This window comes from Gossypium hirsutum, chromosome A05 (assembly GCF_007990345.1).
Source record: "Gossypium hirsutum isolate 1008001.06 chromosome A05, Gossypium_hirsutum_v2.1, whole genome shotgun sequence".
Taxonomy (NCBI): Eukaryota; Viridiplantae; Streptophyta; class Magnoliopsida; order Malvales; family Malvaceae; genus Gossypium; species Gossypium hirsutum.
Genome location: NC_053428.1, coordinates 68141564 through 68213652, shown reverse-complemented (window position 1 = coordinate 68213652; position 72089 = coordinate 68141564). Strand labels below are relative to the sequence as shown.

General features: G+C 33.8%; 1 long non-coding RNA gene and 1 other non-coding gene across 2 annotated transcripts; one reads left to right on the top strand and one right to left on the bottom strand.

Moving 5' to 3' along the window:
- The first annotated feature begins 36806 nt into the window (after positions 1-36806).
- LOC107905422 (uncharacterized) lies at positions 36807-39723 on the top strand. Its single transcript, XR_005926713.1, has 2 exons — positions 36807-36875; positions 39519-39723. It is a non-coding gene; the product is annotated as an uncharacterized lncRNA (long non-coding RNA).
- Positions 39724-53010: 13287 nt separating this feature from the next.
- Positions 53011-53117, bottom strand: LOC121230004 (small nucleolar RNA R71). Its single transcript, XR_005927956.1, has one exon. It is a non-coding gene; the product is annotated as a small nucleolar RNA R71 (small nucleolar RNA).
- Between the last annotated feature and the right edge of the window lie 18972 nt (positions 53118-72089).

Sequence of the window (72089 nt, the reverse complement as noted above, 5' to 3'; positions counted from 1 at the left end):
GTAAGCATAAATTCTTAGTAAGTTCATATGTAAATAACAAGTAACATAACAATACAAATATACCAAACAACTTTAGCATGGTATTACCAAAACATATATCATATTTCTAAACATCATTCATCATCTTACCACCTTATCGTTGTTGTATCTATTATCAACCCGAGGGTTAAGAACATACCTGTCCAAAGTGTCCATTTCACAACACTTATCAAAATGTTGCTTGCATCTTAAGTGTTCTTCCATTTCACTAGAAATTTCACCCGTTGAACACATCGGAATACAACTCGGATACACGGATAATTTGCACATAAGTGCCTCATATGTAATCAAGAAATCATGTAACCCGCCCCTAAGTTAACTCGGACTCAACTCAACGAGCTCAGGCGTTCACATCCATAAGTGAACTCGGACTCAACTCAACGAGCTCAGATGCCTAGTTACATCTCACGAACTCGGACTCAACTCAACGAGTTCGGACATTCGCATCCATAAGTGAACTCAGACTCAACTCAACGAGTTCGGATGCTCAACCATCCTAGTGACATGTCACTTGTATCCTAATCTATTCCTAAGGTTCAAACGGGCGTTTTCCCTCGATCTCACATTTGTCATCTTCCATGGAATATCGGAACCGATACTCGGTAGCAATTCATATTTATCAAGTAGTAAACATAATTTGCATATTACTCAACATTAACCACAAAGCATAATATTTCACGATTAAAAATCAGCGTATCATATAATTAACATCAATAACTTAAAAATAACAATTATGCTACATTATTTACACATGAACTTACCTTGGTACCAAAATATAAAGATTTTGCAATTTAGTCCGCAATCTTTTCTTTTCCTCGATCGCGACTTGAATCTCGTTTCTCTTGATCTATAATACCAAATTAATCTTATTTAATACATACACTCATCAAAACAGCATTTAATATGAACTTTGAAAACTACACTTTTGCCCCTAACTTTTGCATAATTACACTTTTGCCCCTAGGCTCGGGAATTAAAATTTATTCCTTATTCTTATGTTTTATAACATGCTGATCACTTTTCCCTTCTATGGCAACATCAAATTCTCACTCTAACATATACTTGTGACTATTAGGTATTTTTGCCGATTAAGCCCTTTTACTCGTTTTCACTCAAAATCGAGTAGCACAAGTTGTCTAACATAATTTAAAACCCCATATTCTATCATAAAATATCAAAATACACAAATTTCACCTATGGGTATTTTTCCAAATATAAACCCTAGGTTGAATTATTGCTAGCATAAGCTTAATCGAGCTTCCGGGATTCCAAAAATGTAAAGAACATTAAAAACGAGGCTTGGAATCACTTACTATGGAGCTCGAAAGTTGAAGAAACCCTAGCTATGGAGAGAGGGAGAATTCGGCAGCAACTAAGGAGGATGATGACCAATTTTGTGTTATTTTTCCCATTTTATTTGATTTAATATCCAAATGACCAAAATGCCCCTCCTTACTAAACTTTCAAAATTCCTTCCATGTCCTAATTTTTTCCATGAACTTAAAATTGATCAAATTGCTATTTAAGATCTCCTAATTAATATTTCAATGCAATTTCATACTAAAAACTTCTAGAATGCAAATTTTGCAACTTATTCGATTTAGTCCCTACTTTCAATTTAAGCACTTTAGGCATAGAATTTCATCACGAAATTTTCACACAATCATGCAATCATATCATAATCATCAAAATAATTATAAAATAATTATTTCTATCTCGGATTTGTGGTCACAAAACCACTATTCCGATTAAGCCCTAATTCAGGATATTACAGCACCCTTCCGCGACCACATCCGCGGCCTCGTCCACGAGCTCCTCTTGTACTCATATCGACTTATCTGATTACGAATTTTATGACATTAGTTTAATGTTCAATTGTTTATTACGAGATGTCTTGTGGAGATATAGCAGTTCAAGGATTATTTTCGCAACGTCGTAGCCTAGCTATAGTTCTCACTCCTACCGTTTTACAGTTTTACCCTATTTGAAGTATCATACTAGGGTCTCAGTTCTATTTATAGCATCATATCAATATCACATAACGTAAAGAGAGTATACTTACAGACTTGGTGTCGGGGATTCAGTGCGCCACTTCTTTCTCCAAACCAAAAACCACAAACCATGTATTTAATCACAGAAAATAAAAGAAATTTTGAAAAAAATATCTTTGTTTTGAAATTCTCGATTTTAGACCTGTTTCTAAAAAAACAAAAAACTTAAACCATTTTATCATGTATAACTTTGTAAAATATTTTTGAGAAAACCTTTCCAAAACCATTTCCAAAAATACCCTTCTTGGTCTAAATTTTTTTTGAAAAGTTTTTCGGACCCGATCCACAGCCGAGTTGTTGCAATCGGGCTTTGATACCACTAAATGTAATACCCCAAACTCGGCCCAGACATTATGGCCGAATCTGACGTGCCACATAGAAGTCTAAAAACCCGTGATTCGTTTTAGTGTTTAAAAACTAACTTTTGTTAAGCTACCAAAGTAAACGGAAGCTGGTCACCAGGTAGGAATCCGTGACAGAGGAGGTGAGCCATGAAGGTTGCTTAAGTACCAAGCTCTTCGATTGGATCCAATCCTAGACATGCCCACAACCATTGACACACTTGGTTATAACGAGTTTAAATTTTGAAAAAAACGAGTTGCAATTCATTTAAGTCGATATTTTTGATAAACTGATTAATTGTATCATTGCGTTATTTTGAAACAAGTATCGTTTTGAGTCTAGCCCATTTGAATTATTAAAAACCAGTTTAAAGTTATTAAAAATAAAATAATCCTAGAAAAGAAAAGAAAATAAAGTTAGAATGGCCTTATTACAACCCAAAAATAAATAGTAAATAAGATAATTAAAGAAAACCAGTCACTTGTTTCAAAGCCCAAAAGCGATCACTGTGGCCACTCTGAATCCCCTCCGGCTCCAAGTCCCCAAATCAAGGCTCACCTGCAAGGCTAAGGAAAGGGGGTGAGTTTAGAAACTCAGTGTGCAACAAGCCCCTTTCAGAGCCCAAAACAATATCAGCCTGCTGGGCCTAAGCCCAAATTTAAACTCAGCGTATACTGGGCCGAAGCCTTTTCATATTTCATATTTCCTAACACTGGGCCGAAGCCTTTTCATATTTCATATTACTGGGCCGAAGCCTTTACTGTAAACGGTATGGCCCATAGGCCCATTTTGTTACCACATGTAATGTAAATGAAAGAATGCAAGCCCATTTGGGGAGACTACTCGACTCACCATCCGCTATTCTCCACCCGTACCAACCAAGCTCTCCATGTGGGGAATAACTCAACCCACCCAACCAAAACTCTCCACTGGCAGCATAGCTGCTTTATCATATAACTCGAGGCCTAGCCTCTTTTAATAACTGGGGCAAAGCCCTTTTGATAAACTGGGGCAAAGCCCTTTTGATAAACTGGGGCAAAAGCCCTTTTAATAAACTTGGGCAAAAGCCCTTTTTGGTAAACTAGGGCATAGCCCTTTTTGCACTTCCTCTATCCATATAAACCCAACCCAATGCATTATGAATACATCATGTGCATATCATACTTATCATGTGCATATCATATCAATCATGTATATCAAAACCCATGTACCAAATTCATAATTAAACTCTAGGGGTATAATGGTCATTTTTACCTAGGGGCAAAACAGTCATTTTCATAATATAATGGCAATTTCATAATTTTACCAAATATTAGGGATTTTCCATGTTCATTATCAGTTACTAACAATTCATGTGTTTAAACAACGATTCTGGCCCATTTTTAGCGAAACCGAGTTATTGGGCCAAAAACCCTTAATGGGCCCTATATAGCCGATTTAGTCATCTAGGATCATTCAGCCTATATTCCATAATGGTATTACCAGTCTTAACGCGCAATTTAACCTGATTTCATTTCCTACCAAAATTTACCCAAATGGGCTCGTAAGCTCATTAGACCTGATTTCAGCCCCTCGAGGCCCAACTTACCGTGATGCCAAAAGTCGTGCTCTTACCTTTTCCAACATTCCCGATCGTCAACTTATAGAATCTAACTAACCAATAAGCGTTCGCTTTCTCACAAGTCCTCAAAATGCCAAAATTTCGGCATTTCAGCTTTTCGGCATTTATCAATTTAAGCTACGAAAGAAGGTTCGTTACACACTTGATTTGTAATATTCCTCGACGAGATCTCCTACACGATTTCTCCTATAATCAACCGCTTATAGATCAGTTTATAATAATTTAACCAAAACGAGAACCATCTATTATCCACACTTACACATTCGGCCACCATCTATAATGGCCTTAGAATCCATACCTTTGCCGGAATTGATGACTAGATCTAGTCACTCCGATGATCCAAGCTAATCCAAGTCGACACTACGCCTTGCTGCTCCTCCACTATACAAACCATAAAAAGATTAAAGAAAAACCCAATAAGGCCTATACCCACATTCGGCCACCTCCCTAAATTATAGGGGTTTCAGCTTTTGTCAATAGTTACTATTAAAAACGCTTTAGAGTACGAACACTTACCACAATCTCTCTTCTTGAATCCATGTGAAGCTTAAAAATAAAGGGATTGGCCACCAAAAAGTGAAAGAAAATAGAGGGTTACTGGTCAACAATATTTCGACAACACCTAGCTTCACAGGTTCGGCTTTTGCAGTTTTTCGGCAAAAGTGGAGGTAAGGGAAAGAAACAATAGATGAATGGAGGGGAGTAGTAGGCTGGTTTAGAAGAAGGAAAAGGAAGAAAAGATGAAAGGAAGGGTGGTAGATTCGGCTAGGGAAGAAGAAAGAAGAAAAAAGAAGACTACTCCTATGGTTACAAAGAAGAAAACAGCACAACAAGTACCCAAGTGCCGAAAATCCCTAACTAAAACCCCTCTGCCAAAATCCCCTCTCTAATCCCCTCAAATCAGCTAACCCTATCCCCCTTTCAAATCCCTAAAATCTCTCCCCTTATCCCTCCTTAATCCATGCATTTGACTGATTCAAACTCTCTCTCACAGAGTTCTATCCAGCTTTAAACTCTAGCATGCACAAGCATAAAAATAACATTACCTTTGCCATCACAGCGAATCGAACCCAGGTTTTTCCCCAACCACTTACACGCCACTTTTCTAGCCCCTTAGTGGCGTCACTTACCCACTTTACTAGAGGCTCTTCTATGATACATTTTACCCACAAATTTTAATAAGACCACCTATCCAAGGCCCCTAACTTCTTAAGTCCAAAATTCAAAAATTCTACCGGGTTTTAGACAACACATGGGCCTTCCATAAGCCCATTTACATACTCAAATTATGAATTTTACAACCAAATACCAAATTTTAAAAACTTTACCAAAATATCAAGAATCGCGAAAAAACCCAAAAATCAGGATGTTACACAGTGTGTTACGCACAGCCCAGACACACGCCAGTGTGTCTACTCATGTGGACAACTTTGAGGCTATTTTCCTAGCCATTTGTCACCCTTAAATGCTCACTCACTTATATATTTTTGATGGCATGCAACATAGTATATTTTGTCACCCAAATACTCATAAACATGATTAATCCATGACTTTGTAATGCCAACATATCACCTAACCAAATCGTCATGCTTTCATATGGCATTCCACATCAATTTCATATTTATTCATCAGGATAACCTACATTCATTTAACTCAATAATACCGTAACTTTGGTCATAATTATTAGCCACAATTCATTCATTAAGCACATGTGCCATTAATCTCACATATCATCTACAGGCAACCACATCAAGCATAACACATTGCATGCATGCATAAGTAATTAGGGTTACAACCCAAATAATCAATATAAACCATATCGCATAGCCATATACAAAATGAATCAAATATTACCATAAACCAACACATTTGGCTAAACCAATATGAAATATAATAAAAAGACCAAGTCCTTATACATGCCATACTCAAAATGTTGAGACTAACTATACCCAAATTTTCCAATTGATAGTGTAATCGAGCCTCCGACGTCCTTCGATCCCCGAGTTGGCTTGGCAATACTATAAGAAAATGGGGTACCAACATAATCATTAATATATATATATATGTATAGATACCATTGACATAACATAGTTTACATCTGTGCCATCATAAATTGATAGGCATAACTTAAATTTATAAGCATAATTTACACATTTTCAACCTTAACAAAAGATCATCATATATGGGATTCATTCATAAGGGTGTTTCTTACATACCTGTATTAACTCGTAATACATTCTCATATTTCCTCATCAATGACTTACTTGTTGAAAAACTCACTGATTTACCCGTTGAACACTCAGAATACTATTAGATACACGAAAGACTTACACATAGTTTGTAACAGTTCAGTTTTGACCCTAGTTGGAACAGTGGTTTTGAGACCACATATCTGAGTCAGAAAAATACTTAAATATTATTCTTCATGCTTATGTTGTGTGAATCAGCATATGTGAAAGTTTCGTCTGAAAATTCGATTATTTGTGTGCTCAATTTGATAAAAGGACCTAATCGCGTAAAATATAAAAGTTTCTTGCTACTTGTTAAAAGTGCTTATTTGGATTGGCTTTATAAATGAGAGGTCCTTATTATTTTATTTGACCATTAAAAGCATGAGTGGACATAGATGGCCTTATTATAATGGTTTATTTATGTTTTAATGAAAGGGTAAAATGGTAAAAAAATTATTAAATGAATTATAACTAAAATAAAGTTATGAAATTATGGTCATTTGTTCATCCATGACTGAAAATAACAAGAAAATAAAAGAAAATAACTACCTAGGGTTCGACCATTGAATTCCTTGATTAAGGTATGGATTTCGTTCGGTTTTTGATAATCTCTACATTTTGTAATCGTTGCTTCATATACTATCAAGCCCATGCCTCATTTTCCAATTTTGATGATGATTTTGAAATGTGCCATGGATGAATTCATGATCTTTATGTTTTTAATTGATGAAATATGAAAGTTTGATGTTGGGTTTATATGTATTGTCTTTGGATTTTTGATGATTTTGAGTAAAATGGGCTAAATTGTGAAATTTGTAAATTGAGGGACTAAAATGTGAAATAAATGAATTTTTTGGACTTGTATGAGTGCTATAAATATTCAGCCAAGCATGAGTACATGCAAATTATGTGTATTTTGTGATTTTGTGAATTAGGGACTAAAGTGTTAAAATGTGAAAATGTGACGGCTAGTTTGCAAATTTCCCTAAATATGTGTTTATGGATTGTTTTGAATGAATTTATGATTGAAGAAGTTAAATTTGAATTTATATAGATCAAGAATTAATGAAAACAGAATTAGATTGGGGAAAGTCGAAGGTTGTCGAGTAACCGATTCCATCCATCTGAATTTGTACGAGGTAAGTCAATATACAACAAACGTGTTTGAATTGAATTATTATTGTTCATATGATATTGAATTTGTGAGGAATGAATATTCAAGCTTAATATGTGCTATTCAAGAAGGTATCGATAAAGTTCCAACGTCTGAAAGGCCCCGTATTAACCCTCAGAATAGTTAGGATACATATGTCTTAACATAAGATTTTGTTATGTGATTTCTTATAAGTCCACGTCTGCGACGTTGGCATCGACTTCTATTTTACATGTAAGACCATGTTTGGGACATCGGCATCATATTTGATTTCGTGTAAGACCCTATTTGGGACAGTGGCATTGATGTTTGATTACATGTAAGACCACGTCTGGGACGTTGGCATTGTGTATGTTCTCTGAGCTATCCGCGTATCCTTAAATTTTCAAACAGTTCAATGGGGATTCCAAGAAAATGAATGAATAAGTGAATATATATCCGATTTAGGTACGTTTGAATTGTGTGCTATATTTGAAAATAAAAGGTAAGTATATGTGCAAATGATGATTTATGATCCAAGTATATGAATATGAGGTTTGTGTTGGTATTTGGCTCCAAAGTGTAAGTAATTTGATGATGTTTAGATGCTTTAAATGATAAGTTTAAATTGTATATGGCTTACTAAGTGTGTTTGCATTGTTTTATAGATATCGAAGCTACTGTGAGCTCAGGGATCGTCGAGGACCATCACCACACTATCGAACCTTATTTTGGTACTTTGAAAATGTATATATTAAAGCATCGCATGTATAGGCTAGAAGTTGGGGATTATATTTGTGATGTATAGATTTAGCCTTGTGATATGGCTAGTTTGTGTTTGAACTTATAGTTTGATAATGGTATATGATATTTGATGCTAATGTGAAATTGTGGTATGTTTTGGTTGGCCAAAAGAAATGGTCAATGTTGAGAAGTTTTGGTAAGTTTTGAGCATTTGATTGAATGATGTATTCATCATATGTTTAGATGTGATTTTAGTTTAAGTTCTAGTATGAATTGATTTATGAATTGACATTTGAAATGACTGATAATGTTATAGCATGAATTATGAATGGTTTGGTATAGATATTGGATGAAATGGTTATGCATATATGCTTGGTTTGGTGCTTGTAGGTTAACCCAAATTGGGGTCGCAAATTAGTTATTCAAATGGCATATTTTTGTCCACATGGGCAGAGATATGGGTGTTTGTCTCAACTGTGTGTGACACACGATCATGTTACACGGCCGTGTGTCCCCTAGGGTACCCTACGAATTAAAGTCAGTATACCCTCCAGTTTTGACACGGCCTAGACACACGGACATGTCTACTAGTCGTGTGTGGCACATGGGCTGGCACACAAGCGTGTGGTCTGCCATGTGGCCAAGTCAGTAGCCTCCTTAATTTTCACACGGCCTGGAACACAGGCATGGCTTGTGCCCATGTAGATAAGTCAGTATGTATGCCCTATTTCGCCCACGGCTTAGACACCGGGCGTATCTAATGCCGTGTGAGGCACACAACCTGTTCACACGGGCGTGTGACCTTTGAAAAGTTGAAAATTTTTTCTAAGTTCTGAAACTTTCGTATGTTACCGATTTGGTCTCGAATGCAGGATTTAGACCTTGTATGTTCGATTTAAATTCATATTGAGTATGAATGACTTATATTTATTGAAATGAGATGATAATTGGTTTATGATAGTTCTGATCTGAGTTACAAGTCCAGTAATGCCCTTAACCTAATTCAGCGACGGTTACGGGTTAGGGTGTTACATTTTATTGGTATCAGATCTATAGTTTAGTCGGTTTTAAGACTACCATAGCGTATGTGAGTCTAGCTATACATGCCATATTTATAAACTGCGATAGTGAGATGAATCCTAACATTGAAATGTGCTTTTAGCCGCAGCAGACGATGTCAAAAGAAATGCGCCTACTCCTGCGCAAGGGACAACGCCATTCGATTCTAGACCAGCTATGAGTAGCCATGATGGTGAGGCTAGACAAGCCTTCTATCAGATGATGAACGATTGGTTAAGCCAATATATTAGAACCAATCCGGCTATTCAGCAACCCCCACTCCTGGTCAATTCTAGTTAAGCTCCTGCTTTACCATCAGTGAATCCGGTTCAGTTAAGTAAGCCTCCTGTAGATAAGATTAGAAAGTATAAAGCTGAAGAGTTTTGAGCCACAACAAATGATGATGATGAAAAGGTCGAGTTCTGGTTAGAGAACACGATCAGAGTGTTTGATGAATTATCTTTAAATCCCGAGGAATGTATAAAATGTGCCATTTCGCTTCTGAGAGATACAGCATACCACTGGTGGAAAACTTTGATATCGGTAGTTTTGAGTGAACGAGTCACCTGGGACTTCTTTCAAGCTGAATTTCGAAAGAAATACATCAGTCAGATATTCATCGATAAAAAACATAAAGAGTTTCTATAGCTTAAATAAGGCTATATGTCTGTCACAGAATACGAGCGGGAATTTGTAAGGCTAAGTTGGTATGCTCGTGAATGTGTATGTTCTGAGGCAATAATGAGCAAAAGATTCGAGGATGGCTTAAACGAGGATATTTGTTTGTTAGTCAGGATTCTTGAAATTAAAGAATTTGTTATGCTTGTTGAATGAGCATGTAAAGCTGAAGATTTCGGGAAAGAAAAACGAAAAGTGGATTATAAAGCTAGAGAAGTACGAAAGAGATCATCGAGCAAGTCATTTCAATCTGTATCAAAAAAAATTTTGAGATGATAATAGTCGTTCAAAGGCTAATGTGGGACATTCGAATAGAGATTGTATAAGATTGCATTCAAGCTTCAAAGCTCCAGCTACATCTGTTGCCAATGTTGGAAATGCTAAATCTGATCGCTCTGAGTGCAAGCATTGTGGTAAAAGACATCCCGGTAATTGTAGACTGTATGATCAAACTTGTTTCAAATGTGGATCGTTAGATCATTTTATCCGTAATTGCCCCAATCTATCGAGCAAGAAATTGTGCAAAATCTGAGACCAAGTGGCAATACATCTCGTGGTAGACCTTCCAGAAATACGGGAAATGTGAGTGGAAGTCAGAGGGGAACAAAAGACACAACTGTTAGATTTGAGGCTCGTGCACTTGCAAGAGCCTATGCTATCCGAGCTCGTGAGAAAGCTTCATCGCTAGATGTGATTACGGGTACATTTACCCTTTATGATACTTCTATGATTGCTTTGATAGATACTAGATTGATACATTCGTATATATGCATGAACTTAGTGAACAGTAAGACTTTGCCTGTAGAGTCTACTGGATTTGTAATTAGAGTTTCGAACCTCCTAGGCAGATGTGTTTTGGCTGATAAAGTTTGCAAGAATTTTTCATTAATGTTTTGAGACACTTGTTTTTCGGCTAATCTGATGCTATTACCTTTTAATGAATTTGATATGATCCTGGGTATTGATTGGTTAACTTTCCATGATGCTGTTGTGAACTACAAATGGAAAACTATTGGTTTGAGATACAAAAATGATGAAATAGTCAGAATTGAGTCTAGTGATTTGAATGGATTGCTTGCTGTGATATCTTCGATGAAAGGTTTGAGTGTTGTGAGAAAGGGTTGTGAAGCCTATTTTGCTTATATGATTGATTTGAGAGTGTCAGAAAAGAAAGTTGAACTTGTGCCTGTTGTCTGTGAGTTCCCTGATGTATTTCCTGAAGAACTTCAGGGATTACCTCTAGTTAGAGAAGTTAAATTTGGCATTGAATTGGTACCTGGTACTACTCCGATTTCGATAGCTCCGTACAAAATGGCTCTGACCGAACTGAAAGAATTAAAGTCTCAGTTGCAAGAATTAACTGATAGAGACTCATACATTAATAGAAAATTAAAACATGATATATCATTGCATTTTTTTTACACATGAACTTACCTCGGTGCAAAATATGGACAATTAATTCGATTTAGTCCAAAACCTTGTTCTTTTTTCGGTTTAGGTTTGGACTCTATTTTTGTTGATCTATAATAGCAAATTCAGCTCATTTAATCATCACATTATTCAAATCAGTCTAAGAACTATATTTAGGCAAAATTATAGTTTTCCCCCTAAACTTTCACATATTTGCAAATTAATCCCTAGGCTCGTAGAATAAAATGTGTTCATTTTCTTTGTTACCCAAGCGTAGCCGAACTTATAACATCCTCATAGAAGCCCACATTTCTCCTTAAATCATACATCTTACTTCCTATTTTACAAACTTTACAAATAAGTCATTTTTAGCCATTTTCACTAGAAATCACTTGGTAAAAGATGTTCATCACACATCAAACATTCATATTCCTCTATTCAACATCAAAACACATGCATGTCATACATGTTTCAAATTTCAAGCATGAACTCTACTTCAAAATAATGGTAGAAATAGGTAAATCGGGTTACGAGGACTTCAAAAATGTAAAAAGCATTAAAAACGGGCTAGGATGTTCTTACAATCAAGCTTGAAAGATGACAAAACCCTAGCTATGGAGAGCTTGAGAATTTTTACCAAGGGTTGGAGAAGATGGACAAATTTTGGCTTTATTTTCCCTTTTTCTTCTTTTATTAACCAAATGATAAAAATGCCTTTAAGGCCTTTCTTTCGAATTTTTCCTCTTCATGCTCATTTTTTTCCATAAAAATAGAAATTGGGCAAATTGCTATTTAAAGACCTCTAATTAATAATTGATGGCAATTTATGCTTAAGGCTTCTAGAACTCACATTTTGCAACTTTTTCAATTTAGTCCTCAATGTCAAATTGGACACTTTATCAATGAAATTTCTTCATGAAATTTTCACACAAGCATGCAATCATATCATAGACCTCCTAACAATCATAAAATAATTATTTCTGCTTTGAATTTTTGGTCTGAAAACCACTATTCCGATAAGCCCTAATTCTAGATGTTACAGAGTTAGCCAATCCATGCCCAAAATCACAACGAATTCATCGAACGGTAATAGTATCAAATCAGTCAGAAAACTGTAACCCCAAGTCATCAACGGACAGTTCTTGCATACCTTATCAACTAGCACATACTAACCTAAGGGGTTTGATACTTTAACCATGAATTCAGTGGGCTCAACAAGTAAATTTTTACTAGACACTCAATTCATGCAAACATACGAATGAGTCAATCCAGGTTCAATCAAAGCAGTTATATCAGTATCATAAAGAGAGAAAGTACCAGTAATAACATCTGGTGTAGAAGCATCTTCGCATACGCGAATAGTATAAGCCCTATCTAGTACTCGTGCCTTAGATCTTGCAGTGAAATCTTTCGTCACAACACGACTGCCACTCACATTACCAGGATTACGAGATGACCTACCTCTCGCAGCTATGTTGCTCGGCCTCAAAGTTTGAATATTATCTTTCTCAGACTTCTCAAGACAATCTTTAAGATAGTGGTTAAGGAACCACATCTGAAACACGCTTTGAAACTCACCATAATGTAGCCTGTTATAGTGCTTGCACTCGGGTCTAATGTTTCTAACACTACCCACACTCATTACAGAGGTAGCTTGAGGTTTATGACTGGAGCGTCGGGTACCTTTGTCTCTACTTGAGTATGCCACAGAAGAAGTAGAATGGTAGTGATGTTCTTTAGATTTCCTCGATGCTAGCTAATGTGAATTTTTGGTCAATCTCTTTCTCGAATCTCTGGTTTCAATCTCAGCGTGTCTTTTCTCTTTACTCAGCTCTTTGGCTTTATGTGCCTGATCAACCAGTTTAACAAACTCTTTCAACTCAAGGATCCCAACTAAAAGTTTTATATCCTTGTTTAATCCATATTCAAACCTCTTGCACATTACAGTCTCAGTCAGAATACACTCTCGAGCAAAATTTCTCAATCGAACAAATTCCCGTTCATATTCAGACACTGCCATACAACCTTGTTTAAGCTCGAGAAATTCTTTATATTTCTAATTAAGAAATCTCTAACAGATATGTTTCTTTTGAAACTCGATTTGAAAGAATTCTGAAATGACCTGATCTCTCGGCACAACAAAAATCAACATATTCCACCACTGATAAACTGAATCTTTTAATAGAGATACCACACACTTAAATGATTCAGCCAATGAACAAGATAATTCATCAAGAACTCAGATGGTATTCTCTAACTAGAACTCAGCTCTCTCGAGATCATCCTCATCTGTAGCTCAGAATTCTTCAGCCCCATACTCACGGATCTTATCAGCAAGAGGCTTACTAACTCGAATAGGTTTCGTACCTTGAGGACTAACGAGAACCAGTTGGGGAACAGGAGGGGGTGGAGGTTGTCGAACAGCTGGGTTCATCCGTACGAACTCGATGTACCAATCATTCATCATTTTGAAGAAGGCTTCCTTAGCCTCTCTACCCTAACCCTCAAATATGGGCCTCGTACCACTCGAAACTACTCTGTGAACGGAGGCTTGAGCGTTACTCTCTACTTCATCGGAATCAGCTCGGTTGGATGTTATTCCTATATGAGAACATGTTTTAATATCGTCAAAAGATATCACACTATCACAGGTTATATAATGGCATGTATAGCTAAACTCATATACACTACGTTCACCCAAGAATCGACTAAATCGTAGCTCTAATACCAATAAATGTAACACCTCTAACTCGAATCCATCACTAGGACAGGGTTACAGAGTGTTACCAATGTATACAATTTAGACGGGTAGAAAATTCAAGCATTTCATGTCAAAACATATACATGGTGAAAATCAATCAAAATCATATATTTTGTCCCTTATACGAGCCCTCGAAGCCCAAAATATACATTAGAAACAAATCGGGACTAAATCAGAAACTCAAAAGAATTTTTTAAAACAATTAAAATTTTCAAAGCTGTACGGGTCACACGGCTGTATGGCCAGGCCATGTGACTCACACGATCAAGAGAAATGTCCATGTCTTAGGCCATGTGGTCATTCGAAATAAGGACACACGACGTGTTCCAGCCCGTGTCCATGCCCGTTTAACTCACTAACTTGGGTCACACGACCAAGCCACATGCTTGTGTGATAGGCCATGTGTGCATATTGACTTACACTCTTTAAAAGATACAGGGGACAGACGACCATGTCACTTGGCCTTGTGTCACACATGGCTGAGACACACACCCGTGTCTCTACCAGTGTGGATGAAAATAGGCCAATTTCCAAACCACATTTCTCACCCAAAAATTACATCAACCTACTCCCAAAAATGCACATATATGCTAGCTATAATCAAGCATCCAAAACAAACATAAACAAGCTTTAAACATGAATTATAATCACATACAACCAATATGCCCTTAGGCACCTCAAATGAAAACTTAAAAACATGTCAACCATGTATCCAAACTTACCTAAATGACCAATTACATATATGCATTATTGCACCAAAACCTATTGTGTAGGTCACCTATCAAGCTCAGCCATTTGATACCCAAAATACCAATTCACAAGGTAAATCATTTTGCATCATTTCATGTCACTTAACTTACTTACCAAAACATACCAATATTTCCAAATGATATCAAATATACCATTCTAACTAACATCGGTATACCTATAAGTTTTCCATAACAAAGCACTAAATCACACCAAGGTATATAACATATCTTATATGCATATTCAAACCACATTTTGCTTTCCATCATTCTACCATATCAAACACACATCAAATATGATAAGACCACATATATATACACATCAAAATATACCAAACACAAGCAAAATAAATGACTAGTTCCAATAAAACACTTATATGCCAACATTGGCCAAATTAACCTATACATGCCATTATAACCAAAATTAAATAATTGAAAGTACCAAAAAAGCCGATGGATAGTGTGATATATCTCTGACAAGCTTCCAATTTGAACAAGCTTCTGAATCACTATAAAACACAAAAAATAACACAGAGTAAGCTTTTAAGCTTAGTAAGTTCGTATAATAGAGAATTTAACTTACCATTTTAATCACATTTAAGGTAAGTAAACCAAAAACATATCTCAACTCAATTTGGCCAAAAGCCTGACACATATTCATCAACCATGTTAGCCATGTAATTCATATAAAAGTCGAGAATCATGTGTGAGTTCAACAACTATTCAAACTCCATATACATGTAACATCTATACCATGTATCCATATATCATATACAAACCATTTCAATGTAATTCATGTAAATACCTGTACTAGTTCGTATCGAACTCATATAAATTCATAACAGAACTGTGCCCGTTGAACCATTTAGAATATCGTTAGATATACAGGTAGTACACACGAGGTGTACTGAACTGTAATCCATCAATTCATGTACATGTAGGCTCATACGAGCTAACTAGTAAGCTCCTCCGACCTAAATAATAGTAAGCTCATACGAGCTGAGTATCGGTAAGCTCATAAAAGCTGAAATCAGTAATCCTAATGACATGTTATTTGTATCCTATGAATTCCAAAGGTTCAAATAGGGCTCGATAATTGTCGTACATCGCCGGATATGCGATCGGTATTCATATATGATGATAATGTAAATAACTTACATCTAATTAAATTAAAGAATATAATTACACAATATAATTACACGAACTTACCTCGACGAGTGTTCGTAGATATGGAGGCAAGTAATATGAGATTTTCTCTTTGCCTCGCTCTAACTCCATACGAGGTCTAACCAGATCCATATGAATGAATTTAACTCAATTCAACATAATTCATATTCAATTTAGTCCAACACACATTTTTTGGAAAAATTACCATTTTTTCCTATACTTTTAATTCTTTATAATTTAGCCCTAGGCTCGGAAAATGAAATTCATTCAATTTTATCCCTACCCAAGCCTAGATGGATTATAAACATATTTATAGTAGCCCATATATTTCAAAAATTCATAATTTTACCACACAATTTATCACATTTTTCAATTTAATCCCTAATTGATAATTTCATCAAAAAATCCTTTACAAAAGTTGTTTATCTAACAACAACCATTCATTTTATACCATTAAACTTCAAAACCCTAACATGTTCATCAATGTCAAAACTCAACTACTTTAACAATTTCACAGATTAGTCCTCAGGCTAGATAGATGAAGTTACAATGATCTCGAAAACATAAAAATTATTAAAAACGGGACAAAAATCACTTACCAGTCAAAGAAATAAGACTCGCCAAACCCTAGCTCAAAAATGGTTTCCTTTTGATTCAAATTTCAGTTGAAATAAGAATAAAAAGATGATACTTCAATTTGGTTTTATTTAATTTAACATGTAATTACCTTTTTACTAATTTAACCTTTTAAAACATTAATAATTACATAATTGCTAAGCCATGTACATGCACTATTAGGTTAAATGTATAATTACCATATAAGGACTTCCACTTTAAATTTCTATAGCTATTTAATACCTTTAGCTATTAGAACACAACTTTTGCACTTTACGCGATTTAGCCCTTTTTATCAAATTGAGCATGTAAACGGTAAAATTTTTTAATGAAATTTTTATATGATAATTATATCATGCTTAGACCATAAAATAATAATAAAATAAAATTTTTGACTTTGAATTTGTGATTCCAAAACCACTATTCCAATTTCACAAAAAACGGGCTGTTATACAACTCTTGTTCCAATCATTTCATGATCATCCAAATCTCTTGTTGCTAGGTTTCTAATCCTATTAAAGTAACCTAGTTAAGTTGTTAACCACTATTATGACTAACGAATATCACTTGCTTATTCTTAGTGTTTGACTAAGATAGATACAATTACTTCGCTTTAGTAGAGCCCACTTTGTATCGATCGAGGCTTTAACGAGGGTAAATATGGGAAGACAATCTTAACTTAATATTTTATTGAGGGTAAAACAAAATTTATCTCACCATTAATGTTTAACTTTATTCCATTTTATTTATTAAAGTTTATTGTATCATTATATGTTAACATACATGCTAACATATCATCCATTGTATCACAAACATGAATAACATAAAGCGATAAATAAATGCAATGATTATATCCCATAAAACTAAGGTGGTCCCTCCCAATCCAATGGGAGAACCTATAGGAATCCAAAGCACTTAACAAGCTTCTTTCTCACTTTAAGTTTCCTAACCTTCATCTTTTCTATTCCCAAGCAGCTCGTACAATTTACAATTACAGAAACTCATTTTACACATGTAACGCATATTTTGTGCTAGTGTACACTTTCGTTATCAAGTAATAAGCAAGTATAAGAGTTATCATCTCCATAAGGACTGTATATGCTATCAATATTTTGAAAAATTAATATTGACAAGTTGGTAAGAAAAACACAATAATTTTGATTGGTTGATGTTAAGTTAAATAATAATCTAGATGCAAAGTGATCCCTAATGCAAATGAACCTAAATGTGTTGAAATGAATGGTTAAAATGGATGAGATGGATTTAGCAACAAAATTTACAATATTTTAACAACGTTAACATACATAGGCTGGAATGATTACATTATTTAACTTGGTTCATTTTCATCATGCTTACAATGTTTCAAAAAAATAATCCAAGGTAACTCGATCTTTCATGAGTTAAAAAACAAAATTAAGTCATTTTGGAATCTTTTACTTAGAAAAACTTGCATTTTACTGGTCATATTCAACTAAGGGTTTCTTAGAATTCATGTAAAGTAACAGGGACAAGTTAGGTTTGAAACAATTTAATAATATAACCCTAAAACCTAAGGAAGATAATAGATCTCTTTCGAGTTATTATTGTTGCGTATGAATGTGTAATGTGAATGTACAAGTATACATGTTGAATGAAGTAATAAAGTGATGAGTGAGTATTGTCTCCACAGGGATTGAAATTGATTAAAAAATGGTTATGCTATTACTATGAATTTGACTAATTAAACTAAGCAAAAGAAACAGATGACATGTTGATGAAGAGAGTTAATGAATGAATTAATAAAATCAATTATGAATGAAAAAGTTCTTGGGCAATTGAAATGTTGTGGCAATTCTCAAAGAATAAGTAAGGTTGACTTGTATGGTTGAATGATAAAGGTTTGAATTACTTAGGTTTTATCTTTGTATCATAATAATGCCATGGCAAAATCCTAACCTTTCTACTGCTCAAGGATTCACTACTGCAGTCTGCTTCTTTCGAGAACTAGACTTTAAGCTATCATTCTAAGTTTTTGTATGTTTATAGAACTTAAGAATGATATCCAGACTATTCTTCCTTTCCCTATATAGATCGTAACTTCTACATCTAAAGTTTTGTGAATAATGTTTCGAATACTCGCCTATATCAACTGATAATAATCCAATTTATGTAATCTTTTCAGAATTAAATCAGATCTAACAACATACCATACAACCATCTATGTCTAGAGCTTGCATGCATGCATTTAAAATAATCACAGATCGAATGAAATATTAATATACTCAAAATCAAACCATGGGCATTAAAGATAATAAAAATTCACCCAAATAATTCCAAATCAATGAGATTTAGCTCATGGATTGGACATATAAATCCAAAATAAAACCATTCAACATCACTATTCAAGTTTACGAATCACAAAGTTCAAATCAGAAAATAAAGGCAGAACTACAAGAAGCTCTCGTTAGTCCAGCATTCACTTTAATACTAAAATTTGATGCAAAACCCAGAGGAGATTTCTCTTCTCCTTCCTTACGTCTGTGATTTTTGCCCAGTAAGCTGCTACCTTCTCCTTTCTTTTCTCTGAAACTTTCCACGAGAATTCGATGTAGAGAAAAACTTCTCTACAATTCCTCTCTCCCTAAAATCCTTGTCCCCTCTTTTCCTTTCTCTTTCCTCCTTTATAAGGTAGGTTCCTCCCTCTTAGCACACACCTTTTGCTTCATCTTTTTTAGGGTGGTTTATCTGGTACAAGTACAGCTAGCTAAGAGTTACGTGGATTGAGTGTTGCATCATCTTCCTAGAATTGCCATGGCATTCTGGTTGGCAATGTAACCAATATTTTGCCATAGCAATATTTCACATCCTTTATTTTCTTTCTCCATTCTCTCTTCTTTTCTTCATCCTACACCTACTGCCAACAATAACCAACTCCTTTTTTCCCCAGTAACAAATAATGGCATTTATATCACAATCTAAGCTTTGTTATGCATTGTTCTAAAAATATCCTAAAAATGCAATCATATTTACTTAATTACAAATAATTAATTCAATCCAGAGGCCTGAAATATAACTCTTTTCAAGTGTTATCACACCCCAAACATGAATTATTCCTTGTCCTCAAGCAAAATATGTATGAGTATGCATGAATGCATGAATTTGCCATAACACACAGATGCCATATATACTGTAAAATCATTTGTTATATATTCTATACCTTCATTCTCTGCAATATTCTATTAAAATAAAAAAATTGATTCGAGTTTTGTAGCTTTGTTTAGCAAATGACGTGTAGAAAATGTTACCTAAAAATAAAAATTCCTAAATATCCATGCAATTCTAACTATAGTAAATACCTCCTAATGCACTTAGGTTATCTTTCTTCTACAATATGTTTCTTTATTCTCATTTATTCTGTCATTTCAAAACTTTAATTACAAATATTATTTTTTTCTAGGTAACTCATCTTGTCACATGGTTTTTTACTTGACAATCTTAATGGAGCATACACTAGATTGTCTGGTATTACATTATGCCACAATTTGAATGTAACTCACTCATGAAGCTAAGTCTTTTAACTAAAAAGATGGATGGAGTAAACAACTACCTCATTAGCTAATCAACCTACTACTATAGTGGAGTGTCCCTCAACTATTTTTTTTCTCACTCTTATTTGAACTTTTTTTTTCTGATCAATAATACGATGGAGCAAACAAAGTATTATTTATCTACTCAACATTTTCAAACATTTGAGTGATTCTTATCATTTTTCCATGGTATTCATTATTACACACTATCGATTTACTAAATTTAAGTTTAAGAATTCCTAAATTATTAAAAGAAACCTACTATAGACTAATTACAATTATAAATAGGGCATTCTACTTTTAGGAATTAATTTTTGTACAACTATCCTAAACTAAACATATCTATTTACCCATCACAATTTTCTAATTTTATCGAAGAATTATTATCCTCATCAAATATCATAGATAACAATATACTTGTCATAGTCCAGCAGTTACTTGGCATTTGTATGTAATGGCAAAATGAATCACAAAATGCATGAATATTAAAGCATATATCTACTGCAAACTATATTTACAACACAACACACCCCCAAACCCAAAGGATACATTGTCCTATATTCATGAACAATGAAACATTTTAAAATGCAAAAATAACAACTTACGAATATAAAAATGTAATGACAACCAAAGAGGAATAAATGAAACATATCTTATAAAATGAAAAAGATGCAAATGAAAATAAAAACAAAATCTTGGAAGGAATTCGGTTTACTCTAATTGGGTTGGGTTGATTTTCTAGCAGTGCATTTGTAGCGCTACTTCCCTTCCACTTCATCAATATCATCTCGAATTGATTTCACATTAGCTTGCTTATAACGCTTCCTTTTTAGCTGGTTAATTGGCACCTCTTCTTAATCATCAGTATCTTATTTTTGTGAGATCATCAATCAGTTGATGAATCGCACGCTCTTGCTTGGTCATAGGTGCAGTGGATTACGGTGTAGTGGTAGTTGTAGCAAGTGTATAAGTTTGAGTAATATCAACTTCATCCTTATTAAATTCAATATGCATGGATTCAATTTTCTCCCCCTCCCTCTTTTTATGTGTTATTCTTCTCTACAGTGGCTTCTTCTCCATCTACATTATTATCTTCTGGCTCCAACAACAATTGTTTAGGAAAAACAAAGAATGTAGGCATAGGTTGAGTAAAGTTATTTTGAAGAGATTTCTTAATGGCTTTGTCTCGTCTTCTGACATATCCCCAAAATAGAGCCATTTCTTCTTGAGCTCAGCCAAGATTAGTGACTATCCCCAGTTGTTGTCTTTCTATCATCCAAAATTTTTGTTGCAACATCTCAAGAGCATCAATCACTTTCTACTCAAAGTCACTGTGAGGTGTTGATGGGGCAACATTAGTAGTCATAGGTGGAGAAGCTTTAGATGTAGAGCCAGGATGCTTTGGCATTTCCTCCCCTAAAAATCACAGGGTAATTTTCTTAGTTATGGCTCTTTTATTGGGGATTTTGTCTTCATTTTCCTAAGTAGGAACCTTCACTCTTCGACATAGTACCGTAATGAGTAACAAAAAGTTTAAGGTACTGACGTTCTGTTGTGCACAGTGGTGGACTTCTCTAAAATAATTTTTCCAACATTTTTTTTCCAGTCATAATCGAGTGTAGCAACAACATGCATTCCTTAAAAATAATAGAGTTGTGCATAGAAGGGCTAAGACAAGATTTAAGGAAATTATACCATACCCTACATTGAGGCTTCAAAGTTACATGGTCATTTGTGTAGCAATCATTTCAAGAAACTATCAATGTTGTTCCCTCTACACATAAATCTATCAAAACTTGGTTAAGTCCTTCAATCGTCATTGTCCCGAAAAATTGAGAGTGTTCATTAGGGCCTTTAGGTAACCCATATTGTGCATTGATTGAGTCTTCATCAAATAACTTTGAGACACTGTGTACATAGATGAAAGCATTTTCAAGAGAGGCTAAATGTGCATAAAATTCTTTGACTACCTTAGAGAGGACGTCATCAGGGTGCAGAAAGAACATTTGCCACCTCTGTTTCTCCATAACAGATGAGATGGCTTTAGAATAGCCCATAAAGTGGGCATCTTGGAAAAAGAAACCTTTTTCCATGCAAAAAGGTCACTTTGATATGTTCTTGTTATATTTTTTGTAGCAACCCGATTTAGACCCTAATTGAAACGGTGGTTTTTGGGACCACGAATCCCAGTTAGAAAAATATTTTAAAATTATTTTGTGTTTTATTATGTGTGAATTCATATCTGTGAAATTTTCGTCATTTAATTTTATCATTTGGGTGTTCGATTAAATAAAAGGACTTAATCACGTAAAAAGAAAATTTGATGGTTTATAGTATAAGGGCTGAATTGTTAGTGACTTTTTAAATTGAAGTATTTAAGTTGTAATTAGCCATTTGATTACTAATGGGACGGTGGTAAGTATATACCATATGGTTTTGTAATATTTTATTAAAGATATATATATGCGTGTAAATTAAATATTATTTTATATTAAGGTATAATATATATTATAAGTCATAAACGTGAAAGCCATATCATGTGCATTAGCTTATTGTTTGGACGGTAAAGGATATATATTATATGATTTTATTATTATTTCAATAAGGGCATATGTGAAAACTAAAAATTATAAGTTTTATAATATAAAATATATTATAAAGTAAAATATGAGTGGGCATATGTTTTATTTCACCTATGCCGAAACAAAATAAAAGAAAAAGAAATAAGGGAAGCTTAGGTTCGACCAACTCCCAAGCTCAAATCCAAGGTTCGTTCTTTGTCGATTTTTGATAATTTTTACGTTTTTCAGATCGTTGCTTCGAGTACTTCAAAACCCATGCTTAAATTTTGAATTTTGATGAATATTTTGAGTTATGCAATTGATGGAAGCTTGAGATTTTTATGGTTTGATGGTGAAATATGAAAGATAGGTGTTGGGTTAACATATTTTGTATTGGAATTTTTGAAGGTTTTGAGTAATTAGGGCTTAATTGCAAAAATAAAAATTTGAGGGACTAATATATGAAATTGATGAAATATATGGACTTGTATGGGTATGGGTAAAATTCGGCCCAACATGGGTATATTGAAAATTTGTATATTTTGTGTTTTGTGTAATAGGGACTAAATTGTAAAAAGTGTAAATGTCAGGGGTAAAGTAGTAATTTGCCCATTTATGTGTTTTTAGGCTAAATTGAATGAAAATATGTTTGAATAAACTTAATTTGAATATGTTTAGATCATGAACCAAAGAAATCGGATTTAGATCGGGGGAAAACGAAAGTTGTCGACTTGCTGTTCTGTTCCGTTTTACATTGTCTGAGGTAAGTTTATAAGCAAATAGATGTTGCATATTTTAATTATATGTGAATTATATATGCTGAAATGGAATAAGTATATATATGTATAAATTAGTCGAATGTGTACAAGCTTGACAGCTATGTTTATGAATTCGTCTCGACCAATTTACAATGTTTGAAAGTCTCGTATGAACCTTAGGAATAGTTAGGATACATATGTCATGACATAGGATTCTGATATATGTGTGCAAGTAAGACCATGGCATCGATATGTGACTCCAACATATGTGTGCGAGTAAGACCCTGTCTGGGACAGTGGCATTGATTTGTGGTTATATGTAAGACCACATCTGGGACGTTGGCATTGTACGATATATGTGATTATCCGAGTGTCCTATCCGATTCCGAATGGTTCATCAAGAAAAGATAAGTTGTGATCGAACTTGTAAGACGAGATTAATGAATAGGTATGAGCTAGTTGATTTCCTATTTGAAAATAAGGTAAATTGGTCATTGGATATGTGATACAAATTATATAAGTTACTAATGTGAATATATGTACATTGGTGAAGTATATTCAACCATATGTGATGTGTATGCATGTGATATTATATTTTGATTCATGATTATATGTATATGAGCAAAAATATATGTATTTTGTTAAATGTGGATTTGATATATAGTATGTGCTTGATAAATGTATTTTACGATCGTGGAAATGTACATGAAAATTAAAAACATGATTTGATTTTGTTGTAACGAAATGAATTAGTTGGTTGTGTACTTAAAACAAGGTAAGTATGTGACTTGAAACTTGTTTAAAACTATGTGAGATACAAATAAGGATTTCATGTGAACTTGGTAAGAACATTCGGCCTTTGATATTTAGATATATGTAAATATGATTATGCATATTCTATTCGGATAAATAAATAGTATATGTACTTCATGTTTTATTATGATTCTCAAGCTTATTTATATGAACATATGTATAAATGGTTATATATTGACTTATTAGCTTTGAAAGTTGAATGACATTGGTTAATTTTTTTCATGTAGGTATTTGGCCTTGTGAATGTTATGGAATAAGTTTCAATTATGTACATATGTGATTATTGAATAATCGGCCATTTATCTAATATATGTACATGAAATTATTTTGTGATATGTGAGCTTATGTAATTGCGCGTATGTGAACTAAATTTATATGGCCTATTTGACTTTGAAAGTTAAATGATAATAGGTTAATTTGGCTATATGAGTATTCAGCCAAGGTGACATTAATAAATGAATATGTATACATATATGAATATGTATTTAAAATATGAGCTTATAAGTGTTGGGATCTAAATGTGTTATGATAATACAATTTGATTAGTTTAATTAAGCCGATAATTTTATTAAGTTGTTTATTTGCTTATGACTTACTAAGTTATGATAGCTTACTCTATGTTTCCATATTTACTCGGTTTTATAGATTTGAATTCAAGTTACGGATCCGGGAATCGTCAGAGGAGCTTATCACGCTATCGACTATCTTCGGTATTTTATAAATTACGTTTTGGAACTATGGCATGTATAGGCTAGCGTATGTTTTGGATAGGTTGGAAGTTATGTAAATGAGCCATGCAAAATGGCTTAAATTTCCTTACTTAAATATGACTTTGTTTGGTTATGGCTTAAGTCCATTTTGATTATTATGTTATGAATTTGGGATGGATAGTTTTTGTGATATCTATATTGTACGTTGAAGTAGTTGATCATTGGGTTGTGCATATAGTTGATTTGGTTATAAGTTATGTATAGGTAAAAAAAATATGTATATGTGAGAAAACGGGGTTCCTATAATTGCTTAGTGTTATTATATGAATGGAATTTATAAAATACTCTGCTATGCTTCGGAGTGGTTAAGGTCGATGTCAGTACATGTGCTATAAGCTATGTTTAGTACTTGGGAAATGGTATACTAATTTTGGCTCAGTACCGAAGTGAAACAATTAAGTTAAATACGCATGTATTTGAGTGAATTTTAAATGCTTAATTTTGGTAAGGATAGCTATATAATGTTTTGACCAAATAGTTCCAAGTTGGATATGTTATTTGGATTTATTAGTTTAGGTTACTTTGTGGTTCGGCAATTACAAAGAAAATAGGATATAAAATATGTTTTAAAATGTATTCGGTTATGCTTATAATAATTTAACTTGATATTTAGCTATTGCTATAGCAATGTATGGATTCAGTAAAGGTACTTAGATACAGTCATTATTAGTCAAACTAAAAGTGCATAATTTGGAGTAGTTCCTTAAGACACTTTATAAACCAAAATATAACATAGGCGTATGTCTTGTGCATATATGATGTATGCTTGAATGACTCTTATTTGATAAAAAAAAAAACAAATGCAATTACTTGTGAATTTGTTTGTTCAAATTATATTACAGTCACAAGGCTTAGTAACTTTAAATTGCTGGCCTAAAACGTGCATAAATAATTTACAACATTTGGTAATTTGTTTTATTTCTGTAAGTGTTCGAATGCTATTTAAGTTTTGAGTACATGATTTGATTAATGTATTGATTAAATAATTATGACTTGAGTCTCAAGACATGTGCATTGACTTGTAAGTGTGACGTATGTTTAATATGGATTTAGTCAAATTTCAACATATGACTCGTGTAATTAAAGTGACTTATATTTTATGTTAAGTTTTAAATAATCATATGTTGCACGTATGTATACAAGCACTCGAATGTAACTTAAGAGAATGTGTAAATTTATGAAAGATGTGTCTTTTTCGGTAATGCTTCGTAACCCTAAATTTGGCAACGGATATGGGTTAAAGGTGTTACATTTTATTGGTATCAGAGCTATAGTTTAGTCGGTTCTAGGACTACCATAGCATATGTGAGTCTAGCTATACATGCCATATTTATCCTGCGATAGTGTGATATCTTCTGACTCTGAAAAAAATTATTTTAATGAGGCAGATAAGTTTTCAACCGAGCTAATTTTGATAGTACGGAACGTGTACTCAAATGTTTGAATGAAAATGTGTTGGTGATGAGTTGAAACTCCTAAAGGTATGTGTAATATCCCAAATTAGGGCCTAATTGGAATAGTGGTTTCGTGACCACAAATCTGATATACAAATAATTATTTTATAATTATTTTTATGTTTATGATATGATTGTATGATTGTGTGAAAATTTCGTGATGAAATCCTATGCCTCAAGTGCTTAAATTGAAATTAGGGACTAAATCGAATAATTTTCAAAATTTGCATTATAGGATTTTTTGTATGAAATTGCTTTGGAATATTAATGAGGAGGTCTTAAATAGAAATTTAACCAATTTCTAAGTCTATGGACAAAAATTGGACATGGATGGAATTTTTTTGAAAGTTTAGTAGGAAGGGCATTTTGGTCATTTAGATATTAAAATGAATTAAAAACAAAATTAAAAGCCAATTTTTGTCCATCTTCTTCATTAGGCCGAAATTTCAAGGGTTATCCATAGCTAGGGTTTGTTTCAAGCTTCCAAGCTCCATAGTAAGTGATTCCAAGCCCCGTTTTTAATGATTTTTATGTTTTTGAAATCCCGGTAGCTCGAATTAACTTATGCTAGCAATAATTCAACCTAGGGTTCATATTTGGAAAAATACCCATAGGTGAAATTTGTGTATTTTGGTGTTTTTTGATAGAATATGAGGTTTTAAATTATGTTAGAAAACTTGTACTACTCGGTTTTAAGCGAAAACGAGTAAAAGGGCTTAATCGGTAAAAATACCTAATAGTCATAAGTACATGTTAGAGTGTGAATTTGATGTTGACATACAAGGGAAAAATGATCATCATGTCATAAAACATAAGAATAAGGGATGAAGTTTAATTCCCGAGCCTAGGGGCAAAAGTGTAATTATGCAAAAGTTTAGGGGCAAAAATGTAATTTTGCAAAAAGTTTGTATTAAAGGCTGTTTTGATGAATGTATGTATTAAATAAGATTAATTTGGCATTATAGATCAAGAGAAACGAGATTCAAGTCGCGATCAAGGGAAAAACAAAGTTTACGAAGTATAGGCTCAATTGCTAATATTTTGTATTGAGGTAAGTTCATGTGTAAATGTAGTAACATAATTGTCATTTTGAGCAATTTAATGTTGTTTATATGATATGGTGCTTATTATTATCATGAATTGTTATGTTTTGTGGTTATTGTTGAATAATATGTAATTATGTGAATTACTTGATGAGTATGAACTATCACCGAGTATCGGTTCCGATATTCCTTAGAAGACAGTAAAGATGTGAGATCGAAGAAAAAGCCCGTTTGAACCTTAGGAATAGATTAGAATACACGTGACATGTCACTAGGATACTTGAGTTCCGAACTCGTTGAGTTGAGTCCGAGTTCGTGAGATGTAACTAGGCATCCAAACTCGTTGAGTTGAGTCCGAGTTCAATTATGGATGCGAACGCCTGAGCTCGTTGAGTTGAGTCCGAGTTCACTTATGGCCGGGTTACATGGTAGCTTGGCTACATAATTTCCGCAGCCTATTGAGTTTGTCTAGCTACGGGTATGGCACTTACGTTCATGAAATCCGCGTATTCGAATTATATTCCGATGTGTTCAACGGGTGAATCTTAAGTGAATGAGAAGAATGCCTAAAATGAAGGTGATATATTGGTAAGTGTGGTGAATGAGAAAATTTGACAGGTATGTGCTTAAATCCTCGGGTTGAGAACTTGGTATGATGAAATCGTAGAAAGATATTAAATGCAAACGAAACACGAATGTCTTGATATTGTTTATGCAAATGATGTTTTATGTGGAATTGCATGATTATGTTACTTGCTATTTTCATGTGAACTTACTAAGCATTATGCTTACCCCATTCTTTTCATTCATTGTAGTTGTTGACAAGCCGGCTTGAGAATCGGGATAGGTCGAAGACTCATTCACACTATCCGAAGGCCTAAATTGGTAAAATGGCTTGTGTATTTTGAATGTGGCATGTATGGCAAAATACTCACTTTGTGTAAATGATTTTATGACATGGTTATAGTTTGGTAAGAAAAGGGTTTTTGAATGATTTAGCCATTGGAATGGCCAATCTAAATCATATTTAATGCCATGTATGTTTAAAATGCTATTTAGTCCATGGAAATCTATAGTAAAGTGAAATTTGTTATAAAATAGAATATTACTGTAGCAATGATGTGAATTTGAAAAATCACTAAAAATAGTAAAAATTTACTTAAATGATGAATAAGTTAAGGAATCGAAGCTTAATGAGTCTATTTTCATATGGATTGAACGAAACAAGTATATGAATTATATTTTATGAGATATTTTAATTTTTGTGAAATAGGGCCAGAGTGATTTCTGGATCCCCTGTTCTGAATTTAAGAATTCACCATACATTGTAAAAAAATAATTAGAAGTAATTCTTTATATGTACAGATTCCTTATTGAGTTTAGTTTTAATAGAAACAAATGGCATAGTCATTGAAATTCTGTACAGAGAGAAATCTGATTTGTAATACACAGAGGTCAAAGAAGTCAAACCCTAAAACAGGAGAGAATTTAACTAATAAACTGTAGTAGTTGGCCCGACCAAAAATTCTAGAAAAAAATTACTAGATAGATATATGAGTCTAGTTTCAGGAAAAATTTACGGAATTGGATTTTGAGTTTTAGAACTCGAGATATGAATTCTTAAATGACAATAACGTAGATGGTTAGCTTGTCTGGAAATTTTAAAAATAAATTGTTTGAGCTGCTAAATTAATGAATTAAGTTTAGTAACACCTCAAGCTCGACTCTGGCGACGGTCTCGGGCGTGAGGGCGTTACAGTATGGATCAAAGAGTATGATATATATTGATATTAATAAGTGTTATAATTATACGAGCAAGTAGATTATGATATTTGAGTTATGATTGCCATCTGAAATGTTTTGATTATGAATTAATGATTTGAGTTGGTATAAATTAAGTACTGAGAACAAAAGTGATTAAAAATAAATGTTTATTAAATGTTCAAATAATGTGAAATTATTAATGAATTGACCATTTGTGAAAGTGTGTTATGTGTATTTATGTGTAAGTTAAATTTAAGGCTTTGTTACCCTCACCCCCTATTAGTGAAATGTTACTGTGAAACCTGTAAGATTAGGGTTGAATAAGCCCACGAGGGTGAAGTTACAGAAGTCTATGTTTGGAAGATCCATATTATAGTAAAAAAAAAAGGTGAATGAATCAGCAAATGAAGACAGTATTAAAAGAGACATCGGATAGTTCTGAAGATTATTCAGATAATGTGGCGTTATTGTTAAGGAAGAAGCTATCTCCGATCAAATGACTTGTTTAGGTATGATATCTAAAGAAAATATTAGTTAAAAGCCTTTCTGAACTGACTTCTGTTAGTGAAGGGATAGTATGAAAATTTCTGATGGCAGAATTATATAGTTAAAATAATGTTGAATTGTAGTGATGGCTGAGTGTGGTGGTTATAATCGGGCAGTTATTATGATCTCTTTTGAGTATTCCATGTGTACATTTATTCTCAGGAGTACTAGTGATTGTTTGATCTCATAATGAATTCTTATAATATGGGAATATTAACTAAACATACTTATAGACGGAAGCATCGTTGATCTGTTTGGGTTATGTTCGACATTGTTCTATCTTTCTCTGATATCTATTCTATTATGTGGATATTAAAATCAACGATAAAATCTATACAATGTTAATATTCTATTTCTACTAAATATGGTTATGTTAAAAATATGCAAGGACTATATTGCTCCTGTTACTGTGGATTTTGATATTTATGGGTGATATTGTTCTTTTTGGACATTTTCTGAGATATCATCGGAACTGATATAATTCTTTATGGGTTGTAATTTCTTGGTAATCTGGGTAGCTTCAGACATTAAAATTTTGCTATTCCGGTTTTCTTATAACCCTATGTGATTTTCTGTAAGAGACTTCTTTCTGACCGAAATGGCTATTTCTGTTATAATTATAATTTCTATTTTGAAAATTTGAGAAGTACTGTAGCATTGTTATTAGAGTTATAAAAGTTGTGTTTCTGCACTAGTTGCTGTCCAAATCATATATGGTTTTCTTCTGGGTTCTAATACTTCGTTAACAATTGGAATGTTATCTATTATTTTGGTACGACACTAGTTTTATTATGATATTACGATTTTTATTGGATGATTGTGACTTCTGTATAATGGTATATTTTAGTTATTTCTTAAACGGAAGGAAATAATTTCTTCGAAAAGATTGATCCAGTGTTTTAGTCTGACCTGAATTGTTTGATTTAAAAGAAGATTGGATTATATGTGTTTGAATCTATTCACCGGACTGGTAATAAATTTTGAATGTATATGTGTGATCTGAGCAGTAGTTTGGAAGGAGAATGTGTATTCCTGAGGATTTGATACAGAACTATGTTTACCGGAACAATTTTATCTGAGAAATGTTTGGGTAAAATTAAAGTTAGTTTGATTGATGAAGTATCCCTTATTATGCGAAAATATTATTAATCAAAACATCTACTCTGGTTCAGCTTAAGTCAAAAAAAAAGAAGAAGAGTGAGAGATAAGTGATATATTTGATGGTTTGATTATAGCCGAGTTAAAAGTAAGACTGTTATATATCCAACAGTTTTGTGAGACTCAAAAAGTAGATAATGGATTGTTAGTAAGACAAGGTAATGTGATTTAAATATTGACTCAGAGTTCTAGATTGATGCTGAAGATTGTTTGAGGTTCAGAATTGAATATGTGTTCGAAGGAATTTAGAGTTGATTCAAATGATTTTGAATGAAACTCATAACAGTTGGTTATCTGTTCATCTGAGTAGTACGAAGACATACAATGATCTGAAATAGTTTTATTAGTGGTATGGTATGAAACAAGACATCTCCGGCTTTGTTTTGAAATGTTTAGTTTGTCAGCAAGTAAAAACCAAGATCATGTACCTATTCAATTGCTTCAGCCGATTGTAATACCTATTTGAAAATGAGATAGAGACATGATGGGTTTGTATTCGAATTTCTATTGACATCGAGCAAGAAAGATGCACTTTGGGTTATTGTGGATAGATTGACTAAAGCGACTCATATTGTTCCGATAGAGTCTGAGGTTTATTGGACCATACGAGATTGTAGAGCTTATAAGGCTGCCAGCTGAGTTAGAAAAGATCCACAATGTGTTCCATGTTTCAATGCTTCATAAATATCAGTTGATCCCTCACATGTAATGAGTCTGCCTGAGATTGAGATTATGTAACAGCCCAAAATTGGGTCTAGTCGGAACAGTGGTTTCGGGACCACAAACCCGACGAGAAAAATTTTATTTTTATTATATTTTTATAGTCTATAAATTTGTGAAAATATTTTGTAAAAAATTTCGTTCGAAAATTTTGACATTTTGGCACTCAATTTAGTTAAAAGGACTAAATTGTAAAAAGTGCAAAAGTTGAGTTCTTTATATATGAGGTGCCTAATTGTTATGAGTTTTAAATTGAAAGTCCTTATGTGATAATTATTCCTTTAATAAGTTAGTGAATGGATATTTGTTTGGTCTTTTTTGAAATTTGGTTGAAATAAAAAGGGTAATTTTATAAATTAATTAAAATAACCTAATAAGACAAAAATGATAAAAGCTATCATTTTTTTTCCATTCTTTCTTCTTCAACCGTGGGAAAGAACCGAAAATGGCAGATATGGATGAGCTCCATTCAGCCAAGCTTCTATGGCTTATATAGGTACGGTTTTTGTCCCGTTTTTAATGATTTTCGTATTTTTGAGATCCCCGAAACTTAAATTTTCTATTTCTACCAATTAATTGAAGAGAAATTAGAGTTTAAAAAATTACCCATTCATGATATGGTTGTGTTTTGATGATTTATATTAGATAATGAATGTTTGATGTGTTAAATATGAGTTTTATTCAATGAATTTCGGTAAAAATGTCAAAAAGGGGTTAACTTGTAAAAGTTATAAATTGGTCATAAGTGTGTGAATTAGTGAAAATTTGGAGTTTCCATAGAAGAGAAAAATGTTCAGCATGTCTTAAAACTTATAGAAATTGAATAAAAAATTATTTTACGAGCCTAGGGGTAAAAGTGTAATTTTTGAAAAGTTAAGGGGCATAATTGTAAATTTTCCAAATTTTGATATATGAATTGAATTGGTTAGTGTGTTGATAAAATGTGTTAAATAAGTGTTATTTGACATGTTAGATCAAGAAAACATGAAATTTTGGATTAAGATCAAGGAAGAACAAAGTTGTGTGCTAAGTTAGAAAAGTTAGCCGTTTCAGCATTTGAGGTAAGTTGGTATGATAATAATACTGCAATAATGTTATTGCCTTGATATTAAATGAGATGTAAGTTTATATGTAAGTAATACATCAATTTTACTTGTATTATGATATTTTATAATAATATTGGAAATATGTTTGTTGATAATTACTTGATTGGTGAAATTGTTGGAAAAGAAAGAGAAATCCCGGTTGAACCTTCGGAAAGATTGAATGATACAAATGGTATGTAGCTAGGTCACATGTATGGTGCTGAGTGCACATCATGCGTACAAGAGAGCGACGAGACATTATAATGTAGCTAGGTCGCATGGGTGATACTATTTGTACACCATGTAGACAAGAGAGCTACGAGATAAACTGGCTAGGTCACATGGGTGGTACTAAGTGTTCACCATGTGTACAAGAGACCGAACTATATAATGGGTGGAGCTATGTGCTGAAACCACCAAGTATCGAGTATTGATCTGAAGTGTTCAACAGGAGACTTACTATGCACTACTTTGTGAATTTTGTGAGGAATAAGTGCAGGAACTTGGTTATGTGAATGATGTGTTCATTAAGTGATTGGGATGTGGTAAGGTTATAAACAAGTAAGTTCGTACGTATTAAGTATTATTATATTGAGCATTTAATGCGTTGGAATCATATAAATGAAATATTTATGAGTATTTTAATGATTAATGATTTATCGACCAAACGAACGGCACTTAGTGTGCGAAGTATTGAGGATGGCACTTAGTGTGCAAGACATCCGAAATGGCACTTAGTGTGCGAAGTATCGAGGATGGCACTTAGTGTGCGAAACATCCGGTATAGCACTTAGCGTGCAAGACATCGATTGTGCAGCGACATTTCGTGTAAGTATGATTTTGTTATGGATCGGTACAGGTATGTACATGTATGTATGAGCTTGTTAATAAGCATTATTATAATTGAGATTTAATGCTGTATAATTGCATTGTTGATGATTATGATTCTACGGAAGTATTTTATGAAAATTTGGCATTGGAAATTCCTGATGAACCTTAGGAATAAATTAGGATACAAAGGGCATGTCATTAAAGTTACATTGATTTGGCTTCCGGCCATGATATTGGCACTTAGTGTGCAATATTCCCGAGTATCCAATTTTTATTCCAAATAGTTCAACGGGTATATCGAAAATATGAATGAGTAGTTTAGCCTTGACAGATTTGAGTTACTGCAGTACTGTAACTTTGAAAATACACTAAAAATAGTGGAAAATGAGTTAGAGGCAGAATAAAATATGGGATTAAATCTTAATGAGTCTATTTTCACATGAAAGAAACAAGGGAAGAAAAAGAATTCTATATTGTGTGATATTTGAATTCTTGTGAAACAGGGTCTGAATGAATTCGAGATCCTTTGCTCTGAATTTAGAAATTCACCAAAAATGTTCAAAACATTATTAAGAGTCATACCTTACATTCATGGATTCCTTATTGACTCTATTTTTAGGGGAAAGAAACGTCATGGTCATTGGAATTCTGTACAAGTAGAAACTCAGTTCGTAGTGCATAGGGGTCAGAGTGGTCATACCCTAAAATAGGGGAGACTTTAACTAATAAAATGTACTAATTGGCCCAACCAAAAATTATAGAAAAAAATTAGTAAGTATAAATATGAGTCTAGTTTTAGGATAAATATACGAGAACATTATTCGAGTCTTGTACTATGAGATAATTGAACTTTAGTACAGAAGGGTCGGAACTGTCAGATAGTGAATCAGGGGTAACTTTGAGGAATAAACTGTACTATTTGGCCTAACCAAAAATTCTTGAAATTTTATGGAAGAAAGGAAAATAAGTCTAGTTTCATATAAAATTAACGGAACTTAATTCAGAGTTTCGTAGCTCCAGATATAAATAATTTAGTGACTATGATTCTGGAAAACAACCTTAGCTGATCTTGTGTAAAAAGATGAAATCATGGGATTAATGATTCTATTTTCTTGAGCATATTCATTGAGGAATGGGATAATATTGTTAATTAAATTGCTTATTATTATTAATATTCCAACTTACTAAGCTTTTAAGCTTCCACCATTTTCCCATTTCTCTTAGTGTTGTTAGGTTGGCTCGAGGTTGGAGATCGTCGGAAGTATCATCACACTATTAGTTTATCAAATTAGAATAATGGTAATTCTTATTTATTGTCAAATAAGTGGCATGTATAGATAATAAGTTATTGATATTAGGTAATATCATGATTTAGCCAAATGTATAGGCTCATTTTGCTTCATTGTATATAGCCATAAGATTTGGCTCATAATGGTTAAAGTTATGTAAACCTATTTTATGTATGCATAGATAAATATCTTGGTGTGGCTAAGTTAAGAACACAAAAAGGGCTTGGAAAATAGCATATGATACACATGGGCTTGAGACACGGCTGTGTGTCTCAACCGTGTGAAAAACACGGCCACCACACGGGTGTGTGGTCTAACCGTGTGAGCAAGTCAGTAGCTAGCTAATTTTTACATGGGGTCTAGACACGGACGTGTGACCCTGCTTTGGTAAAAAAGAAATTACTAAGTGTCTGAAAGATTTCAGTTTATTTCCAAACCAATTTCAATTATTGTTTTGGGCTTCGTAGGCCCTTTTAAGGGACAAATTATATATGTTTGAAAAGTTTAAAATTTGATGAAATTTTATGTCTTAGTTTTAAATGATAACAAGTACTTTAGTCTGGTAATACCTCGTACCCTGTTCTGACGTCAGATACGGGTAAGGGGTGTTACATTTAGTGGTATCAGAGCTATGGTTTAGTCGATTCTCGGACTAACATAGCAAGTGTGAGAGTCTAGTTATACATGCCGCAAATATGTGATAGTGTGATGTCTCTTGACGCTAACGAGGACCATTTTGTTTAAAATGAAGTATTCTCCAACCGAGCTACATCTAACCATTTGATAGCGATATTAAAGTATTTGAATAAAGTGTAGCTATGATGTGTTAAACTCGGAAAGGTATGAATAAGAGTTCGTGATATATGTATATGTGATAATATGTGAGATGGAAGTTTATATAGTGATATATTAATTCATATTTGTTTAGCCTTCATATGCTGTTGCATGCTTGACTAAATTGATTAGTAAATGTGATTAGTAAAGTTATTCAAAATTCATAGAATGTATGAGTGAGTGCATTTTTTTGAAATGAGATAATTGGGAATTTTGTATAAGACAGATATGAATAATAAATTGTTTGAAGTGGATAGTATAATTATAATGACATATGTAGATAATGAAAAATATGTCATATAGATATATGTGAGAATCGAGTTAAAGGCTGTACGACCTCACCCCCTTACTGATGAGGTGGTTATAACGGAAATTCACGAGAATCATGTTGATTAAGTTCCTAAGTGTGGAATCAATTCACATTAATAGAGTTAGAGAAATATCAGAGTTGACTGAATTATCTTGGGATTCAAATTGATGACCGAGTGTTTCTGGAAGTATCGTCTTGAAAACAATTAGTTAGTGATGCTGGAAATTATGAGAAAGATACTAAACCTCACTCCGGTAAGATTTTCGAGGACGAAAATCTCCAAAGGGGGGAGAGTTGTAACAGCCCAAAATTGGGTCTAGTCGGAACAGTGGTTTCGAGACCACAAACCCGACGAGAAAAATTTTATTTTTATTATATTTTTATAGTCTATAAATTTGTGAAAATATTTCGTAAAAAATTTCGTTCGAAAATTTTGACGTTTGGGCACTAAATTTAGTCAAAAGGACTAAATTGTAAAAGGTGCAAAAGTTGAGTTCTTTATATATGAGGTGCCTAATTGTTATGAGTTTTAAATTGAAAGTCCTTATGTGATAATTATTCCTTTAATAAGTTAGTGAATGGATATTTGTTTGGTATTTTTGAAATTTGGTTGAAATAAAAAGGGTAATTTTGTAAATTAATTAAAATAACCTAATAAGACAAAAATGATAAAAGCTATCATTTTTTTTCCATTCTTTCTTCTTCAATCCTGGGAAAGAACCGAAAATGGCAGCCATGGATGAGCTCCATTCGGCCAAGCTTCTATGGCTTATATAGGTACGATATTTGTCCCGTTTTTAATGATTTTCGTATTTTTGAGATCCCCAAAGCTTAAATTTTCTATTTGTACCAATTGATTGAAGAGAAATTAGAGTTTAAAAAATTACCCATTCATGATATGGTTTTGTTTTGATGATTTATAGTAGATAATGAATGTTTGATGTGTTAAATATGAGTTTTATTCAATGAATTTCGGTAAAAATGTCAAAAAGGGGTTAAATTGTAAAAGTTATAAATTGGTCATAAGTGTGTGAATTAGTGAAAATTTGGAGTTTCCATAGAAGAGAAAAATGTTCAGCATGTCTTAAAACTTATAGAAATTGAATAAAAAATTATTTTACGAGCCTAGGGGTAAAAGTGTAATTTTTGAAAAGTTAGGGGGCATAATTGTAAATTTTCCAAATTTTGATATATGAATTGAATTGGTTAATGTGTTGATAAAATGTGTTAAATAAGTGTTATTTGACATGTTAGATCAAGAAAACATGAAATTTTGGATTAAGATCAGGGAAGAACAAAGTTGTGTGCTAAGTCAGAAAAGTTAGCCGTTTCAGCATTTGAGGTAAGTTGGTATGATAATAATACTGCAATAATGTTATTGCCTTGATATTAAATGAGATGTAAGTTTATATGTAAGTAATACATCAATTTTACTTGTATTATGATATTTTATAATAATATTGGAAATATGTTTGTTGATAATTACTTGATTGGTGAAATTGTTGGAAAAGAGAGAGAAATCCCAGTTGAACCTTCGGAAAGATTGAATGATACAAATGGTATGTAGCTAGGTCACATGTATGGTGCTGAGTGCACATCATGCGTACAAGAGAGCGACGAGACATTATAATGTAGCTAGGTCGCATGGGTGATACTATTTGTACACCATGTAGACAAGAGAGCTACGAGATAAACTGGCTAGGTCACATGGGTGGTACTAAGTGTTCACCATGTGTACAAGAGACCGAACTATATAATGGGTGGAGCTATGTGCTGAAACCACCAAGTATCGAGTATTGATCCGAAGTGTTCAACAGGAGACTTACTACGCACTACTTTGTGAATTTTGTGAGGAATAAGTGCAGGAACTTGGTTATGTGAATGATGTGTTCATTAAGTGATTGGGATGTGGTAAGGTTATAAACAAGTAAGTTCGTACGTATTAAGTATTATTATATTGAGCATTTAATGCGTTGGAATCATATAAATGAAATATTTATGAGTATTTTAATGATTAATGATTTATCGACCAAACGAACGGCACTTAGTGTGCGAAGTATTGAGGATGGCACTTAGTGTGCAAGACATCCGAAATGGCACTTAGTGTGTGAAGTATCGAGGATGGCACTTAGTGTGCGAAACATCCGGTATAGCACTTAGCGTGCAAGACATCGATTGTGCAGCGACATTTCGTGTAAGTATGATTTTGTTATGGATCGGTACAGGTATGTACATGTATGTATGAGCTTGTTAATAAGCATTATTATAATTGAGATTTAATGCTGTATAATTGAATTGTTGATGATTATGATTGTACGGAAGTATTTTATGAAAATTTGGCATTGGAAATTCCTGACGAACCTTAGGAATAAATTAGGATACAAAGGGCATGTCATTAAAGTTACATTGATTTGGCTTCCGGCCATGATATTGGCACTTAGTGTGCGAGATTCCCGAGTATCCAATTTTTATTCCAAATAGTTCAACGGGTATATCGAAAATATGAATGAGTAGTTTAGCCTTGACAGATTTGAGTTACTACAGAGTGTAACTTTGAGAATACACTAAAAATAGTGGAAAATAAGTTAGAGGCAGAATAAAATATGGGATTAAATCTTAATGAGTCTATTTTCACATGAAAGAAACAAGGGAAGAAAAAGAATTCTATATTGTGTGATATTTGAATTCTTGTGAAACAGGGTCTGAATGAATTCGAGATCCTCTGCTCTGAATTTAGAAATTCACCAAAAATGTTCAAAACATTATTAAGAGTCATACCTTACATTCATGGATTCCTTATTGAGTCTATTTTTAGGGGAAATAAACGTCATGGTCGTTGGAATTCTGTACAGGTAGAAACTCAGTTCGTAGTGCATAAGGGTCAGAGTGGTCATACCCTAAAATAGGGGAGACTTTAACTAATAAAATGTACTAATTGGCCCAACCAAAAATTATATAAAAAAATTAATAAGTATACATATGAGTCTAGTTTCAAGAGAAATAGACGAGAACATTATTCGAGTCTTGTACTATGAGATAATTGAACTTTAGTACAGAAGGGTCGGAACTGTCAGATAGTGAATCAGGGGTGGCTTTGAGGAAGAAACTGTACCATTTGGCTTTACCAAAATTTCTGGAAATTTTATGGAAGGAAGGAAAATAAGTCTAGTTTCATAGAAAATTAACGGAACTTAATTCGGAGTTTCGTAGCTCCAGATATAAATAATTTAGTGACTATGATTCTGGAAAACAGCCTTAGCTGATCTTGTGTAAAAAGATGAAATCATGTGATTAATGATTCTATTTTCTTGAGCATATTCATTGAGGAATGGGATAATATTGTTAATTAAATTGATTATTATTATTAATATTCCAACTTACTAAGCTTTAAAGCTTCCACCATTTTTCCATTTCTCTTAGTGTTGTCAGGTTGGCTCGGGGTTGGAGATCGTCGGAAGTATCATCACACTATTAGTTTATCAAATTAGAATAATGGTAATTCTTATTTGTTGTCAAATAAGTGGCATGTATAGATAATAAGTTATTGATATTAGGTAATATCATGATTTAGCCAAATGTATAGGCTCATTTTGCTTCATTGTATATAGCCATAAGATTTGGCTCATAATGGTTAATGTTATGTAAACCTATTTTATGTATGCATAGATAAATATCTTGGTGTGGCTAAGTTAAGAACACAAAAAGGGCTTGGAAAATAGCATATGATACACATGGGCTTGAGACACGGCCGTGTGTCTCAGCCGTGTGAAGAACATGGCCACCACACGGGTGTGTGGTCTAGCCGTGTGAGCAAGTCAGTAGCTAGCTAATTTTTACACGGGGTCTAGACACGGACGTGTGACCCTGCTTTGGTAAAAAAAAATATTACTAAGTGTCTGAAAGATTTCGGTTTATTTCCAAACCAATTTCAATGATTGTTTTGGGCCTCATAGGCCCTTTTAAGGGACAAATTATATATGTTTGAAAAGTCTAAAATTTGATGAAATTTTATGTCTTAGTTTTAAATGATTACAAGTACTTAAGTCCGGTAATACCTCGTACCCTGTTCCGGCGTCAAATACGGGTAAGGGGTGTTACAGATTAAGTCTGATATGACACATGAGGAAGAACCGATTCTTATCCTAACTCGCAAGGTAAAAGAATTGCGAAATAAGAAAATTCCCTTAGTTTAAGTATTTTGGCATAAACATGGAGTTGAGGAAACGGTGTGGGAACAAGAGGATATAATGGAAGAGCGTTATTCGAACCTATATCGATAAGATTTTCGGGATGAAAATACCTAAGGGGGAGAGAGTTGTAACAGCCTGATTTAGACCCTAATCAGAACGGTGATTTTTGGGACCACTAATCCGAGTCAAAAAAATATTTTAAAATTATTTTCTGTGTTTATTATGTGTGAATTCATATATGTGAAATTTTCGTGATTTAATTTTATTGTTTGGGTGTCCGATTAAATAAAAAGACTTAATCACGTAAAAAGAAAATTTGATGGTTTATAGTATAAGGGCTGAATTGTTAGTGACTTTTTAAATTGAAGTATTTAAGTTGTAATTAGCCATTTGATTACCATATGGTTTTATAATATTTTATTAAAGATATATATATGTGTGTGTGTAAATTAAATATTATTTTATATTAAGGTATAATATATATTATAAGGCATAAACGTGAAAGCCATATCATGTGCATTAGCTTATTGTTTCGATGGTAAAGGATATATATGTTATATGATTTTATTATTATTTCAGTAAGGGCATATGTGAAAACTAAAAATTATAAGTTTTATAATATAAAATATATTATAAAGTAAAATATGAGTGAGCATATGTTTTATTTCACCTATGTAGAAACAAAAGAAAAGAAAAAGAAATAAGGGAAGCTTAGGTTCGGCCAACTCCCAAGCTCAAATCCAAGGTTCGTTCTTTGTCTGTTTTCGATAATTTTTACGTTTTTGAGATCGTTGCTTCGAGTACTTCAAAACCCATGCTTAAATTTTAAATTTTGATGAATATTTTGAGTTATGCAATTGATGGAAGCTTGTGATTTTTATGGTTTGATTGTGAAATATGAAAGATAGATGTTGGGTTAACATATTTTGTAGTGGAAGTTTTGATGGTTTTGAGTAATTAGGGCTTAATTGCAAAAATAAAAATTTGAGGGACTAAAATATGAAATTGATAAAATATATGGACTTGTATGGGTATGGGTAAAGTTCGGCCCAACATGGGTATATTGAAATTTTGTATATTTTGTGTTTTGTGTAATAGGGACTAAATTGTAAAAAGTGTAAATGTCAGGGGTAAAATGGTAATTTTCCCATTTATGTGTTTTTAGACTAAATTGAATGAAAATATGTTTGAATAAACTTAATTTGAATATGTTTAGATCATGAATCAAAGAAATCAGATTTAGATCGGGGGAGAACGAAAGTTGTCGACTTGCTGTTCTGTTCCGTTTTACATTGTCTGAGGTAAGTTTATAAACAAATAGACGTTGTATATTTTAATTATATGTGAATTATATATGCTGAAATGGAATAAGTATATATATGTATAAATTAGCCGAATGTGTACAAGCTTGACAGCTATGTTTATGAATTCGTCTCGACCGAATTACAATGTTTGAGAATCAGGGGTATTTTGGTAATTTTACAAGCCAGGGGTATTTTGGTAATTTTCCAAACTAGGGGTATTTTAGTAATTTTACAAACTAGAGTTATTTTAGTAATTTTACAAACTAGGGGTATTTTGGTAATTTTACTGATCGAGGGTATTTTGGAAATTTTGCAAGCTAAGGGTATTTCGATAATTCTATAAATCGAGGGTAAAACGGTAATTCTATAAATCGAGGGTACTTTGGTAATTTTACAAATTGAGGGCATTTTAGTAATTTGGTAAACTAAAGTATTCTAAACAGGGATAACAATACGAATGGGCCTAAAGCCTATTCTTGGCCCAAATGGGCCACACACTCGTGTGGCCCTTTTAGCCCAAATCTAGCCACAAATATGAGATTCACCTAGTCCAGTTCAATATTTACTACAAAATCAAAAAACTTATCCAGTTGGGCCTGTAGGCCTATTGGGCCCACATGACCCCTTTCGGTCCATCGCGGCTCGAAATAGCCATCCTACAGCTAGAGTAGCGAGAAAATACACACCTGATAGGAGACTGGAGTTAATCCGCGCTCCAAGCACTCTTAGCCGACGCCCAACCCAAACAAAAATGCCATAAAGCGAAAGGGATCAGCCAAGAAAGGTACCTTTACTCTCCTCATGCTTCTCTCTATTTAAAGCCAGCTTCGCATCCATTCTTATGTTAGCTTCCCGATGTGGGATTACTCCCAACCAATGGGAAAATTCCTCATTCTTATGATCACTTCAACCACAGAGTTTCAGTCCAACTCCACCCCCTACGCCGCTCAAATAGCAAAATAAATACTCCATTGCGCATCCCAAGACTTGAACCTTAGACCACACAGGTGCACAACACGCCACCTTGCCACTCCACCACAGGCTCTTTCTGTGTTAAAAACGTCCATAATTAACTTTAAGACATATGTGCCAGCGTCAAGATTCACTTAAGAGAAAAACTAAAATGAATTGTAAGAGCCAAGACTTGAACCCAGGCTCCCTTGCAACCTTAATGACGCCACAACCACTAGACTACATGCTTCCTTGTGTCATTTATTTAACAAAATAATTTAAAAGGCCCTCATCCAAGCATCCAGGTTTTTTTTCACTTAACACCAAAATTTTTGCTAAAGCCCAGGTTTGAACCCAAGATTTCTCCAACAGTTCTTAGAGCCATTAACCACCAAAGCAGACATTTAATTGTGTCATTTCATTGCACAATTAAATACCTATATATAACCTCCTTACGGACCCACACTCAAGGCTCAATACTTCTAGGCCCAAATTCGGGGTGTTACAATTCTACCCCTCAAAGAAATTTCATCCTCGAAATTTCCCACTCTCAGACTACACCACCACACCTCCACGTGTGCACTCTGATACTAATAATACTAATATACACCCAAAACATTTATCCATCGGAGCGGATAGATTTCACAGGCAAACAATTTCTATATTTCCAGAACACACACCAAATAAATACTAAATCTAAATTCAAGCGTTACAGTTTACTCTGACTAGAGAGTTTCAGTATAGTGCTACTATCTATAGTAGTTTCTCAATATAGCACTTCAATCTATAACAGTAAATAGAGTTAGAGAACTCACAGATTTGGTGCCGGAGACTCAATGTGCCACACTTCCAATAACATCTTTTCGGAAACAAGTCAAGTTTTGTTGATAAATTTCAAAAAAAATTTTAGAAAAACCCCAATTTCAGAAAAAGAAAAAAATAACAATAATTTTCTGCTACCCATACCACAGTCGATTTTTGTAACCTGGCTCTGATACCATTAAATGTAACGCCCCAAACTCGGTCTAAACGTTATGGTCGAATCTGGTGCGTCACATCAAACCATTTTTCAAATTTGATCTTTCCGGTGAAAATCCATTACTGAATCTAAATTCCTTTATTATTATTAAACTAAAGTTCTCATCAAAATGTTTACCAATTTGTTTGCCTTTGGTATATTACCTCATTTAAAATCGCGGGAGCATTTTGAAAACTTTGTTGTTGGAAGCTCGTGTTCCTTAAAAAAATCATGCCATTTTGAAATCTCGAGTTTTCCTAGACTAGCAGTTTAGTATAAGAAATCACAATCCAAATTAAAACTTAAAACCCACCTACGGCCTTATTACATAATTTAAAAACCCAAAACGAAATCTAATTGCAATTAAAAGAAATAGAAACAGTAGTGTGGCCATCTCCGAGTCCCTCGCAGCTCTAAACCATCTAAGCTTAGGGATTACCTGCACAGTTAAAAACAGGGTGAGTTTACGAAAACTCAGTGTGTAATCCCAATAATAAACAAACTATGAATAACACGGTACCAGTACAATCTGGGCCAAAGCCCTATTCAGTCTCAACATTTACTGGGCCGAAGCCTTTCGTTTAACGGTTACTGGGCCGGAGCCTTTTCATAAATCAAATCACTGGGCCAAAGCCTTTAATGTAAACGATATAGCCCATAGGCCCATTACAATATCACATGAAATACCAATGAATGTATGCAAGCCCATTTGGGGAGACTACTCAACCCACCATCCGCTACTCTCCACCCGTACCAACCAAGCTCTCCATGTGGGGAATAACTCAACCCACCCAACCAAACTCTCCACTAGCAGCATAGCTGCTTTATCATATAACTGGAGGCCTAGCCTCTTTTAATAACTGGGGCAAATCCCTTTTTGATAAACTGGGGCAAAGCCCTTTTCGGTAAACTGGGGCATAACCCTTTTAGCACTTCCTCCATTTATAAAACCCAACACATGCAACATGTCATGTATGCAGAATGTCATGCCCATATTTGAATCAAACAATCACAGTCAAGTCATTCATATCACCAACATATATTCACAATTAAACCCGTCAACCACACAGTCCAAGTCAGTCACTTGCCCACAAGGGCAAAACAGTCATTTAACACCCTAGGGGTAAAATGGTAATTTTACCCCACAAGGGTATCTCGGTAATTCTACCCTACAGGGGTATTTTGGTGATTCTACCCTACAGGGGTATTTCAGTAATTCTACCTTACAGGGGTATTTCGGTAATTCTATCCTACAGGGGCATTTCGATAATTCTACCCTACAAGGGTATTTCGATATTTTACAAATTGAGAGTATTTTGATAATTTCACGAATCAGGGGTATTTTGGTAATTTTACAAGCCAGGGGTATTTTGGTAATTTTACAAACTAGGGGTATTTTGGTAATTTTACAAACCAGGGGTATTTTAGTAATTTTACAAACTAGGGGTATTTTGGTAATTTTATTGATCGAGGGTATTTTGGAAATTTTGCAAACTAAGGGTATTTCGATAATTCTATAAATTGAGGGTAAAACGGTAATTCTGTAAATTGAGGTAAAACGGTAATTCTGTAAATCGAGGGTACTTTGGTAATTTTACAAATTGAAGGCATTTTAGTAATTTGGAAAACTAAATATTCTAAACAGGGATAACAATACGAATGGGCCTAAAGCCTATTCTCGGTCCAAATGGGCCACACGCTCATGTGGCCCTTTTAGCCCAAATCTAGCCACAAATATGAGACTCACCTAGCCTAGTCCAATATTTACTACACAATCAAAAAACTTATCCAATTGGGCTCGTAGGCCCATTGGGCCCACATGACCCCTTTCGGCCCATCGCAGCTAGAATTAGCCATCCTACAGCTAGAGTAGCGAGAAAATACACCCCTGATAGGAGACTGGAGTTAATCCGCGCTCCAAGCACTCTTAGCCGATGCCCAACCCAAACGAGTACGCCACAAAGCGAAAGGGATCAGCCAAGAAAGGTACCTTTACTCTCTTCGTGCTTCTCTCTATTTAAAGCCAGCTCGCATCCATTCTTATGTTAGCTTCCCGATGTGGGATTACTCCTAACCAATAGGAAAATTCCTCATTCTTATGATCACTTCAACCACAGAGTTTCAGTCCAACTCCACCTCCTACGCCGCTTAAATAGCAAAATAAATACTCCATTGCACATCCCAAGACTTGAACCTTAGACCTCACAGTTGCGCAACATGCCACCTTGCCACTCCACCACAGGCTTTTTCTGTGTTAAAAATGTCCATAATTAACTTTAAGGCATATGTGCCAGCGTCAAGATTCACTTAAGAGAAAAACCAAAATGAATTGTAAGAGCCAAGACTTGAACCCAGGCTCCCTTGCAACCTTAATGACGGCACAACCACTAGACTACATGCTTCCTTGTGTCATTTATTTAACATAATAATTTAAAAGGCCCTCATCCAAGCATCCAGGTTTTTTTTCACTTAATACCAAAATTTTTGCTAAAGCCCAGGTTTGAACCCAAGATTTCTCCAACAGTTCTTAGAGCCATTAACCACCAAAGCAGACATTTAATTGTGTCATTTCATTGCACAATTAAATACCTATATATAACCTCCTTACGGACCCACACTCAAGGCTCAATACTTCTAGGCCCAAATTCGGGGTGTTACACCTTGGCATCAATATGTGACTCCGATATATGTGTGTGAGTAAGACCCTGTCTGGGACAGTGGCATCAATTTGTGGGTACATATAAGACCACGTTTGGGACACTGGCATTGTACGATATATGTGATTATCCGAGTGTCCTATCCGATTCCGAATGATTCATCGGGAAAAGATAAGTTGTGATCAAACTTGTAAGACGAGCTTAATGAACAGGTATGAGCTAGTTGATTTCCTATTTGAAAATAAGGTAAATTGGTCATTGGATATGTGATACAAATTATATAAGTTGCTAATGTGAATATATGTACATTGGTGAAGTATATTCGACCATATGTGATGTGTATGCATGTGATATTATATTTTGGTTCACGATTATACGTATATGAGCGAAAATTAATGTATTCTGTTAAATGTGGATTTGATGTATAGTATATGCTTGATAAATTTATTTTACGATCGTGGAAATGTACATGAAAATTGAAAACATGATTTGATTTTGTTGTAAGGAATTGAATTAGTTGGTTGTCTACTTAAAACAAGGTAAGTTTGTGACTTGAAACTTGTTTAAAACTATGTGTGATACAAATAAGGATTTCATGTGAACTTGGTAAGAACATTCGGCCTTTGATATTTAGATATATGTAAATATGATTATGCATATTGTATTCGGATAAATAAAAAGTATATGTACTTCACGTTTTATTATGATTCTCAAGCTTATTTATATGAACATATGTATAAATGGTTATATATTGACTTATTAGCTTTGAAAGTTGAATGACATTGGTTAATTTTTTTCATGTGGGTATTTGGCCTTGTGAATGTTATGGAATAAGTTTCAATTATGCACATATGTGATTATTGAATAATCGGCCATTTATCTAATATATGTACATGTAATTATTTTGTGATATGTGAGCTTATGTAATTGCGCGTATGTGAAGTAAATTTATATGGACTGTTTGACTTTGAAAGTTAAATGATAATAGGTTAATTTGGCTATATGAGTATTCAGCCAAGGTGACGTTAATAAATGAATATGTATACATATATGAATATGTATTTAAAATATGAGCTTATAAGTTTTGGGATCTAAATGTGTTATGATAATACAGTTTGATTAGTTTAATTAAGCTGATAATTTTATTGAGTTGTTTATTTGCTTATGACTTAGTAAGTTATGATAGCTTACTCTGTGTTTCCATATTTACTCGTTTTTATAGATTTTTTATTCAAGTTACGAATCAGAGAATCATCAGAGGAGCATATCACGCTATCGACTGTCTTCGGTATTTTATAAATTGTGTTTTGGAACTATGGCATGTATAGGCTAGCGTATGTTTTGGATAGGTTGGAAGTTATGTAAATGAGCCATGCGAAAATGGCTTAAATTTCCTTACTTAAATATGACTTTGTTTGGTTGTGGCTTAAGTCCATTTTGATTATTATGTTATAAATTTGGGATGGATAGTTTTTGTGATATCTATATTGTACGTTGAAGTAGTTGATCATTGGGTTGTGCATATAGTTGATTTGGTTATAGGTTATGTATAGGTAAAAAAAATATGTATATGTGAGAAAACAGGGTTCCTATAATTTCTTAGTGTTATTATATGAATGGAATTTATAAAATACTTGGCTATGCTTCGGAGTGGTTAAGGTCGATGTTAGTACATGTGCTATAAGCTATGTTTAGTACTTGGGAAATGGTATACTAATTTTGGCTCAGTACCGAAGTGAAACAATTAAGTTAAATATGCATGTATTTGAGTGAATTTTAAATGCTTAATTTTGGTAAGGATAGCTATATAATGTTTTGACCAAATAGTTACAAGTTGGATATGTTATTTGGATTTATTAGTTTAGGTTACTTTGTGGTTCGGCAATTGCAAAGAAAATAGGATATAAAATATGTTTTAAAATGTATTCGGTTATGCTTATAATAATTTAACTTGATATTTAGCTATTGCTATAGCAATGTATGGATTCAATAAAGGTACTTAGATACAGTCATTATTAGTCAAACTAAAAGTGCTTAAGTTGGAGTAGTTCCTTAAGACACTTTGTAAACCAAAATATAACATAGGTGTATGTCTTGTGCATATATGATGTATGCTTGAATGACTCTTATTTAATAAAAAAAAAACAAATGCAATTACTTGTGAACTTGTATGTTCAAATTATATTACAGTCACAAGGCTTAGTAACTTTAAATTGTTGGCCTAAAACGTGCATAAATAATTTACGACATTTGGTATCTTGTTTTATTTCTATAAGTGTTCAAATGCTATTTAAGTTTTGAGTACATGATTTGATTAATGTATTGATTAAATAATTATGACTTGAGTCTCAAGACATGTGCATTGACTTGTAAGTGTGACGTATGTTTAATATGGATTTAGTCGAATTTCAACATATGACTTGTGTAATTAAAGTGACTTATATTTTATGTAACTTAAGAGAATAATCATATGTTGCACGTATGTATACAAGCACTCGAATGTAACTTAAGAGAATGTGTAAATTTATGAAAGATGTGTCTTTTTCGGTAATGCTTCGTAACCCCAAATTCAGCAACGGATACGGGTTAAAGGTGTTACATTTTTCTTTTGCAATTTTGCTAAAGAATGTTCATGGATGCACAGAGGTGGAAGAAGGTGGTGCTTGGCGAGCCATTTGAGAGAAAATATTAACTATAAAATGAAAAAGGTGAGACCTTTAAACAGAGAAGGGTGAAGAAGATGAAACAGAAACTAAGTTAGAAAAGAACAAAATCGACTAGGGAAAAATGTGAAAGAAAATATAGCAGTGACGTGGGGAATAAGATTAACCTGAAATTGTGCCCTAAAAAAATTAAGTGGAAAAAGAAAAATAATAGAAAAATTTATTAAACTAAAATTAACTAAAATATTAAATGGGCTGATTTCTACAAACCTAGGTCGTAATGTGCCTGCAACAAAAGAAAATAAAAGTTAAGTAAACTTATTGAATAAACTAAGCAAAGAAAGTAAAAAGAATGTAAATGAATAAAACAATGCAGGGGAGAAATATTAAGAAGTTCCAAAAGTGATGGAATTTTTATCTCAAATGGCGAACGTAAAACCAAACAATGTAGGGGAGCTCCAAAGTAATACTTTAATCGTTGGCCATTTAACTTTGAAAGTAGAACTAGTCTTGTCATCTTTGACTTCGACAGCTCTATGCACTATCTCGAATGGGCTAGACCAACGAGATTTTAATTCACCAGGAAACAATTTAAGCCTAGAATTAAATAACAAGACTTGCTGTCCAGGTGCAAATTGCCATGGAAAGTTTTTTTGGTCATGCCATCGTTTGGTCTTTTCTTTGTACGACTTGGAATTCTCATAAGCTTGTTCTCTAAATTTTTCCATCTCATTCAACTCCAATGTATTATGTCCATGTTCAACTGGAAAATGAGAGGGCTTCCCATAAATAAGCTTGAAAGGTAACATCCCCAAGGGTGTCTTGAATGCAGTTCGATATGCCCACAAAGCTTCATCAAATCTAGATGACCAAACTTTGTGGGTGAGATTGACTACCTTCTCTAGAATTTGTTTAGTATCTCTATTAGAGACTTTTGTTTGTCTATTTATCTTGGGATGGTTTGACGTGGCAATTTTTTGTTTAACTCCATACCTGTTTAGAGCATTAGCAACTAATTTGCAATCAAAATGTGAACTTTCATCGCTAATTAGAGCACTAGGGGTACCAAACCTGGAAAAAATATTCGTATGTAGAAATTTCGGTACCAAATTGACATCATTTGTTAGTAAAGTAATGCCTCAACCCACTTGGAGACATAATCAACAGCAACAAGAATGTATACATTGCCCCAAAAAGGTGGAAGTAGACTCATAAAATCAATTTCCCATATGTCAAAATAGTTTCACTTCCAAAATAGTTTGCAAGGGCATTTCATACATTCTCGATAGATTTCCAGTTCTTTGACAGCGATTGCAAGCTTGAAAAAATTCATAAGCATCTTTAAACATGTTTGGCCAATAAAACCAGATTGAAGAAATTTTGTAGCAGTCCTCATGCCCCCAAAGCATCCTCCATACGATGCTAAATGACAATAATATAAAATACTTTGAATTTTATCATCTGGAACAAACTTCCAAATTATTTGGTCTAGACAATGTTTGAATAAAAATGGCTTATCCCAATAATACTGCTTGGCATCATGGATAAATTTCCTTCGTCTTAGATTGGTAAGCTCAGGTGGCAGCAGTCCACTAACCTAAAAGTTTACTATATCGGTATACTATGGTAATGCCATGGCAACTAATAGTTGCTCATCTTGGAAATCATCATGAATGCATTGAATATTACCGTCTTCATTTCCTACTTCAATTCAAGACAAGTGATTACAACTTGATTTTTTGTGCCTTTCCTATCTCTAATTTTGAGATTGAATTCCTATAGTAGTAGTATCCATCAAATTTGTAACACCCTAACCCATATTTGTTACGTGAAATTGGGTTACAGAGCATTACTGTATAAACATAACTTCAAAACATACTTCTCATACATCAACATAAGCATAGTATAAATCATTCAATATCATGCCTATCCTCCCTTATTCAAGCCTTCGAGGCCTTAAAAACACCTTAGAAACAATTCGGGACTAAATCAGAAACATTTGGAACATTTAAGAAAAATTTGGAAAATTTAAACTGTAGTGGTCACACAGCCATGTGGCCAGGCCATGTGACTCACACCGTTGAGAAACACACAGATAAACCGTAATTTATACATATTTTTACCCCATGCTTAACGCATTTTATGGATGATTTGCCATTAGAATTGGTGAATTCGATGCTCCTAATGCTTTAATTTCATGTTTTATACTTATGAGAGCATAGGAGAGCAAAATGAACGAGAAACGGGCCAAAAACAGAGAAAATGGGCCAAAGTATGAAATCAACACGGCCTGGACCTCCTCACACGGGCAAACCACACGGCCGTGTCAATTTGGCAGGCTCGAGCATGGCCTGAAGTAATCGTACACGGGCGTGTCCCTACTGAGCCCAAGTTGCGTCCAATTCGGAAAAGGCTAATTTTGAGGGCTTTTAGGCATTCCAAAGCCTATAAATACACCCTAGAGGAGGAAGAAAGGACACACAGAATAGGGGGTAAGGAATTACTCCATGGAAGCCGATTGATCCATCTCAGAAGCTAGACTCACCATCAAGACTGAAGATCTCTCCTCAATTTCCCTTCTGGAGTTTTGGGTTTTCTTTATGTTTTGTATTCTTTATTATTCTGAGATGTTTTCTTATTTAGTTATGAACTAAAACCCCTAAATACCTAAGGGGAATGAAACCTAAGACGAATCTTGTTATTATTTTCTGAATTGTATGATAAATATTTAACTTGTTCTTAATTATGTGTTCTTAATTCTTGTTTTGATATCCCAGGATACTGATTCAAGATAAGCTCCTATTTAGAGGAGGAATAGACCTTGTCTAAGAGTACATTTGTCATAATTAAGCGGAGTTGTTTGCGCACCTAGATATAGGGTGACAAGATTTTGCCAGATTAGGGTGAAACCTAATAAGGGGATCCATAGATTGAGTTAATGCAACCCTAGGGTGTTAATTAGAGAAAAGTCTCAATTATTCAATCTAGGGATTAGACGTTATTAGTCTTGAATAGGGATAATAACATAACTTAGGGATCTCTACGGAATAAGTTGAATGAATAAATCATCCGATTCGGAGCCAAAATAACAAGTAAAGTCTAGGTGGATTTTTCCTTAGGTATTGTCTTAAGTCAATTGATTTTCCCCAAAAGCAATTCCCCAATTCTATTCTCTGTGAATTCTTGGTTTAGATATTTAGTTAGTTAAAACAAAAACCTTTTATTCTTAGGCTAGATAATAAAAAGACTATCATTACTAGTATTTTTAGTTCCTTTGGGTTCAACAATCCTGTCTTGCTAAAACTATACTACTGTTCGATAGGTACACTTGCCTACATCACAATAATAGTTAGTTTCAAGAACTATCAATTATAAATATTTAAAACCTATCACGAAATCACGCAATCAAGTTTTTAGCGCCGTTGCCAGGGAACTAAGATATTAGGAATGCTCAATTTTTATTACTTTAGCCATTTATTTTTCTTGCAATTTAATTTAATTTTTATTATTTATTGATTAATTTACTTTTTCTTTCTCTTGGCAGGTTTTTATAGTTTATGACTAGAATAAACCCATCAGGACCACTACTTTTTGACGAAGAAATCTATCGCACAGTTCACAGAAACTAAAGAGAAATAAGGTGAAGCTTAAGATACACAGAGAACGAGCAAGAGGACAATACTCAACCCCCAACTGACGAGATGGCTCAAAACCAAAACAATCAGCTACCTCATGCAATTGCGCTAATCAAAATTCTGCTCCACGTACTATATATGATAATGCTAAACCTTCTTTAACAAGCACTGAATTGAGCATAGTTAGACCTGCTGTAGCCGCAAATATTTTTTAACTGAAACCTAACACTATTCAAATGATACAGCAATTTGTTCAGTTTGATGGTTTGCAGGATGAGGATCCCAATGCTCACTTAGCAAACTTCTTGGAATTATGTGATACATTTAAAATTAATGGCGTTTCTGATGATGCTATACGTTTTTGGTTGTTTCCCTTTTCATTGAGGAACAAAGCTAAACAGTGGTTGAACTCGTTACCACGAGGATCAATCACTACTTGGGAACAAATGACCGAAAAATTTCTATTAAAATATTTTTTCTCGGCTAAAATGTCTAAATTACGTAATGATATCTCTTCGTTTGTGCAGATGGACTTAGAAACTATTTACGACGCATGGGAGAGATACAAAGACTTGCTAAGAAGGTGCCCTCACCATGGGTTACCGCTTTGCCTACAGTTCAAACGTTCCATAATGGCCTGAATCCTTTGACTCGACAGATGGTTGATGCAGCTGCTGGAGGAACCATCAAAAATAAAACACCTGCAGATGCTTATGAGTTTATAGAAGAGATGTCGCTGAATAACTATTAGTGGCAAGTCATGAGGACAAAACCAACGAAAATAGCCGGTGTTTATAATGTCAATTCGGTCACCATGCTCTCTAATCAGGTATAACTCTTGAATAAGAAAATTGATGGTTTTCTTAGTTCTTCACAGGTTCACCCAGTAATACAGTGCGAAGCAAGTGGAGGTGAAACAAGCCATTCAGAATACCAACCTTATGGCCACAACATGGATAGCGAGCAATTAAATTACATGGGTAATAATCCTCGACCTCAAAACAATCCATATAGTAACACTTACAATGCAGGTTGGAGGAACCACCCCAATTTCTCGTGGGGTGGTCAAGGAAATCAAAGACCACAACCACCTCCAGGCTACCAACAACCACCCTACCAACAAGAAAAGAAGTCGAACCTTGAATATATGCTCACAAAGTTTATCTCGGTGTCAGAAACCCATTTTTAGAACACCAAAACAACACTTAAAAATCAACAAGTGTTAATCTAAGGGCTCGAAACTCAGATAGGCCAGCTTTCTAGACTAATCTCTGAACGACCACAAGGTAGCTTGCCAAGTAATACTGAACCCAACCTAAGGGAACAGCTCAACGCAATTAATATTCAAGATAACAAAGGAGTCGTTGAGCCTGAACCAGAACCGAGGCAAGAAACTGTTGTAAGCAAAGGTCAACGTGAGGTAGGTCATAATAAAAACAAATCAATGAATGTCGAATATAAACCTCATGTGTTATACCCCAACGCGACAAGGAAAGACCGCTCAGATGAACAATTTGGTAAATTCCTTAAACTCTTAAAAAATTACAAATTAACTTACCGTTTATTGAAGCTCTATCGCAGATGCCAAACGCAATGAAATTTTTAAAGGAGCTTTTAGCAAATAAGTGAAAGTTGGACAAGATGTCGCATGTGGAGCTAAACGCAGTTTGCTCAGCCATTCTCCAAAATAAACTACCCAAAAAACTAAAAGATCAAGCGAGTTTTACAATTTCTTGCTTAATTGGTAGTTTAGATGTTAATAATGCATTAGCTTATTTGGGGGCTAGTATTAACATCATGCCCTACAAGATGTTTAAACAATTAGGTCTTGGAAAACCCAAACAGACTAAGATGAGCATTCAATTAGCAGATAAAACTATAAGATTCCCTAGGGGTATTATTGAAGATGTGATAGTTAAAATTGATAAATTCATATTTCCCGTTGACTTCATTGTTCTAGACATAGAGGAGGACAGCAACACTCCTTTGATTTTAGGACGACCCTTCTTAGCAACTGCTAAAACTATCATTGATGTTGGCACAGGTGAACTCACACTCCGTGTGGGAGACGAAACAATCACCTTTCAAGCTCGCAATTCTAGCAACACATTAGAAATTGAAAGTGATCATCTAAACCATTCTACTAAAACTGACAATCTGGTACAACCTAGTTTGCAGGAAATGAGTCTAAAGGAAGAACATGAGCCATTCTCAAGCAATAGTAAAGGACCTATTCATGAAGATGGAAGGCTACAAATGGAAGAACTAGATGAATGGAGGACGCATAAACAGAGAACACCCGACAAACTGAATCTATGATAGAACGAGCTCAATACCTTTCCAAATCAACTTAAGGTTGGATATAGAGTCTTATTAGATGCCGCAGATCCTCACATTGTCGCTACCAGACCGAATGAAGAAATCCCTCTTACGGTATTCAGCATATTCCCATTTGGTACGGTCGAGGTGAGTCATCCCAAGTTCGGCACTTTTAAGGTAAACAACACTCATTTAAAACCTTATTTTGATGAGGTTGATAGCAGGAATGAGAAGTATGAACTTCTCAAACCACCATGATCATTCAACGGAAAGGTAAGTCGAGCTTAGACTATAAATAAGCGCTTCTCGGGAGGCAACCCGAGTACTAATGGTTTTAAATTATTTGGATTTCAAGTTTTAAACATCTAGGTCACTAATAGAGTCTTTTGAAGCACAGGTTCCCAACTCCACACGGCTGATCACACGGTCGTGCTTAAGGCTGTGTGACCAACACAGACTAAAACACGACTGTGTGATACGGCCGTGCGAAAATAGGGTAAAAGATGTCTTTCCTAACACGGGATGCGATAAGTGGCCACTGGCATGCGACCTGGCCGTGGTCAAATCTACCAAACGAACACAAGCGTGCGAAGACCTACACGACTGTGAGAGAAGCGAACCATGCCAGACACGGCCGTGCGACACGATCATGTAGCCACACGACCTATACACACGAGCGTGCGTTAAGGCCGTGTGACGACATCTCAATTCGCGACAAACACGGACGAGACACGAGCCACATGGGCGAGTGAACCGGCCGTGCCACTTGAAAAATTAGATTAATTCTCTTATTTTATGTTTCTTTTATTAAGTTTTCAAAGATTCATTTTTTTTCTTTTAAACACGACTTATCTTTATGACTACTATCAGATTATTCCCTCCACTCTCTTTTTATCATTTAGAATCATGCTTGCCGTCCAGATTTATTTCCAATACTCGATCTCGCCAATCCAAGAATATCATCCATTCTTAATACAGGAAGTTTCACTTCTCTCCCTATCTTATTTTTATATTCTAATATCTATCTTTTTACATAGAGGGCAATGTACATCTTAAGTGTGGGGGGTATTTATTTCATTATCAGAAAAATACCTGAATGACTACCTTGTTCTCTTGAAAAGCTTTCATATCATACTCAGGATAAATTTTGATTGATTTATGATTTTGATGGATATATCTTGAACTAAAACATAGGTATTTATGCATTGATTGTTTAAACTTTAAGACATTAGAGAATAAAGCATAATAAGTTGATTTTTAAGAATTTAAAATCTTAGGTTGTTTCCCCAAAGTCTAGGTATTATTTTGAGTTATAATTCACAAGTTTTGAACATCAAAAATCCATAATGTTTGTGAGATTTTTGAGCCTTTTGAGCATCTATTAATTCTTTCATGCTCACTTTTATTATTGCTTTGAGTGCGTCAGTATTGAACTATTATTCTAGAACTTAATTGATTATGCATGTTAAGACCACACCATTTGATTTGATATGTCAAAATGATTAACGCACTTAGGATTAACCCACTCATGCTATGAAAAGCCTACCTCCACGATTAAACCCTAGTTAACCCCCTTGAGCCTAACAAGCCATTTCTTGTATTACCCTTAATATTAACCTTTAACCTATTATTGTTGAAATCCCCTAAATTAATTTGAGCCCCATTTTTTGTTGAGATTTGAATTGAAATAGTTGCTTAGCTATGTTTTATTCTACTTTGTAATTTAACTTGTTCTTAAAAAAAATGTGTGTATACATCTTAATAGTAGTAATCTTCTGAGCTAAAGAAGTTAAATTCCATATTCTGAGAAAAGCTCTGTTGTACGCAATTGATAACTAGCTATTTTTCTAGTTAGGTAATTTTTCAACTCAATCTCGATTCTAACCCTTTCTTTCAGCTTGTGACCATACCCCCTAACCAAGCTTCATTACAACCCTCTAAGGACCTTTTGATTGATGTATCATCTTAAATTATAGTGGTGGAGATTTGATTTCCATGCAAGCCTATGGTAATGACTTTTCATTATTAACTATTGAGTGCTTCATTTATTATTCTTAAACACCTCGAGTGAGTTGAGTGAATCTTTAGTGAGGATGTGAAACTCTGTGGTATTCTGAATCAAAGGTAATTACTTAGATGAGGGGAGACACCTATGTTTGCATGATTAAATACTCAACTTGGAATGTTTGAAACTTTTATGTTCTTTTAGTTGAATTCTCAATGTATGATTACTTATAGATTATTTTGAGATGGATTATTTTGAGATTATCAATAGAAATTATAAGTTGAGAAGAATTTATTTTGATTATGAGTCAAGAATTTTTCTTGAGGACAAGTAGATGCTTAAGTGTGGGGGTATTTGATAAATCGTAATTTATACATATTTTTACCCCATGCTTAATGCATTTTATGGATTATTTTCCATTAGAATTGGTGAATTTGACTAGGGTAAAATGTGAGAGAAAATATAGCAGTGACGTGGGGGATAAGATTGACCTGAAATTGTGCCCTAACACAAAAAAAATGAGTGGGAAAAGGAAAAATAATAGAAAAAGTTATTAAACTAAAATTAACTAATATATTAAATGGGCTGATTTCTACAAACCTGGGTTGTAATGTGCCTGCAACTAAAGAAAGTAAAAGTTAAGTAAATTTATTGAATAAACTAAGCAAATAAAGTAAAAAGAATGTAAATGAATAAAACAATGCAGGGGGAGAAATATTAAGCAGTTCCAAAAGTGATGGAATTTTTATCTCAAATGGCGAACGTAGAACCAAACAATGTAGGGGAGCTCCAAAGTAATACTTTAACTGTTGGCCATTGACTTTGAAAGTAGAACTAGTCTTGTCATCTTTGACTTCGACAGCTCTATGAGGGTAGACATGCACTATCTCGAATGGGCTAGACCAACGAGATTTTAATTAACCAAGAATCAATTTAAGCCTGGAATTAAATAACAAGTCTTGCTGTCCAGGTGCAAATTTCCATGGAATTTTTTTTGTCATGCCATCGTTTCGTCTTTTCTTTGTACGACTTGGAATTCTCATAAGCTTGTTCTCTAAATTCTTCCATCTCATTCAACTTCAATGTATTATGTTCAAGTTCAACTGGAAAATGAGAGGGCTTCCCATAAACAAGCTTGAAAGGTAACATCCCCAAAGGTGTCTTGAATGCAGTTCGATATGCCCACAAAGCTTCATCAAATCTAGATGGCCAATCTGTGATAACCCGAATTAGGGCCTAATCGGAATAGTAGTTTTGGGACCACAAAATCTGAGATAGAAATAATTATTTTATGATTATTTTGAGGTCTATGATATGATTGCATGATTGTGTGAAAATTTCGTGAAGAAATTTTATGCATAAAATGCTTAATTTGAAGTTAGGGACTAAATTGAATAAGTTGCAAAACTTGCATTCTAGAAGTTTCTAGTATGAAATTGCTTTGAAATATTAATTAGGAGGTCTTAAATAGAAATTTGACCAATTTCTAAGTTTATGGACAAAAATTGGACATGGATGGAATTTTTGAAAGTTTAGTAAGGGCATTTTGGTCATTTAGATATTAAATGAAATAAAATGGGAAGAATAACACAAAAAATGATCTTCTCCATAAGTTGCTACTGAACTTTGCTGTCCACCATAGCTAGGGTTTCAACACTTTTAAGCCTTGATTGTAAGTGATTTCTATGCCCATTTTTAATGTTCTTTACATTTTTTAAATCCTCGTAGCTCGGTTTACCTATTTCTACCAATATTTTGAGCTAGGTTTTATATTTAAAATTTTACCCATGGATGATATGCATGAATTTTGATGTTTTATGGTAGAATATGAAGTTTGAGATTGTGTTAAATAACTTTTGCTAAGTGATTTTTCATAAAAACGAGTAAAATGACATAATCGATGAAAATACCTAATATTCATAAGTACATGTTAGAGTGTGAATTTGATGTTTCTATAGAATGGAAAAATGACCAGCATGTCATAAAACATAAGAAAATAGGATGAGTTTTAATTTACGAGACTTGGGGAAAAAGTGTAAATATATGAAATTTAGGGGCAAAATGATAATTTTGCCAAAGTTCGTACTAGGGGCTGTTTTGATGAATGTGTGTATTAAATAAATTAATTTGGTATTATAGATCAAGAGAAAAGAGATTCGAGTCGAGATTGGGGGAAAAATAAAGTTTACGAGGAATAGGCTCGACTATTCTCATTTTGTATCGAGGTAAGTTCATATGTAAATATTGTAATATAACCGTTATTTTAAATCATTTAATGCTATTTATACGATATTATGATTGTTATCATGCAATTCTATGCTTTGTGGTCATTGTTGGACAACATGCAAAAATTTTATGAATTATGTGAAAAATGTGAAAGACTACAGAAGTATCGTCATTGGTATTCCAAGGAGAATGGTAAAAGAGTATGAACGAGGAAAGTCCTGTTGAACCTTAGGAATAGATTCGGATATTTGGGCATCCGAACTCGTTGAGTTGAGTCCGAGTTCACTTATGGATGCGAACGTCTGAACTCGTTGAGTTGAGTCCGAGTTCGTGAAATGTAACTAGGCATCCGAACTCGTTGAGTTGAGTCCGAGTTCACTTATGGATGCGAATGCCCGAGCTCATTGAATTGAGTCCGAGTTCGCTTATGGGCGGGTTACATGGTAGCTTGGCTACATATGTGGCACTTATGTGCAAACTTTCCATGTATCCAAGTTATATTCCGATGTGTTCAACGGGTAAAATTCTAGTGAAATGAAAGAATACTCAAGATGCAAGTGACGTATTGGTAAGTGTTGTGGAATGGGCACTTTGTACAGGTATGTACTTAACCCTCGGGTTGAGACTTGATACGAGAACAATAATATGGTAAGATGATGAATGATGAATAGAAATGTGATACATGTTTTGGTGATATTATACTAATGTTGGTTGGTATAATTGCTTTGTTAAGTTATTTGTTATTTGCATGTCGACTTACTAAGCATCTATGCTTACTCCCTCCTTTTCATTCTTTGTAGTTTTGACAAGTCAATTTGGAGATCGAGACGGTCGGAGGCACGCTCACACTATCACCGGACAATCGCGGTATAATGACTTGAAATTTTTGGAAATATGGCATGTATAGCATTCCAATGATTTTGTGTGTATAATCTTAGTTATGGCCATGGATGAAATGGAAATGTTTGAGAATGATTAGCTATTGGAATGACTAATCAAGTTTATATATGATAACATGTATGCTTTAAGTCTTAACTAAACCATGAAAGTCCTTGGAAAGGTAAAATTTGCCACAAAAAAGAATCAGATAGCAGCAGTAACGTGAATTTGAAAAATCACTAAAAATAGTATAATTGGAATTAAATAATGAATAAGTTATGGAATCGAATCTTGATGAGTCTATTTTCATATGGAAGAAACGAAACAGGTAAATGAGTTATGTTTTATGAGATATTTAAGTTTTGGTGGAACAGGGTCAGAGCGATCTCTGAATCCCCTGTTCTGACTTTAAAAATTCACCATAAATTGTATAAAAACAATTAGGAGTTTTACATTACATGTATGAAATTATTGTTGAGTCTAGTTTTATAAGAAACAAATGGCATAGTCATTAAAATTCTGTACAGAGAGATATCTAATTCGTAATACACAGGGGTCAGAGTAGCCTAACCTTGAAATAGAGGAGATTTTAACTAATAAACTGTACTAATTGAACAGACAAAAAATTCTAGAAAAAACATAGTAAGTAGATATATGAGTCTAGTTTCAAGAAAAATTTATGGAATTTGATTTTGAGTTTTGTAACTCGAAATATGGATTTTTTAGCGACTGTGATGCAGTTAGCCAGCTTGTCTGGAAATTCTAAAATAAATTGTTTGAGTTGTTTAATTAATGAATTAAGTCCGTTAACGCCTCGTGCTCGACTCCAGCGACGGTCTCGGGTACGGGGGCGTTACACAATCTTTGCAGGTGGGATTGACTACCTTCTCTAGAATTTGTTTAATCTCTCTATTAGAGACTTTCGTTTGTCTATTTATCTGGGGATGGTTTGATGTGACAATTTTTTGTTTAACTCCATACCTGTTTAGAGCATTAGCAACTAATTTGCAGTCTAAATGTAAACTTTCATCACTTATTAGAGCACTAGGAGTACCAAACTTGGTAAAAATATTCACATGTAGAAATTTCAGTACCAATTTGACATCATTCGTTAGTAAAGTAACGCCTCAACCCACTTAGAGACATAATCAATAGCTACAAGTATGTATACATTGCCCCAAAAAGGTGGAAATAGACCCATAAAATCAATTTCCCATAAGTCAAATAGTTTCACTTCTAAAATAGTTTGCAAGGGCATTTCATACCTTCTCGATAGATTTCTAGTTCTTTGACAGCGATCGCAAGCTTGACAAAATTCATAAGCATCTTTAAACATGTTTGGCCAATAAAAACCAGATTGAAGAAATTTTGCAGTAGTCCTCATGCCCCCAAAGCATCCTCCATACAATGCTAAATGACAATGATATAAAATACTTTGAATTTTTTCATCCGGAACAAACTTCCAAATTATTTGGTCAGGACAATGTTTGAATAAAAACGGCTTATCCCAATAGTACTGCTTGGCATCATGGATAAATTTCCTTCATCTTAGATTGGTAAGCTCAGGTGGCAGCAATCCACTAACCTAAAAGTTTACTATATTAGTATACTATGGTAATGCCATGGCAACTAACAGTTGCTCATCTTGGAAATCATCATGAATGCATTGAATATTACCGTCTTCATTTCCTACTTCAATTCAAGACAAGTGATTACCACTTGATTTTTTGTGCCTTTCCTATCTCTAATTTTGAGATTGAATTCCTGTAGTAGTAGTATCCATCAAATTTGTAACACCCTAACTCGTCTTTGTCGCTGGAATTGGGATACAGAGCATTACTGTATAAACATAACTTCAAAACATACTTCTCATACATCAACATAAGCATAGTATAAATCATTCAATATCATGCCTATCATCCCTTATTTAAGCCTTCGAGGCCTTAAAAACACCTTAGAAATAATTCAGGACTAAATTAGAAACATTTGAATCATTGAAGAAAAAGTTGGAAAATTTAAACTGTAGTGGTCACACAGCCATGTGGCCAGGCCGTGTGACTCACACTGCTGAAAGACACACTAATAAACCGTAATTTATACATATTTTTACCCCAAACGTAATGCATTTTATGGATGATTTTCCATTAGAATTGGTGAATTCGATGCTCCTAATGCTTTAATTTCATGTTTTATACTTAAGAGCATAGAAGAGCAAAAGGAATGAGAAACGGGCCAAAAATGGAGAAAATGGGCCAAAGTATGAAATCAACACGACCTGGACCTCCTCACACAGGTAGACCACACGGCCGTGTCAATTTGGCAGGCTCGAGCATGGCCTGAAGTAATGGCACACGGGCATGTCCCTGCCGAGCCCAAGTTGAGTCCAATTCGAAAAAGGCTAATTTTGAGGGCTTTTAGGCATTCCAAAGCCTATAAATACACCCTAGAGGAGGAAGAAAGGACACACAGAATAAGGGGTAAAAAATTACTACAAGGAAGCCCATTGATCCATCTCAGAAGCCGGACTCACCATCAAGACTGAAGATCTCTCCTAAATTTCCCTTCAGGAGTTTTGGGTTTTCTTTATGTTTTGTATTCTTTATTATTCTGAGATGTTTTCTTATTTAGTTATGAACTCAAACCCCTAAATACCTAAGGCGAATGAAACCTAAGACGAATTTTGTTATTATTTTCTGAATTGTATGATAAATATTTAACTTGTTCTTAATTATGTGTTCTTAATTCTTGTTTTGATATCCCAGGATACTGATTCAAGATAAGCTCTTATTCAGAGGAGGAATAGACCCTATCTAAGAGTACATTTGTCATAATTAAGCAGAGTTATTTGCGCGCCTAGACATAGGGTGACAAGATTTTGTCAGATTAGGGTGAAACCTAATAAGGGGATCCATAGATTGAGTTAATACAACCCTAGGGTGTTAATTAGAGAAAAGTCTCAATTATTCAATCTAGGGATTAGACGTTATTAGTCTTGAATAGGGATAATAACATAACTTAGGGATCTCTATGGAACAAGCTGAATGAATAAATCATCCGATTCAGAGCCAGAATAACAAGTAAAGTCTAGGTGGATTTTTCCTTAGGTATTGTCTTAAGTTAATCGATTTTCCCCAAAAGTAATTCCCCAATTCTATTCTCTGTGAATTCTTAGTTTAGATAATTAGTTAGTTAAAACAAAAACCTCTTTATTCTTAGGCTAGATAATAAGAAGACTGCCATTACTAGTACTTTTAGTTCCTTTGGGTTCGACAATTTGGTCTTGCTAAAACTATACTACTATTCGATAGGTACACTTGCCTACATCACGATAATAGTTAGTTTCAAGAATGATTAATTATAAATATTTAAAACCTATCACGAAATCACGCGATCACACCCCCATGTCTCAGGTCGTGTAAGATTTGAAATAGCAACACACGGCCGTATCGCATCTGGTGTCTGTGCTAGTGTAACTTTCGAAGTTGGGTGTAATAGCCCGATTTTGGGTCTGGTCAGAATAGTGGTTTTGGGACCACGAATCTTATGTAGAAAAATTTATTTTTGTTATATTTTTTATGGTCTACAGTTTTATGGAATGATTCTGTCAAAATTTCGTTCAAAAATTTTGACTTTTGGGCACTCAGTTTGATCAAAAGGACTAAATTGTAATAAGTGAAAAATGTGAGTTCTATAGGTTAAAGGTGTCTAATTGTTATGAAATTTTAAATTTGAGGTCCTTAAATGATAATTAGACAATTAGTTAAGTTGGTGGACAAAAATGGACATGGTTAGGTATGTTTTTAAAGTTTTTCATTAAGGGCATTTTAGGAATTTGGTAATTAAATGAATTAAAAAGCCAAAATAAAAGCCAAATTTTTTCCATCTTCCTCTCATGGCCAAAATTTACAAAAGAAACCATGGCTAGGGTTTTTCAATCTTCCAAGCTCGATTGTAAGTCCGTTCTAGCCCATTTTTAATGATTTTTATATTTTTGAAATCCTTGTAACATGATCTATCTATTTCTACCACTAATTTAAGAAATAATCAAAGTCTAAAATTTTATCCATGATGGATATTTGTGTATTTTGATGTCTAATGGTAGAAAATGTATGTTTGGTGTATGATAAATGACTTTTGCTAAGTGATTTTCGATGAAAATGCCTAAAAGGACTTATTTGTAAAAACTTGTAAAGCAAGTGTTAAAATGTGAATTAAAGAAAAATGTGGGATGTTATAAGCATGTATAAGGTTCGTCTAGGCATGGGTATTGAAGAAATTGAGTACATTTCATTTTACGAGCCTAGGGAGTAAATTGTAAAAATGTGAAACCTTAGGGGCTAAAATGTATTTTTTTCCATAATATGATTTTGGGCTGATATGAATGGTATAATGATTAAATAAGTTAAATGTGATATTATAGATCAAGAAAAAATGAGGTTCGAATCTAGAACGGGGGAAAAAATGAGTATTTGACGGCTAGGTCCTTTTCGTCATTTTTATGCCAAGGTAAGTTTGTATGTTTAATAAGCATTAAATTATATATGTATAAATGCTTAATTGATTTAATTGTGGTAAATGCTATATTGTTGAAATAAAATAATAATGTTATTGAGTACGTTACTACGAAAATGACCGACAGAGATTGGATATAGCGAAAGTTCCGATTGAACCTTAGGAATAGATAGGATACAAATTGCATGACATTAGGATTACGGAGATTACATGTAAGACCATATCTAGGATATGAAATCGATATGAGACTTTGTATAAGACCATAGCTGGGCTATTGACATCAATACAAGATTACATGTAAGACCATATCTGGGATAGGTATTGGTACGATACGGTGTGTACGAGATTCATTCCAAGTGGTTCAAAGGGTAATTTAATGGGTATGTCAAAGAAGAGAAAGAGCATGTAAGTATTACGAATTAGTATAGGTACGTGCATAAGTTTATAAGCATTGACTTCATGATATTTTGAGTTCATGGTTTCCATGAGAATGTTTTTGTGAAAACCTTGTGATTATTGATCTATACTTGTGATGTACGAAATACATGGTAAATTTGATTGGCGGTCGTGTAATTGGCTTCGGGCTTAATTGAGTTATGATATAGCATCTTTTATTCACACAAATTGTGATTATCGGATATGAGAAAGAGGAAAGATTGACATAATTGCCTATTAAAATGATTATAGAAAGATATGTGCTTTAAGTAATTAAAAGATGTTAAAATATATGCTTGAAAAGTGAATCCTCACAATTAATGTGCATGTTTATTAATAGGTTTGAAATGATTGGTTGATTGTGGTAATTTATTATAATAGAGAGATTATGATTATTAGGCTAATGTCAAAACATGTTAAAATATGTTTGCAAATTGATAGAGAAAAAAAATGTGACTGAATAAATTATAACTGTGAGTTTTATAGCAATTTGTATTATCTTGTATTTATATTGCTGGATTGATAAAAGATTTGCAAGAGTCGCTTATTATTTTCGTACAGACTTACTAAGCTAAATAGCTTACTCCCTTCCTTTCTTATGTTTTATAGTGTCGTCAAGCTAGCTCGGGTTGGAGATTGCTGGAGATCCTATCACATTATCAAGCTATCATTTTAGGTATTGATGAATTCAATTATTTAAAGTTTACAGCATGAATAGGACTCAGTCTTTTGGTCATATGTGTCATTATGATTTTAGCCAATGTATTGCCTTGTAAGGGTTAAAGGCTTGTTTTGATATTTGGCGATGTAAACTGGCTTATTAGCTAACATGGTTGTAAGCCTAAGTATATTCATATATATGTAAATGCCTTTTGTAATAGTCCAATTTAGACCCTAGTCAGAATAGTGGTTTCGGGACCACAAATCCTAGTCAAAAAATATTTAAATATTATTTTTTGTGCTTAAAATATGTGATTTGACATGTGTGAAAGTTTCATATGAAAATTTGATTATTTGACATGTCTTTGTAAATGAAAGGTCCTTATGTTGATATTTGACCATAGTAAGCTTGAGTGGACAATTATGGCCTTTTATATTAAAGTTATAAATGTTTATTATTAAGGGAAAATTTGGTATTTGAGAATTAAAGCCATATTAATAAAATAAAAAAACATAAAATTAGCCATTTGTTCATGCTATTATTGAATATACAAAAGAAAAAGAAAAGAAAATACAAGCTAGGGTTCGGCTACTTATTTTGGTGATTAATGTATGAGTTTTGTTTGGTTTTTTTATGATTTTTACATTTTTATGATCGTTGTAAAGTGTTCTAGCTAGCCCATGTTTGAATTTCTGAAATTGTTAATGATTTTGAGTTGAGCCAGTGATAAAATTATGAGTTTTATGAAGTTTGATGATAGTAGGTGAAAGCTTGATGTTGGGTTAACATGTTTTGTCTTTGAAATTTTGATGAATTCGAGTAATTTGGGCTAAATTGTAAAAATGATATTTTGAGGGATTAAAATGTGAAATAAATGAATTATGTAGGTTTGTGTGAATACTATGAATATTCGGCTAGGCAAGTGTACAAAGAAATTTTGTGTATTTTTGTGATTTTGTGAAATAGGGACTAAAATGTTAAAATGTGAAAATATGAGGGCTAATTTGTAAAATGCCCTAAATGTGTGTTTTTGGATTAATTTTAATGAATGTGAGTTTGAATAAGTTGAATTTGAATTGATTTAGATTAAGAACAATAGAAAACATAATTAGATCGGGGAAAGTAGAAAGTTATTGAGTAGTTTATTCTGTCTATCCAAATTCGTACGAGGTAAGTCTATATACAAATGACATGTTTGAATTGATTTATTTATGCTCATATGATATTGAATTTATGATATTGAATTGTGATAGATGAATGTGAAAGTTGAATATGTGAAAATTCGAGAAGGTTTCGATAATGCGACGACATCTGAAAAGTCCCGTACGAACCATGGGAATAGTTAGGATACATATGTCATTATATAGGATCCAATATGTGTTATCGTGTAAGACCACATCTGAGACGTTGGCATCGACTTATGATTTATGTGTAAGACCACGTTTGGGACATTGGAATCGTACTTGATTTCATGTAAGACCCTGTCTGGGATATTGGCAACGATAATTGATTACATGTAAGACCACGTCTAGGATGTTGGCATTGTACGAGCTTTTCGAGTTATCTGCGTATCCTTATGACTTCAAACGGTTCAACAGGAATTACTAGAAAATGAATGACTATGTGAATGTATATCCGATTTAGGTACGTTTGAAATGTATATTAAGATTGAGAATGAAAGGTAAGCATATGTATATATGTGTGAACATATGAAACATGTTTATATTATATAGAAATGTGAGGTACATATGAGCAAATGGTTATGAGTATTTGAGTTAAATGAGAAATATGAACTTAACATTGAATTATGCTATGATTCATACAAATGATTTGTTTATAATTGTAGTTCGTGATAAATTTATTTGTATATGACTTACTAAGCTTTTGAAAGCTTACTTTGTGTGTGTTTCAACTGTTTTATAAATGTCATAGCTATCGGGAGCTCAGGGATCATCGAGGATCATCTCCACACTATCGAATCTTTGGCACCTCTTGATATTGTGAATAAAAGTATGGCATGTATAGGCTAGAAGTACTTAAATTATGTTTTGTGATGTGTATATATTTAGCCATGTGATATCGCTTGGTTTTTGGTTGTGAATATGGATGAATTATAGTCATAAGTTATGTGATACAATATGATAAATATGATATGTTCATGAATTACCAAAAGAATTGGTCAATTTGGCAAGTTTTGATATGTGTCTATTATGAAATTTGGTGTAACATCTCGAAATAGGGCTTAAATGGAATAGTGGTTGCGAAACCAGAAATATGAGATAGAAAAGTTTATTTCGATTAATTTTTATGATTTACCGAGTGATTAGATGCATGTGTTAGAGCATTGATAAGAAATTTTATAGATTACATGTTTAATTTGCCTATTAGGGCTTATTTGCAGAAGTAGCTGTAATAGCCCGATTTAGGGCCTAAACAGAATGATGGTTTTAGAACCACAAATTCAAAGTCAAAAAATTTATTCCGATTAAGTTTTAAGGTTTATTTATTGATTAAAATATTGTGTAAAAATATCGTTAAGTAATTTTACTGATAAAGTGCTTAATTGGACTTTTAGGACTAAATTGCAAAAGTTGCAAAATATGTGTTCTAATTCATAAGTACTTGATTGAAATCGGAGTTTAAAGAGGAGGTCCTTAAATGGAATTAGACCATTATATTTTGTTTGGACAAAAATGGGCATGAATAGGACAAAATTTTAAAGAAAGGCCTTAAGGGCATTTTAGTCATTTGGTAATTAAAAGAAATAAGAAGGGAAAATAAAGCCAAAATTGACTCATCTTTTTCATGGAGGTCGAAATTAGCATGGGGGAAGCCATGGCTAGGGTTTTCAGGCTTTTCAAGCTCAATAGTAAGTCCGTTCTAGCCCCGTTTTTCAAGTTCTTTACGTTTTTGAAATCCTAGTAACTTGATTAACCTTATTCTAGCAATAATTTAAGCTAGGGTTCATATTTGGAAAAATACCCATAGGTGAAATGTGTTTTTTTTAATGTTTTATGGTAGAATATGAAGGCTGAAATTACGTTAAACAACTTTTGCTAAGCGGTTTTAAGCAAAAATGAGTAAAATGGCTTAATCGGTAAAAGTTGTTATTGTTCATAACTATGTGTTAGAGTGAGAATTTGATGTTGCCATAGAAGGGAAAAATGATCAGCATGCCATAAAACATAAGAATAAGGGATGAAGTTTAATTCCCGAGCCTAGGGGCAAAAGTGTAAATATGTAAAAGTTTAGGGGCAAAATTATAATTTTTCCAAAGTTTGAGTTGAGGACTATTTTGAATAGTACATTAATTAAATAAGTAAAATATGATGTTTTAGATCCCGAAAAATGAGATTTGAGCCTAAAATGGGAGAAAAATTGAAAATCGAGAAAGTTGGTAAAATGGCCGTTTTAGTATCGAGGTAAGTTCATATGTATAATAAGAATTAATATTGATATATTTACTATGATTGCCGAGGTGTTGAAAGTAAGTATAATTATGATGATTTAAATGTTCAATTTTAATTCGACATGGAAATGAGAAAGTATGTAAGTTTGTATGTAAATAATACATTATCTTTATTATGTTTTTATATTTCAGCATATTTTATGTATTGTAGCTAATTTTTGAATCATAATTGACTATTGGAAGTATGGAATCAAGTATTAGAAAGAGAGAGAAATCCCAGTTGAACCTTCGGAAAGATTGGATGATACAGATGGTATGTAGCTAGGTCACATGTATGGTGCTGAGTGCACATCATGTGTACAAGAGAGCTACGAGACATTATGATGTATCTAGGTCGCATAGGTGATACTATGTGTACACCATGTAGAAAAGAAAGCTACGGGATATATGTAGCTAGGCCGCATGCGTGGTTCTAGGTGAAGGACACCATGTAGACAAGAGAGCTATGAGATAAACTGGCTAGGTCACATGGGTGGTACTAAGTGTTCACCATGTGTACAAGAGAGCCAAAATTATGTGTACAATCGAGCTAGGTCATATGAGTGGTGCTAAGTGAAGGCCACTATGTGTAAAAGAGAGCTTCGATTTTAAAGGTGGACTGTGTGCGATACCATCACGTATCTGTTATTGTTCCGAAGCGTTCAACTGGGAAATTGATTAAATGAAATTGTGTATGACTTTGTGATGATAAGTGTAAGTATATACATGTGTAACTTATGAGTAATATGCTTGATATGTGATTGGAAATTTGGAAAGATTGTTATGGGTAAGTGATGAATACAATTGAAGTGTGAAAGATCAAAATTGACAATAAAACTGTTCTAGATAGTTGCAATGACGTGAATCTAAAAATTTGCTAAAATAGTAGAAATTGAATCAGAGATTGAATGAGATATCAAATTAGAGCTTAATGAGTCTATTTTCATATAACAGAAACAGAGCAAGCAAAGGAATTCTATATTATGAGATATTTAAGTTTTTGAGAGACTGGTTCAGAATGACTATATGATCCCCTATTCTGACTTGAAAAAATCATTAAAAATTATAAAAAAATAATTAGGGGATATAATTTATATGCTTGAAATCCATAATGAGTTTAGTTTCAAATGAAATAAACTAGAACATCCTTTGATTTCTATACAAGGAGAAAATTGATTCGTAGTGAAGAGTTGTTAGAAGAGTTGAGCAGTGAAATAGGGGTAACTTCAATGAATAAACTATACTAATTGGATAGACCAAAAATTCTGAAAATTTTATGGTAATAATATACATGAATCTAGTTTCAAGGAAAATTAATGGTTTGTAATTTTGAGTTCTGTAGCTCCAGAAATAAATAATTTAGCTGCTGGCACTCTGCTAGATAGCTTATTTTGAACCTGTTTATGATTGTAATAGTGAAAGTATGTGTGTTTGGGATGGTAATATTCTGGGAACATATTGTGACTTTGTTTAAAGTATGACAATGTATTGTTTATTAATATTTACATACTTACTTACTAAGCTATAATGCTTACTCCCTTCCTTTCCTTTTTCCTATAGTGTCGCAGATGTTAGCTCGAGTTGGAGGTCGCTGGAGGTTAAATCAGACTATCAAACTATTGATCGATATATAAAGGTTTTAAAGTATTTTTAAGTCTTTGGCATGTATGGAGACTCATTTAGTTGTTATTAAGTTGCTAGGAATTGGCCTAAAATACTGACCTGTGCTAATTGAAGGTCTCTATTGTATAAAGTCATTTAATGTAGATAGTCTTGATTATGTTATTAATTAAATGATGCAATTTATTAATGTGCATGCTTGCCTATGTGTGTGGTTGAATTAAAGCATGATATGGGCCTTGTAAGCTCTTTTTAAGGGACAGCTTGAATGTGTTTGAAAAAGTTTTAAATTAGAGTGAAATTATGAATCGGTTTTTATACGATGATTAATGATTAGGTCCGGTAATGCCTAGTACCCTGTTCCGGCGTCGAACACGGGTAAGGGGTGTTACATTTGGTAAGGTTTTGGCATGAGATTTGATTGTATGATTAGAGATTATGAAACCTATGCTTTGGTATGATTTTGGTTTAGATTTTGTATAATTTAGTTGATGAATTGAAAATGGAATTTGTTGATAATGTAATGGCATGAATGATGTAAGTTTTGGTATTGAAATTGGCTGAAATTTTAGTGTAAATTTGCTTGGTTTGATGTTTGCAGGTTTAATCTAAATTGGGTGGAAAATTGGCTTTTCAAATGGCCTATTTTTGTCCACACGGGCGTGTGTCTCAACCGTGTGCGACACACGGTCATGTTGCACAGTTGTGTGTCCCCTAGGGTACCCTACGATTTAAAGTCAGTCTTGAGCACAGCCAAGGCACATGGACGTGTCTTGTGGCCGTGTAAACAAGTTAGTATGTATGCCTTGTTTTGAAACAGCCTAGACATAGGGGCATGTCTAAAGCCGTGTGAGGTACACGGCCTGTTCACACAGGCGTGTGACCTGTAAAACTTTGAAAAATGGCTAAGTGAAGAAAAATTTTGTATGTTTAGTCCCGACCCTTTTCTAATGCATGTTTAAGGTATCGATGACCTAAGTAAGGGACTTATTATTGATGTTTGATTTTGATTTAAGAATGATGTGTATGAATTTCTTGTAAAATGTTCCGATTTGTCTGGTAACTCCTTTAACCTAGTCTGGCGACAGACACGGGTTAGGGGTGTTAAATTTGGTTGGTATCAGAGCTACATTTTAGTCGATTCTAGGACTAAAATAGCGTATGTGAGTCTAGCTATACATTCCATATTTATGAACTGCGATAGTGTGATGAATCCTGACAATAAAAATTTGTTTTTATATAGTGTGATGGATCTCGAACGAGCTGTAGCTGACGATGTCGAGAGCAATGCGCCTGCTCCCGCACAAGGGACAACACTATCTAATTCTAGACCGACTATGAGTAGCCATGATGAAGAGGCTAAATCAGCCTTCTATCAGATGATGAATGATTAGTTCAGTCAGTATATTAGAACTAATCCGGTTGTTCAACAACCCCCAACCCCGGCTAATCTTCCATAAGTTCCTGC